Raw genomic sequence first — 72,089 nt, 5'->3', positions numbered from 1 at the left:
ATCCAATGAAAACAATAATGGATTATTTATGATATGCACACAAACCCAATTCTGCTTGGCAGAAGGCCCACAGACAAGTACAAACCCAGTTATAGTATAAAAATATCCGAATTTACAGCTGAAACTAGGCAGGCATCTTGTATATGTAGATTCAATAGCAGAGTTAATGCAATTCGGTAGTAATGCCAGGCATGCAAAAAGTATGTTAAAAATAGCAAGAATAACTTTTTTTTACATGATTCAGTAACCACAAATAAGCCATCATTACTGGCAAAGTGAATCAACCAGCCTCTGGCCACAAACTTCAAGGGAAGTATCAGCAGGTAAAATCCACACTAGCAAACATAAAGCTGCCTCTCTTTCACCCACAATGAAAACATATACAATATGAAATGAAAGTGTCTGGACCTCTTGCTGTGGGACTTGTCTTCTGAAGATCCAGTAGCCTAAATTTTAAAAGCCCTCTAAAGAAAACCTTAAGATAAAAACATAGACTTTTACATTGTTTTACTGAATACATGTAAAGTCAATGAAAACACAAATAATTTTATTATACATTCATTGCAGGAAAAATAATATCTGAAAAAATCTTCAAGCTCACTTCCACCATGTATTTTAATAAGGTTTACCTCTATAAATTTTAAAATTAAGAAAACTTGAGGAAATTCATGGTCCTTAGGCATGATGGCACGGTATCCAAAAAATGTTTTTATAACAACTGGAAATTAGTACTATTCATTAAAATTGAGTCTGATATATGTTTCTTTCAACAACATGACATATGGCAACTTTATTTCTCAGAGTGGCTTTCAGAGGTCTCTAGTCTCTTTCCATCAAATGCTGATGAAAAGGATATGTTAAAGACAAGTGCAAATTCTTTAATAGACACAACATAGTTTTGTATTTGTGATGAGATTAAACACATAATTTTGACTGAGTTAAGATGTTGAGGATTAATCCTGTTTTAATGTTGAATTTTCACACTGCCTCTCAACGAGCTGTGAATAACATTTTGAATAAAGCGTAACTTCAGTTTAGCTTTCATTTTTTCTTCACTCATCCAGGACGTGTAACTGGATAAAAATAAGTAGTGTCAACAGTGATAAATAACAATAGTCATTGGTCATTGTTCTTCCTCATACACACAATTTAGAATTTGGGTATTGAAGGACACATTCAGATAAAAAAATCAGGTAGTTAACACACAAACTGGTTGTAGATGTTCATGATCTTTCCTATTGCAAGTTCACTCCAGAGGATAGTTTGGCCCAATCCATACAGAATATCTTAGCAGCTTAAGAGTAGCTTCTAAAAAAGTTGGAAAAGATAGTTACTCTTTCTACTTCTGGGGTAAAATCAGTTATACAGTAGAATGTTTTACTCTTATTCTTCTTTCCCACTTAAAAAAAATTATGCAAAGATGAAAGACTCCACATAAACAAGAAATAAGATAAGGTTAGGTGTGGATATGCAGGGACAGAATGTTAATAATGTGGACCTGTGGACTCCTGAGAATAGTCATTCCTCTTCTGATTGAAGATGAGGTGCCAGAGGTGGTTTGTTATGATGCTCTCTCATAGCTGTATTGAAAAAGTGAGAGAAAAGTATATCTATACATTACTGGGAGAAACAACCAGAATACATTAATGAAGGAGTGTTGTTTGACTTGAGACATATAATAGGTAATCTCTGATTTCCCTAAAAAAGGCTGGATTTTGATAACTTAGTAAAATGCTATCTAGGTAAAATCATATGCAAAACCTGTGTGCCCTCAAGTGTGTGATTAATTCATTCATAGAAACTATAAAAACATATGGTACTAAAAGGATGGCAAAAATTAGGAATCCATGACCCAAGAGCATGTTTCCCTACTAGAATGACTTCAAAACTGTAAGATCATCTGAATGTTTCATGTAAAGACATTTTACGTTGTTCCAGAAACAGCCTTGGGGGTTTTTTTGAGCAGTAGTGGAAATACACTTTTATAACATTCAATATCAAACAGCTGTGATGGAAAACATACTGGAGGCATCATATCCAGAAACATCTAAAATGGATGACAGCCAAATGAAATGGGATTCCTTCCTCTCTCTCCTTCTAGCCTTTGTCCTCCTCCCCACCACTCGCCATGAAAAAGGAATCAAGGGATTGTTGAGGTTTTCCTATTGTTTTCATCACTGAATTGAAGCATCAGTAACTGAGGAATCAGAGAAGTGAATTCCATTTGGGCCAAAAAGATTAAAATTCTGAACTTATCAACTGTATCAGTTTATTGGGATGTGATAAAGGACAAAATTGGCCCATAAAACAGCACTGTATTAGGGTATGTGCTGGATCTAGGAATGAGTTCCAGGTGAATTGCTTTTGTGTCTCAGTATTCTGCATATGAGTAAGTAGGAGATGTCAGGAAGGGTTTTCTTCTATCCACTGTTGGAACTAGAGCTATCAATGTATGTGCTGTCTTTGCAGCACAAATGTTCTCATACCACTATGCATACCAAAACATTTTTACTTCTATTTCTACTGCCATCAACAGGATTATCGATGTGCTAGATTTCACATCCAGTAGATCTCCGGTGAAACTCCAAGAGTTTATGACATGTTATAGTGCAACTTGCAGAGCACAGTTTGAGAATGGCCTCAGGTACTTGTCCCTATAGGCAAAACTCCTCCAGAGTTCTTTCTGCTGCTTTCTATGGGTGTGGCAGATTGATCTTGGCTGGACGCCAGGTGCCCACCCAGCCGGTCTATCACTCCCCTTCCCAGCTGGACAGAGGAGACAGTAAGATGGAAAACAACTCGTGGGTTGGGATAAGGAAGTTTACTTAAAGCAAAAGCAAAAGCTCGGGTGCACAAAGCGAAGCAAAAGCTAACACCGTTTATTCTCTGCTTCCCATGAGCAACCATGGTTGGCCACTTCCTAGAAGCAGAGCTTCAACTTATTCCTTAGCAGGCAGCCATTGGAGACAGTGAATGTCCCCCTTCCTGCTCCTTGCCTTAACCTTTTTTCTGAGCTGACATCATATGGTATGGAATATCCCCTTGGTCAGTTTGGGTCAGCTGGCCTACTTGTGTCCCCTCCGAGGATCTTGCCTTCAATTGAGGAAGAAATATTACAGTGCTGATGGTGAGCTCAGCAGTAGCCAAAACACTGCTGTGTTATCAACACCCTGCTAGCTACCAGTGCAAAGCACAAAGTAAGGGCTACTGTGGGGAAATGAACTCCATCTCAGCAAGACTCAATACAAAAGGTTTCTAGGAAAAGCAGAATTCAAGTTTACAGTTCATTGTGGGTAAGGCCTTTCTGAGTGTCATATAAAAACCGGTAATAAAAACTGCAAAGGAAGTCTGCTGAATATCGGACCCAGCATGTAGTCGATAAGGCTCAGTTATTCAGTACTGACACGGCATGGCAAAGCTATGAAGACATTGCTTATTTCAGCTTCTATTGCCAAGGTTGGGTGCTTGACAACTCAATCAACAAAGGATGAAAATGGAAGAAAGAATCTGAATCACTGGCTTATGATGAGAAAGATATTCAGAATGATTGCTTTGGTCCTTCCTTTCAATAGGAGGTTGTATAGGGAGGAGTAAGGGAAGTCTAAAATCCCAAAGTGGTGCCCTGGCAAGAGACAGTGGCAGTGGCATCAGCAAAGGTACCAATGACCATTGCTGGTCACTTCAGACAGCTCACTTTCTTCTCCCCTGTGTAATCTTTCTTCAATTTTCCTTCTGCATATTCCTTCTTTTACCTTAGTCTACTAAATACCCACCTACAGAGTGCATATTTTCCGTGTGCCGAGTATGCAACCTTTCTCTTAGGCAGTGATTTTCTCACTCAGCACTTCCTCCTCAAATTCTTTCAGTGTCAGGCTCCCACCCACCTCAGTGACTGAAGATAACTATCATCCTGCTATTCAAATCAATGCAAGTAGATACATACCCTTTTTCTCCTTTTCTACTCACATTTAGTTCTTAACTGGTTGGGGCAGGAGAATAAAGACAAGCAAATAGCACGGGGCCCATTGCCTCAATAACGAACATGTCTGTGTATCTTCTGCCCAGCGAAACATCTGATCAACTCTTTTTGGAGGAAAATTACATCCATATATTTTCAGTTATCTTTGAAAGCATATGACTCATTGTTAGGCTTATCCTTGCAAAAATAAATCTGGATTTCTCAGGTGGGACAGACAATCATCATTCAATCTCATACTATTACAGCCCAATGAAGAGAGAGCCGTTATGCTGCCTGTGATCCAGAAACTGTGGGGATTACTGCCAGAGGGGACAACTGTGCAAAACAGTATGGAGGCAATGTTAAACTGGCCTAGTAGAAAGCTTGGTCTGCTCTGGTGTAAAGTTGTTTCTACTTCTCCTTAAGTGAAACATTCATAGACCCCTGTTGCACAAATTTTCTTTGTTGCTAGATTACCTACCAGCATAATAAACACTCCCTATATTTCCAAGCCCAGAGTTGAAATTCTCATTAGTTATCAGCTGACAGCTCCCCAAAATCTCCTTTTGTCTATGTGTAACCAGTGTGATTGCTGAAAGTAGCTTCAGGCTGTCCTATATGATAAATCAGTGTGGGACATGAATTTGTTTTGCTTTTCCATTATAGACCATGGTCTCATCTGGCTTCTGTTTATTCTAAATTCTATGGGTACTACTTATATAAAAAGAGAGACTTCAAATTTTTACTTGTATACACATTGGCACAACTTGAGCTGCTATTTTTTGTGCTTCCTTACTTCTCTGCTCCATGGTCTGGCTAAGAGAGGTGTACTGATGATGGTATTTAAAGTTGGAAAACTATCTATTTTGCCACTCCAGGCTTTACATGAGAATATGTACAACTATCAGAGCCACTACTTACACCTCAGTATTATTTTTATTTGTACCATTATGCAGCAGTTGCTACTCTTGTGGAACCATTTAAAAAAAGGCCACACATTTCAAATGATAACTGCAAAGCCCTAGGCACAAAATGGCAGATTTAAGGGTGCTTTAATGTTTCCTTAACATTACTTCAGTGTATTCATACCCCAAGCATTATTTTCTAATCAAATGTAATACTGCAGAACATGAGAGTGTTTTCACCTTCCTTCTATCAGTAAATGCTTAAACTGAGAATGTTCAAGCCCTGTTTTCAAACAGAGATGCATTAGTGGGAAATAGGAGCAGGTTGCCCTGCTGTCCTATGAAGCCATCAAAAGCTGATGAAGCATTTTTCAGTCATCCACAGAGCTGACATGCTCTGGATCCCAGTACATTAAATAAATCTAATTATGACACTTTAATAAATATGTTAAAGACATTTATTTGAGGCCAAAGTCTGGAAGAAACGAAGAACATGTTCCAACAATAAAGCTCTTACACCTGGATATTAACCTCTTCAATGCCCTATGGACATATGGCTTCAATCCAGAAAAGCAGCACCTGTAGTTCACTATGAATGTCTGCCATACATCCTCATATCGCAGAGAAGATAAATATGACACATTTAGTAAGTAGGGAAGCATGCTGACTCCAAACATGCAGAATTTACTGATGCTGCAAGATTAGTGAGCCAGTAGAGATAGTACCAAAATTGTTCACTTACAGCTTGTTAGATCAGAAAATGGGGTTTGGATTTAGCCTGTTCATGTCCTTTATTATTCGCTGTTCTCAAATACTTATGTGAGCAAAGCTATGTTCCTACAAACATCTACAAACAGCAGATTTGAGCACTTGCCAAAGGAATATAATCAGAAAACAAAACCTGTTTTCTAATAAAATGGCATTCATTTTAGGAGAAAGCAATGGCTCATAAAGAACAGACCATCAATATGGGAACAGATATAACGTCACATGACTGGTCACAACACTCCATTAGTGAATCCTAACTATTGAATGATCAAGTAAATGCTTCTGCTTTGGATTGTCCAAGGCTTAATTGAACTGTCTGCAAGCAAGGAGCAAGGACAAACTATGGTATTCCCTGTGATATTCCTTGGGAAAGCAATTCTGTGAACCGCTCTTGAACTAGGCCAGGGTTCAGCCAGTGGAATCCTGGATTTACTTACAGGAAAATTCAATTGTCCCTGTGAGTCCGCATTACTTTGACAGAGTTTATTTTAATTACATAGATGTTATACCACAAACACAATTCTGGGGTTTGAAAATATCGAGGTACAAGGCGGGAGATTTATATGGCAATAGATTTTTCCTATCATACTCAGTGCTAGAGGGAATTGAAATTTGCAAATGAATATGCAATTAAAAATCCCACACAAAATGCAAAAAAAAGGATTTTTATTGTGCTTTTTCTGTGTCAATATCACAAAGTAATTACACAAATGCTTAGTGAATTTCACTGCCCTGCTGCTTTACAGAAATCAGTGTGACAATTTACTAACAACAATTAACATCTTTAAATTTATTTAATTCTATTTAAGAGCAAAGAATGCCATCCATGGGGTCCTTTTTTTTCAGTCTTTTATAGATCAGTGTTGTCTTCTGCTTCTGTTTCAAATGGACATTGCTGTACCTTTAAGCACAAAATATATATATATTAATATTCTCAAAAAAATGCGGAGCCTTGTTTGCAATCAATGCATATTCCCCTTTTGTGTAAGAATAACAGATGTTGATAGAAATAGCCATTGGGTTTGTAAAGAACCCATTTCATGTGTCAGAATAGTTGTGCCTCTTCTAGATGAAATGTCAAAAGCAGGCAGATATCTCAATGTGAAATGACCTTAAGAAAAACCCGACCTCGCCAAAGATGACCTTTTTCCAGCAAGAAACATTAAAATTACAACCATATTGATGCTTCAGCTTCAAAAACAATATGTATTTCTTTTTTAGTGTTTTTCTGTCTTGGCATCCTACGTATTTTAAATAAAGATGTACAGTAGTCCACTTTATACTGTTTCTGTTGAGCTGATTTATGGTCATGGGGTTGTTTTATAAATGTATTCATACACAGGGACGTGCATAACAACATTTTCATAAATGTAGATATACATAGAGACACATACATAAATGCAATTATATACATTCAAAAGGATCAAACAATATTATCCTAATTTCTCAAGGGATCTAACATTTTTTTTGTGTCCATATTACATTGGTAGAATGTATTACTTACTGTAACTGAATTAAATCTTTTCGTAGTATCTTCCTTCTCTGAATTTTTAACAAATCCCCATGGCCTTCCTTTCTTCAAGGAAAATGTATGTTTTATCAAAGTGTTAATCAAACTGAAATGTCTAAAGTTCTTATAAAGTAACATTGCAGAAGTATTCACATATAATAGTGTATGTGTGTGCATGTGCCATGGCTGATTAGTGGCCTGTAATTTCTCCTTTAAACTAGGAAAACAAAACAAAACAAAAGCAACAAAAAAACCCTAAAACAAATAAACAAAAAAAAACAAAACCAAAAATATTCTTTGCTAAGTACTGGAGATGTAAAATTTCTCTTTTTCGAATGACGCAGAATCTCAGTCTCAACTTTTGATCTAAAGTTCACAGTGATTTGAAATTAAAGGCTGAAGTTCCTATACACCGGAGATCTTCAGGAAAGCACCAGATGTTCTGAAAGTTCTTGTCTGTGTACAGGATGATTAATGAAGTACACAGGGGTTTTGGAGGTCAAGAGTGTTAAAAGTTTATTCAAACTCTGCCCATATAAACCAAACCTTTCTCATAGCCCCTCCTTAGCTGATCCGTACCTCCAACTGCCTTGTCCCCAGTTCCCTCTTTCCCTACCCACAATCTGTGCTCCCTCCTTCCAGATACTGTTCCCATCTCTCTGGAAGACATTCTGTTGACTGAAGCAATGGGGAGTACTCAGCATGTCCTCTCAAAAACTGTACTGGGAAAGGACAAACACAATCTCAGGAGATGTTCTGTGAGATGGTTACAGAATAATCTTTTTCGATCTTTTCCTCCCTTTCCTGTCATCTCTCAGCAGAGATAAAGAAGAAAAGTTGCCTCAGCTCTTCTCTGTTTAAGTAATGTTTCTTGCACTTATTGTTTCCCATCTCCATCCCATTTCAAAGAAACCATTTCTTCTGAAATCATTGGAACAAGTCACTAAAAAGCCACAATTTAAAATTTCTTTTCTTAGATTTGATTCTGAGTAGGAACTGCTACCCACAGATTTCATAGAATCATATGATTTTTTAGGTTTGAAAAGACCTTTATGATCATTAAGTACAACTGTTAACCCATCACTGCCAGGCCCACCATTAAACTATGTTCCCAAGTGCAGCATCTACACCCCTTTTAAGTAATTCCAGGGCTGATGATTCCACCTCTTCCCTGGGCAGACCGTTTGCAGTTCTTGACAACCATTTCAGGGAAGAAAATTTTCCTGATTTCCACCCTAAACCTCCCCTGGCATAATTGGAGCCCTTTTCTCTTGTACTATTACTTGTGACTCGGGAAAACTGAGCCTCCCTTTTGCCTCAACCTCCTTTCAGGTAGTGGTAGATAAGATATCCCCTGATCCCCCTTTCCTCCAGGCTAAGCAACACCAGCTCCCTCAGCCGCTCCTCATAAGACTTGTACTCTAGCCCATTCACCAGCTTTGTTGCCAATGTCTGAACATGCTTCGGCACCTCAATGTCTTTCTTGTACTGAGAGGCCCAAAACTGAATACAGGATTTGAGGTGTGGTCTCACCAGTGTGAAGTACAGGGGGACCATCACTGCCCTCTTCCTACTGGGCACACTATTTTGAATACAGGCCAGAATGCCAGTGGCCTTCTTGGCCACTTAGGCACACTGCTAGCCCATGTTCAGGCAGCTGTTGACCAATAGCCTTATTGAATTGCCATTATATCTCATACTACCTATGTTCATGGCTAGGCTTCGCGAACGAAGATTTGGGAAGGCACTATCCACTTTTGCTACAGGCACGCTGGTGGCTTATGAGGCCAATACGTGACAGACATATCCAATTGCAAAAGGCGCAGCAGAAAGACTCCTTAGATGGTGTATTTTGCAAGATACGGTTCTTCCTGCGTTGCCTTTTTTCCTCGAGAGTGATCCTGCGTGTGTTCTCGAAGGAGACAGCTGTGTTATAGATGGTGTGTCTCCAGGCCTCCCGATTTGAGGCCAGAGTAGACCAGTTATGGTGATCAATATGGCCAAGGCTGAGATGTTGTTTCAGGGAGTCCTTGTATCTTTTCTTCGGGGCTCCTCTCATGCGGCAGCCAGTGGCAAGTTCACCATAGAGTAGGATCTTAGGGAGGCGGTGGTCCTTCATCCTTGAGACGTGCCCTGCCCAGCGCAGCTGCGTTCTCAGTAGCATGGCCTCAATACTAGTGACAGCTGCTTGCTCTAGTACAGATGTATTGGTCACATAATCAGACCAGCAGATGTTAAGGATTGTACGGAGGCAGCGCTGATGGAAGCGTTCTAGGAGACGCAGATGGTGCCGGTAGATGACCCATGATTCGGAACCATATAGGAGAGTAGACAACACTATGGCTTACTACATTGATAAACCACCAAGAGCTGCTAAACTGAAATTTCTCAGCTTAATGGATAGTGTCCAGTTTTTTAGCTTTCATTTCTCTCAGTCCTTTAACTCAAGAGAGAAAGCATCCTTTATTGTCTTTTAGGGGAAGAAAAATTGCGAAAAAGAATTTATATTTTACCATTTCTCTGCATCCTTGAAGGTCTTTAATTTTACTCAGCAGTTTAGTTCTTGCATATAGACACGTTCAGGGAACACGTTTATTTTGATCGGGACTATCCTTACCAAATAATAATTCAACATATCCAAGTAGAGTTTGTTCAAAGTGTTTGTTACAGGGAGAATTTAGATCTCCCAGTGAATACTAGAGCAAAAGGGTCTACCCTCTGGCCAGGGCAGAAGGGTTGAGATTTTAGCAGCCAGGGGAGCAGGCCTGGAGAGGAAGATGGAGATGGAATATAGCCAGGCAAGAAATTTGAGGCTACATTAGCATCTTTGCAGAACCGTTTTGTTTTGTTTGTTTCCTAATTTCATGTCTCTGATTGGGTAATAGCATCTTTTCTTTAAAAAAGAGTGGAAATTCAAGGGAAACTCAAGAGGACAATGAAACATTTCTGTTGCAAACTTTAATGTGCCAGAACCACATAGTACAAGTACATATATATATATATGAGTCTTTACTTACCAGATCATCATTACTTTTAGCTGACCTCTTCCTTACTACTCTTATCATTGCTGACTTGCCTTTCACCAACATGACTGATGGCCTGATTTGGCTGAGTTGTTCAGGAAGACTTTCTGCTTTTAAAGGATGCCTTTTTAACCTCAATAAACCCCTGTACTTCTCTGCTTAACCATAGTTTTATTCTCACCATTTTACTTTGTTTTTGTTCTCAATGATACACAAACCATCTGTGCCTCTAACACAATGTTCTTGAATAGCCTCCAGGCTGTTTCTGTGGTTTTAAAGTTTTTTACTTTGCCCTTCAGCCTGCTGTTAACCATTTTCCTCATAGTTTTAAATCTGCCCTTTTAAAGTTTGTCACTTTTTTACTCCTGGGGGGAATTGTGTATTGGGTTGTGTGGCAAGGTTTTGGTAGTGGGGTAACTGAACAAGTGGCTTCTGTGAGAATCAACTAGAAGCTTTGCCCATGTCTGATGGAACCAATGCCAGATGGCTCCAGGACAGACCAGACACTGTCCAAGACCAAGGTCATCAGCAGCAGTGGTAGAGTCTCTGGGATAATTTATTTAAGAAGAAGAAAAAAAAGCAAAAGTAACCCTGTGCAACTGCATCCAAAGAGAGGAGTGACACCCTGTGAGACAAACATCTCTGCAGACACCCAGTGGAAAAGGAGAGAGAGGAGGTGCTCCAGGTGCCAGAGTAGAGACTCCTCTGCAGTCCCTGGTGAAGAGCATGGTGAAGCAGCTGTTCCTTTGCAGCCCATGGAGATCCATGGTGGAGCAGAGATTGACCTCCAGCCTCTGGAGCACCTCATGCCAGATCAGGTGGATGACTGAGGGAGGCTGTGACCCCATGAGAAAAAAATGCTGGAGCAGGGTCCCAGCAGAACCTGTGTATCCATGGACAGAGGAGCCCACACTGGAGCAGGTTTGCTGGCAGGACTTGTGACCCTGTGGGGAATCCATGCTGGAACAACCTGTTCCTGGAGGACTAAATCACATGGAAAGGATCCCATGCTGGAGCAGTTCATGAAGAACTGAAACCCAGGGAAGGTCCCACGTTGGAGAAGTTTGTGAAGGATGGTCTCCCGTGGCAGTCACTCCATGATGGAGCAGGGTAAGAGTGTGAAGAGTCCTTGCCTTTGAAGGCAGGAGCAGCAGAGACAACTGACCACAACCTCCATTCTCCTCCCCCCTTTGCCTGGAGGGGAGGAGGAGGTAGAGAGTTTGGGATAGAAGTTGAGCCCAGAAAGAAGGGAAAAGTGGGAGGAAGGTATTTTTAAGATTTGGTTTCATTTCTCATTATTCTACTCTGATTTGATTGATGATAAATTAATATATTTTCCCTAATACGAGTCCCATGACAGTAATCAGTGAGTGATTTCTCCTCTCCTTATTTCAACCTATGAGCCTTTTCTTAAATTTTCTATCCCCTGTCCAGCTGAGGAGGGAAGTGGCAGAGCAGCTTTTGTGGGCATCTGGCATTTAGTTACCTTCTAGTACAAGACCTGATTGCAAAAGGATTGTTGTTAGCCAATGGAGTTCAATTTTGTAGAACTAGAAAGTCCTTGAATTTGAGATGTTTAAAATAATAACGCCTATATTTAGGGCTCAATCCAATTTGATGAAGACTGCATCAAAATTTCCGTGGACTTTGTGGTGAGTCAACAGCTAGCAGAAAATACCTGCTTGCTAACAGTAATTTTGCCTATCAACACTGATATTTCAGTAATGATCAGCTCACAGGAGAAAGAACTTTCTCATGTTTACAACATTTAATCCAGAACATTAGAGGTTTGAGTTCAGCTTTTTATCCTGCCAGAGCCTCTTTGTTTGATTTTGAGCAAGCAATCACTTTGTGGTTGTGTAACAGCACACACCTTACCTGAGTGAGGTGACTCCTGGAGTGAAGCCTAATGTGCTCCCTGGACTTTGCTTCTCATTGTCATGTGTCTGCTAAAAGCAGCCTCAGCTTACCCCAGCTCGGTTTGCCTGCAAAACTCAGCCTCCAATGTCAGTAAGCAACATCTAGGTCTTACTGTGAAAGACCATGGGACTCTAAGTAGAATGCTGTTGTCTGTTCTTTTTCAGACCCATAACCACATAGCATGGATGAAAGACATAGCTAGAGGTTGTTGGACCAGGCTCAAAATAAAATGACAGACAGGAAAACATATATTCAAATACAAGTCCTACCTGCCCTTTTCCTTAGCAGAGAAATTTCAATTTAGCCCAGAACTGACTTTGACAATTGCAGAAATGAGGTAGCCACCAAGGCTGCTCTCTGCAGAACTGTACACAAGTAGCCCCTTCCATGGACTGGGGTCAGTGGCAGCACCCTGGCTTTCCAGGATGTGTGAGTTTTCACCAGAAACAAAAGTCATAAAAGTCCTTCTAAAACAGGGATCTATGCATCTGATGGTATCATGTTATCTGCTGCCCCTTTTTTTTTTCATGGTAAAACTATAATTCTTCAATAAATCATGTTTTAGTGTGTTATAAAGAACTTAATACTATAGTAATGAACCCTTACCTTTCATATTGTCTCAAAGTTTTGAAATTTGTAACAGGAGGTTTGTAACTTTTTCCCTATTTTCTGTGAATATCTTTCAGTCTTTTTTTCCTCTGACAGTCTAGTTGGGTTAGGACATGCTGATGTTTCTAATTATAATTCTGCTTAACTCAGGAATGAGTTGACTAAGGTAGCAGATTTAAACAGGAGCATTGCCCTCCAAACCCCTCTCATTCAGGTGTCCTAAAAAGGACAATAAGAACATGTACACATGAGCAAATAAGAGTTGCCATCATAAATAAGGATTTCCGGATCAGATTTAGGGTAAATAGGTCCTGCTAGTTCTCCTTTGCCACTCAGTAATAAAACAGTAAGATCCAGGAGTAAAACAGTAAGTAGGAGGAAGCTGATGTGCAAAGCCACCTGAGGACACCTGGCAGACACAGGCACGTGAAGGGGGAGGTGCAGGTGTGCACAGTTGAGCAGTGATTCCAGAAGGTATAGAAAATTGACCAATATTGCATGATAAAGTATAAGCCATATGTATCCTCAAATTCATGTTATGTGCCTGGGATAAGGCAACAAGCACCCGTATTTTAAAAACTATCTTTATTTAATGAGAAGACAGGATTAGAAAGGGAGAGATGAGGTGACATGACGAGAGTTGTATAGGATTGCTGACAGAAGCAGTCTGCCTCTGTTTAAGTCCCTGGAGAAAGTGTATGTGGACGCACTTGATCCAATTTTCAGCTATAAATCAGAATCAATCAATCCACTGTAGTCAATCAGTTTGTCATTTTCACTTGCTTTTGGTAGTTACCAGGGAAATTGGCTCAGTTTTCTTTTGAAAGTTCTTTTCATGAACCTTCCTTACTATAAAAGTGTGCTGGACAGAACCAGATTAATTGGGTATGAAATACAGAGAGAGAAAACGAGAAGGGAAAGGAAGAAGGAAAGATAAAATCTAACAAGAAAAAAAGAGGAAGCAAATAAACCAGAGAAGACCATCTAAGGCAAATCCAAAAGATGAGATGTTTCCCAGACCATTTTGGCCTTGTTATGACTGCAGCTACAACAAAGAAATCTGTAGACCCTTCTGGCTTGATATGCAGAGACAAATCCCATCCACTCCTAAGCAGCTGTTGTAATGATGTCTAGAATTTACTGGGGGATGGCAGCCAGGGATGAAGAGAAAGTTGGCCAGAAAGCAAAGATGGGATAGTAAAAAGAGAAAGGAGAGAAAGAGAACATAAATACTATTACCTAAGTAGGCAAAATTTCAGGCAAAAATAATAATTTAAAAAAAGAGTGAGAATACAGTTTTTATAACCAATTCAGTATCATTATTTTTCTCAAACTCATACATAAATGTGCCTATACTCTTATTTACAGTCTTTGTGTGTGTGTGTTTGTGCACACTTTTCTGCCCACTAATGCATTCTAATGGTGCTCTAGAATGAGAGAAGACAGGAAAACTATCGTGAAATACCTGTTTCATAGTGATTTCCAGCATTTTCTCTATGAGGTTTTATGCCCACTATTCTGACTAGATCAAAAGGTTTCACATCTAATATGTGAAGAAGAGGACAGTGGGCTTGAGATTTGGAGAAGCAAATGCTTAAGAGTATGTGGGAAAAAAGGAAGGGAGAAAGAGAAAGAAAATGGTAGCTGTGGTGTGAAGAGAAGGTGAAAAGAAGCTTTGTACTCCTTTTCTAAAGACAGTCATTCCTATGATTGAACAGTGAATTTCAGCTACTTTTCTGTGCAATATTCTGAAGAAAGCAATGCCTTAATCTTCAACAGAAATCCCTCGAAAGGACAGAGTTATTGCACTGCAGTGCCCAAAAGAAAGTATCACCTTGTGGTATTTCTCTCCATCTCTCTTTCAAGGCACTACTTACTGTAGGTCTGTGTAAACAAACCAAGATAAAAATATGAAAAAAATTGTATTCCACATGACTGACCTCTTTTGCTCTATGAAGACAAGTTAGGAATTGCTGGGTATCTGTGGCTTCTGGCACAATGAGTCGGTGGTGTCAGAAGAAGCCATTGGCACTGAAAGAAGAAGCAACAATATTGTCACATGCTGGAGGAAGAATTGAGAAAACAGCGGAAAAGGCAAGATATGAAGACTCTGAACATAACAAATGCATACGAAGAGCACCATCACATTATTTCTATCACACCATGTCTTTCTCCTGCAGTTTTATATATTAATACCTCCTTAGATTGGGATTTTTAATCTGTTCTGCTCCATTGCACAGTTATATCCACCCTGAACTGTTGAGAGTATCTCTGGCTCCCTTAATGTCTAGTGTAATTCTCCATTTCTTGAGACATAGCCAAACTTCTTCTCTAGTCTGTAGCAAAGGATCATTTCATCCAATTGATTTATAATTTTCCACCCTGACTCTGTAGTCAGTTATATCAGACCTCTTTGGCCAAGCTCTCTCATTTTTAGTTTTAAGGTGCTGATGTTAATGCAAAGACATTTTTATATTTCTATTTTACAGCTAATGGTGGAGTTTTCATTAGCCCCTTTTAGGTGAAACTCTAAGGACCTCTATTCTCTACTCTGAGGCTCAGGTGCTAGTGATGTGACCTTGGGTAAATTACTCAACCTCCCTGAATTCCAGACTGGATTTTTATATTGCGAGGGTGACTCAGAAGGGGCTCCAGTGAAATGTGTGGAATTTCACCAACAAGAAAGGAATCTGAATGGGAAAAACTTAGTCCCCTGTACTTAATTTTTCAAACTCAAAGTAACATCATCATCTCCTCCTATGTTTAATTTGTTTATAAAATATTGAAATCCTCCTGGAAAAGTACTCTACTGATATAACTTACTACATAGATTGTTGTTTCTGGAAAGTAATTTCCCTGCCCCTTATGGTTTCCTAATAATAATGTCCTGGAAAGGAAGCACAATACAAAATGGTGTCCCTACACACTCTTATCACCAGTGCCTGAGAACTTTCCTAAAGACAGAACAACAATAGTGCACTCAATACATTGAACTCTTTGGTTGTCTGTCATCACATACTCCTGCTCCATATGAGGTTCATGCTGGGGCAGACCAGACGCATCTTCTGTCACATCCACTGGTAGTCAGTCTTCAACCCTTACAAAAAAATTACAGGATAGAGTGGAAATACCTTAATAATTTCAAGAAAGTACAAAATCAAGTGCTCTTGCTGGTAGGACTTTGAGAATACGAGCAAAAATGGTAGTTTCTTTGCTTAATCATAGGCAATTTTTTGAGGGAAAAAATTTCCTTTGTTTCATCAGACTGGTACACTGACAGTCATGTATACAGAACTGGCAGGTGCAGTTAAATTTCATTAGTTAAGGGACAAATCTTATGCTATATTTTTGGTGATAGTGTGGAAACAAGTTTGTCTGGTGGACATAGTTACAAAACTGGTTGAGACTGGTATTTGAACCTTTGTTTTCTTTTCTGGAAGTGTAGCCAATATTCCAATTATACCAAAATAATTAAAAAAAAAAAAAAAAAGAGGTGAGGACTGGAAAAAACTTTGAATATATGATTTAATTTTTATTAGCTCAAATGAAGTCACTGAAAGACCTTTTAGCTCTGAAATCATAGAGTAAATACTTGGGAGCTGGGCTGGGGTATTTTTGTGTTTGTGGGATTTTTTCTTTTTCTTTTTTTTTCTAAAGATGCCTAAATTATATCCAAGCAAAGCTGAGCTACATTTAAAAAAAATGTGAACAGCAACCTTTCAAATTTATTCAGACTAATGAGCTAGTCTAAATTTTGAGAATACTAATTCACAGAAGTTGGTTCAGTGGTGGGAGAAACACAACAAGGTTGTCACAGCCTGTGAACAAAGTGAATTGGTTATATGACTGACAGTAAAGATTTCTTTTAACATCAGTAAAAGGAGGCTGAAGTGACAGGTAAAAGGACAGATGCAGAATTCTGCAGCACTCTGAGAGTTTGTGTACTATCACTAAGGGACAAGTTGACTTGATACCAACTTAATAGGCTCAGCAGGGGCTGAGCAAAGGGATGGAGATTGTAAATGGGTGTAATAGGGCATCTATACTGTATCAACCTAAGCATGAAAACTATCTAGCTGGTTTTGGCTGAGGAAATTAATCACATTACCTTTAAAGTCAAGCTTGTCTTTTAATCTAGGACCTGCTCAGTATACAATATTTCACAGGAAACATGCACATAATTTTAGTCACTTTTACTCATCTCCAAAATGAATTTAACATCATCACAAGGCAGCTTAGATTCAACATCACCTCTGAGAAAATTAAATACTGGAGCAGAACTATAAATGGGAATCTTAAAACCAAAGAGGTGTAAGCAGGCATACAGCATTTAACATGCTGTATAATCTGATAGCAAGGATGCTTGCATAAGAAAAGGTGAAGCTTCCACACTTTTCTTGTGCTTGTCAGGTCCAGTCTAATGAGCCTCTAAGAAAGGGTTGGGTATTGCATTCAGCACCAGATGAATAAGGATGGGAGATGTCTTGCCATCAGAAATAATTCTACAGTAGGAAGAAATCCTGCTGTGCTGAAAGTTGACCTCTTGGACAAACAGGCTGTAATAAAAAGTGCTATTTGCTACGAGCGCATTGAGAGTTTTAAATCATCAGACTAAAGTACCCCAGGCTCCGACAGTAAAATTTTCATTCAAAGAAGGGCTCAGCTTCACAACACAATAAATTATATATGACTAGGACATATAAAACATTTAAAATATACAGAATTTCACTGTATTTGTGTTCTGTAGACGAGTTCAGCTCTTGAAGTACTTTTTTATGTCAATCTTGCCTATCCAGATGAAGGAGGGGGGAGTCTTTTTCTCAAAACAAGTAGAAGCAAAACGAACTGGCCATTTTCCACCAAGTCTCTGAATTTAATTGCTACATGGAAGTTTACTGTGTATGATGTGCAACTGTATGTGGAGACTAGGGATGGCGTGCACCTATATGGGGAGATTTCAGTGCCCATTGTAACAAAAAAATGAAGGAGGTCTGGAAATCTTTAGGAAAATCTTGTATTAAAAAAATTAATCACAGTGGTGATTAATTAATCACAACGTCACAGGGATGTTACTGATTGGGGTATGCCGATTTAAATGATTCCCCAGTAGCTGCCACATGAACCTGGTGATCTCCTAGTGAGGCTAATTTTAGGCATAACTGCCGAAGGAAGTGGACTGCTGGACTCACCTGTCACACAACCACTGCCCCCGCACAGACCAAAAAAAAGCATATTTTGTGATACTTCCACCACACACAAAAATAAATAAAAAATCAGGTTGTGTGATACAAGAGCTTTGAGGAAATATTTCCTCTTACCCTCCTGACAACCACAAGTACCAGACCCCCCCAACATGCTGGCATGGGCCAAAATAATTGCTGTTGAGAGGTCTTGAATTTCCAGGAAAATTAGAAGAAAAAGGTGAGGAGATACAAACATTCAAACCAGGGAAGGGTCAGAAATAATATAAATGTGGGAGAGGAAAAGCTATTTGTTTGGGGCCAGTTCTCTACATATCAGCAAAACTTTCCTGGAGAAAAACAAAAAAGATTTGGACAATAGACTCTTTTAGAGCACAGATGAGCTCATGACCTGATTATAAATCAAGGGCGAGGTCCCTCTCTTCTGCAAGTTTATGCACGACCTGTCTGCATTAGGAAAGACAGAGGAAACTTCTATCCATCTCACATCATGTGAACTAGAGGCAGCCAGGACCATAGTGTGCTCTTCTGTGCAGGACACACTTGCTATGGTGTTTCCAGCTGGAAATGTACCCAAATAAATGTTCAGATACTCTCTGACCCGCTCTAATGGAAGAAGGAAAATAGAGTAAAATGGCTTTGGACTTACCCTGTAGATGTAGGGTTAATGTCTTGCATCCAAATTATTAATAACATATGGAATATACATGGAAAGAAGCAAAAAATAAAGTAAAAAGGCAGGAAATATACTCAGTGGGTAAGCTCTTTGATAGCAAGCAATGACTTTTCCCCTCTGACTATACCATGACCCCCACAATAGTACACAGCTTTATATCATATAGAAACCAGTCTAACAGACACTAACACATAATCATTGTCTAGCCATCTTAAGACTGGATTAATTGACATTAAAATAAGTTTCAAGTGTAATTTATAGTTAGCATTTTAAAGGGAGCTGTGAGTGTAAGTAAGGGTGTGTCTGCGCCAGTTGAATAACTGCAGCAGAAACGACCTTTTTACCAGTATACTGGTCCTTCTTTCCACTCAGGCAATCCCTCAAGTGCTCACAAAACACTGACTTTCAGCTCCCTTAGGCTTTTCTGAAAATTCTGGTTTTATGTTTAATCCACTGTATGTCTTTTAAGTATATTCAGTATATTATCTGTTAAGTACCACTAACATAAGACCAGTTCTTCACTGCTGGTCCTGTAGCTTTTGGGATATAAACTCAGGTAAATTTACATCAATAGACCTTCATCACTTTACACTGGGAATATCAGTTTCCATTTCCCAGAGGAATACTGATTTTTGGGAAGAAAGCCTGCCTAGCTGTCTTCATGCACCCAAACATGTCCTTGGCTGCTGCTTCCCTTCTTCTTTCTCTTTCTTACACATGGAGGGCACTTGTCACCTTACTTTTCTTCTGAGGATGAGGAGTTTAAATCAAAACAGACAGACTCAAACTATATTCAAAAACATTGGAAATAGCACCTTTTTTTTATGCGAAAGAAGTTTAACTGCAGTGTCTAAGTATGCAGACAGATTCATTCATGTGTGTATAACCTCTTGCCAAACCAGCATTCCAGGGCAGGTATTCAGTTAATCACAGTTTGCACAGGGACTTCAGCCAAACCCTCAGGTAGCTTTGTTATGTTTAAGTCTTTTATTTGCTATAATTCAGTATCCTCCACCTGTGTTCTCCGGAACCTACCAAAATCAAACTGGGAGGCATGATAAGCAAACCAGCTATTTACTGCCTGATTTTTTTTCTTCCATTCTCTCTCATGAGGTTTAATATTGTGCCCAATCTATATAAAACATAGAACATCATAAATGGAGGGGGAGATATAACACTGCCAAGAGGTAGAGTTAAAAAATCAGTCTTTATGGTGCTATAAATGACTTTTTTTCCTATTTAATCCTTTTTGGAAGGAAAAAAATGTCATCAGGTGAGATTTCTGCACCTGAAGCACCTATGTTAGAACAAGTTGTAAAAAAAATATTGATGATTGACACTATTTCAGTTAGGACATCCATCTGTTTTCTGGACAATGCAAATAATTGTATGTTCTGAAAGCAGAGCGGGATACAAGGCTCTTTACTGATTGTGCACCTCGTATCACAATAAACTGCAAGGATACAAAATTAATGAAAGATTTAGGAAAGCAATAAAGTATTCTAGAAAGATTATTTCACACACACACATACTCAGACACAGAGAGACAAAGAGAAGAATTAAGCTTGAAATCCACTCTGCTCACATTAAACCCAGATGTTTGGACTTCGTGCAAGTGGAGCGTGGAGCAGCTGCAGAGAGGAAATCCAATCCAAAACTACAGCCAAGCTGACTGTGGGGCCTTCATGCAGATCCAGTACAACTCCCTTCAGAGCTGAGGGGCAGAGGTAGGTTGTTCTCGCAACCTCCGACTGGCAACTGTCCTCCTCTCCTGCACCATCACTGGACCTTCTCACTGTAACTGCAGGTACCCTGTGGGTTTCAACAAATCTCATTCAGGATGCATTACTCTGAATTGAATTCTTTCACCAAGATTAATTTCCCACATATGCATTCAGAGTCAAACTTCATTAAAGAGAATAAAAAGTTGCTCCATAATAATTATCAGAAAGCAGATTGTTTATAAAATGTAATGAAGTATTTATCCAGCTTTTGTTTTGCTTCTGAATTCTGAATCAACATTAAAAACATGTCTTGCGTTTCTTTTGAAAGGTTCAGTGTCTCCAGTATAACACATTCCAGACTGACAGAAAAGGATAGGATATTTGTATACATAGATATAGGTGATATTGATATACAGCTGTAGACACACACACATATTGCATTGTTTACATAATTTATTTCTCAGCTGAATCTCTTAAGGTCCTGATACAATGCAATAACTTCCTTATTCAGAATTCTACACACAATTTCCAACAAGTACTTAAACATGCTTTAATTTTATTCCTGGAAATCTTAAAAGCATTTAGAAAGCTGTTGCTGTCTCTTAGAAGAAGAGACCACAATATGAATCTGAATACTGGATTAACTATTGAGGCTAATGCAGCATGTTAATAATACAGCAGGTTCACACTGCTGGTTGCTTTTAATAACACAGCAATACACTGAAATTCATGCTACCTGGCAGAAATTGTGTCCATAGTCTCATATAATAATATTTAGAAGCTGCTTCCAGACTGCATTGACTCAACTCAAATTTTAGACAAAAAAAAAAAAGCTTTATCCTTACCTAGTATCTTACATTTGAGGATCTTAAAGTACTTTAGTTTCCCATAGTATTAACATAATAAAATAGTATTTTCATATTCTCTTTTATTCGCATTTCACATCTTCCTTTCCTTTTGTCTTCTCTCTCTCACATCCACTACCTATATACAATTATTCCTGCTTCTTTTATCTATACCTGTATAGATTAATTCCTTTTGATATGTCCATACTGCATGCACTTGTGTATCTAGAATGAGTTCCTGCCTTCAGATTTATATGAAATAAAGGAAAACAATTTCTAGAATTAAAAGAAAACCACACAAAACCTAGGAACACTGTTCTATATCTTAAATGTGCGTCTTTGTAGTTTAAAACATCAAGCCCCATTACAGAACAATGGCTGAGATTGTTGGTAATTATGGCTTAGAAGAAAGATTTTAACTTTCTTGACACAGAAAGCTCCTTTTTTCATTTTTCTTTTTTTCTTTTCCCCCCCCACAGCCCAAGCTGTAATTATTGAAGAGGCAAAGAGTGGGGAAATTCTGAGACCTGATTAGGGAGCAGAACTGACCATAACACTAGTCCCATTCCCATTCCTCCACTGAGGAGAGTCTGATCATTCATAATGCTGTCAGCTGGAGCTGGAGATTTAACTTAGAGAAGACCCTCCACATCAGTGGGCACCTGTCCGTGGTCAGAGAAGTTAGATCCGACACTGAAGGCATACTTGAATGACTAGAAGTCAAATTTAGCTCAAAGGGCAAGTTGGTCATCTTCAGTGTAGAAGTCCTAGGCAGTTTGGCTGTTATTCTCAGCTGATTATTTTATGAGTATTCTCCTGTTTTTTATGTAGGAATCTGAAAAATGAGCTTGTAGATCAGGTGAATGTCTACCTAATTCAACACATTTGTGTATAGAAGCTGATTTAAAGAGAAAAGCTCTGCAATAAATAGTTAACAGCTACTGAAAAAAATTTCTCCCACAAATAAAAATTTCCTCCTCTCTTAAATACCCACAGATTGGCTTACTCGCAGATTCTGCTTTTGCATCAAAACCTGTTGTTAATAGTAACATTACATTGGGATAGTCTCGTTAGCTATATACGTAGCATGATCCTTTAAAAAGATTAGTTTCTTGGCCAAATATATTTCTTGTGACATTAGCTTCTGCTGTCTGATAAAGACTAATCTATTGTCAGTTTTCTGTTGTCTCTCCTCAAAAGTTTTGAATGTGTTTTTTTTTTCATTTTCTCGTAAGAATTAATAACTAGCAAATAATAGTTAGCAATAAAAACAATTTTTTTGCTTTTGGGTGGCAGAAAGTGTCAAATACCATGTTACACAGTTACAGGTGTTGTGTTAAATTGGTATGTAACATTTAGCTCTTAACTAAAAAAACTAACAAAAATACAAACAAACAAACAAAACCTAACAAACAAAAACCCAACAAAAAGTACCCCAAAAAATCAACCAAAAAACAACAAAACCAAAAACAATAAAAAGAAAGAACTCACGAAGCCTAGAAAGTACCCATGGAATATGATTCCATTCAGAATCTGTTGCAAGAAGAGCCTTAAAATTTATCTTGAAATTAAAGCACCTTTTATGCTTGTTGACAGAGGGGGGATAGCAAGGAGACCTCAGATCAGAATATGTGTATTTAAACAAAGTATTAGGTTTTGTTGTAGGGTAAATCCAAAACCAAGAGAGGCCTATTTTTCTCATTCTGGTTTTCATATTAAAAATAATGTTCCAAGAACAACTATTCTCATGAGGTTTTGGCTCAAGATGGCAGGAATCTTAGGAAAAAACAGATGATCTCACAAGACCTCCGACATCTAAAATACAAAAAAATCTCACAAGTCAGTTTGTGCCACATGCCACTACTTAGGGCCAAAAGTCTGCTGAGAACAATCTAAAGAAATATTGGGCTATTGAACCAAAAATAAAAATTTCCAAGCTCTTTTGCTCTCAGACTTAAAATCTAAACACAAATCCGACCACAAGAGGAATATGGTCTCCTCAGAGTAACTCTCAAATCTGTCATTGATGACCAACTCTCACAGCTATCACTGATGACCTAATGGCTGAAAAATAAACATTCAAATAAAGAATATGGCAAAAGCAGAATCCTAGTACAAAGAGAGCAGTATATTTTCATACCCCAATAGTTTACAGCATCAAATTACTAATGATGACACAAAGTACCCAGATCTTTATTGTGACAAGATGTATGGGGAAGAAAGAGGGCAGAAGAAGACAGTTTCATAGTAAATATATACTGTGGTGGAACTGATTCTGAACAGCGATTTTGACCAGCTTAGAACATGACTGTCTTCAGTTTTGTGGTCAGCAAAGGCAGATAGAGTTCACAAATACTACTTAATTTACACACACAACATCATGCACACAGTTACATACGGATCCAGTCGGAACCGTGTGAATATTTATGTGTCTATTTTCAAAAATAAGGTACTTGATATGTAGTTGATATTGAATAAAGTCACAGTTAGGTGGATCTGAGAATGATATAATGCTGTAAAAGTCTTTCAGTACTATGCTCTCTGGACAAGAACTTTGATAGGTGCAAGTTCGTATTCATTCATTTATTTCAGTGTCTATTTTATACCAGCTTTGAGTCTGATCTTATGTATTTATTGTACACAATCATATTCTCTGATTTTCTAAAAATATCACCCTATGATTGAGAGATGTTGTCAGTTTTGGAACAGCATTCTCTGTAACATTTTGAAATTTTACTAAAGTGAGAAAATAGAACATGGAGTACTTTTTGCCAGATTTTTAAGTTATGAGTAGAGAGAGGATCATGGAAGAAAATAGCATATCAGCTCATGAGTGCAAGACAGATATTTATGACATGATTCGCTTTAGCCTTGTAGAATGAAAGTGGGAGTAATAAAATGTGTGCAGAGGAGTGTGCAAACTGTTGTATCCTCTGAATTCATTGAAGATGACGTGAAAAAGTTGTTTGGATGCTTTATTATGTGTGGCTATCCTATAAAAAATGCTAGTCTGAAAGTAAAAGTGTCCAGAGATAAAGATGAGCATGATGAGGTTGACAGTCCAATTAAACTTGAAAACCTCTTTTTATGATACACATTAAAAATCATGTTTGAACCAATAAACAGAATGAATAAACATAGTATCATTGTATGTATTATGCATCTATAAAAGTAGAACACAAGACTTGACTGTAGTATTTCAGTGATGTTTAGTTATTATAAGAGATATAACTGTATTGCAGCAGAGGTTCGGATAAGATAACTTTTAGGTTAACACATGCCCTTAAATAAGTCAGTGGAGTCTCTAATTTTCTCAATTCAGCCTTATTAGGAGCACTTCATTCTCTTGAAATCTCTTAAAAAGAGACAGAGATTAAAATGAAGAAAGGTCAGTAAAGAACAAACAGATCTCTCCAGTAACTGAAGGAAAAATTAATTTAAGCCACTGCATTTCGACCCTGTGTTGTCTGGTCCCCTTTTTTTCCTGTGACCTGTGCAGAGCATATTTGTTGTCTCTCAGGAGATGTTTGGTCCAAGCTTTTTTTCCATACCACCTAGGTCATGGGCACTGTTCCTCCAGGAGCTAAAAGGGTAGCGTGTGAAGGACTTGAGCTGAGACCTTTGTATGGATGAATTAATGAGGGAAGCACACAACAGGACATAGCAAAATTATGTGCAAAGTTATACCCCTCTGAATTACTTCAGGTGGGTTGAAGCCAACATGTGAGATACCTAGCTGGAAAAATTCATGACTTAGCAGATTAATCCATGGAGTAAACAAGACACTTGCTTCCATGTTATTCACCTGAAGGAACAGATGCCTCTGACTATAACTATGATTTCTTCTTGCTCCAGTGGTATAAAAGCATAGAGGATGATGCCTTTATAAGGCATAGGACAATTTTTCAACCAACTTAAGGTGAGACACAAGAGACAATTTAGATTAATTTCTAGCTGTAGGTGTCGTGTGTAGCACGTGTAGCTTCATTCTCTCTCTGCTTCCCCATCGCTACTCTGAGATGCCAAACACCAGAGAGTTCCGAAGAGAGGCAGAATGTGATTTGTAATCAGGTGTCTCTGTGTTATTATGGCCTGTTTGACCCATCTCCATTAGATGGGAGATACACTAAATTAGGGTACCAGAAAGACTATGTAAATGAACTGATTTGCACATACAGTTAATAGATTAATACAGTCAATTTTTGCACCTACTCCTCACCTGATATTGTCACAAAATATTTTTTGCCCCAGTGAAAAATATTAACAAACCAACTTTTTGCAGTGTTTACAATTTTCTAGTGAAATTTTTCTATCAATATCAAAACTACCCTTAGTCTTTTAGCAGAAATGGGAAATTTAAAAACAAGCAATCTTAAAAATAAATAAATAAATTTACCATTGAGCAGAAATCCATTATGTGAGAGAAAAAAATACTGCTTTAGAGTCTCTTAACTGACTGCATTCTTCAGCCATTATATACTATTATTATTAATGCTTTTGTTATTACTAGTCCTGGTTGTTTCAAACAAGTAAACACTTCCTAAAACAACATCATAGAATAATATTTCATTAAATTAAAATCACTAAAATCTCTTAAAAGACATCCTATAATGCGAAAATATGAGAGAAATGGAACACTGGGCAGACTTATGCTGAATTTCAAAGCCCAACTGACTGTTGTGCAATATATAAGCACATTGTGTTGTATGCAGCATTTCTACCCTACACAATGGTTTAAAAATATTATGTTTTAGCTTTTTTCTTCCATTAAAAATTTCATACAATGTCATGCACGTTAATTGAAGCGGATGTGAGTGAAATGCAACCCTTGGATTTTATTATGTGAATTTAATTCAGGAAAAGGAGGAGGAGGAGGAGGGGGAAAAAGGCAGCTCAACAAATTGACGTGGATTTATTTTCTTCATTTATATTAGGTTACCCAGAATGAAAAGGTGCCCAATGGATGTTAGATATAATAGCTAGAGAGTTTAATATGATTTCGGCTGCAAGAAAAACTGGACTAGATAAAAAAATCCATATCTTAATGATAGGTAAATAATCCTTTAGTATCTCAGATGTACATGCTACAGGCAGGAACTCTCTGTTCATGAAAACTCTTTTATTCTTGTATGCCATTACTGCAGAGATATTGCTATATTGGTAGATGTATTCCTACACTGATAAATAGACTGCATAAACAATATGCCCCCCCATAAGCAAGATAATGCTAGTACATTCTAGCAATAATAGCTCCCCTGCAGGAGGCTGGATTTTTCCCTTTTTCTAAATGCTAACAAGAACCATTCTAAGGTTATCCACATAATGAAAAACAGGGGTAAAGTAAGTGTGGTGCACAGAAGTCTCTTTCCCTCATCTCTTCTATCTCAGGTGATAATGTTGCAGATTTCTTTATCCCCATGTTCCCCGATGGCATGTGTGTGTTTGTGTGTCTTCGCGCATGTCTATAAGACATTTTCTTATTTAATAAATAAATGTGTGCACTTCCTCAGTGTCAATAAAGTTTTAGCTGCTTGTGAGATCCCTGCATATATTGGATAGCTACTTCATTTCAAAGATTCTGATGAAGTCCATAATCCACGGGAATGTAGCACAAGTCCCTGCATGAGGTACTGTAGGGTAAGCTGCTAAGAATCACTCGCAGCTCTGCATGGAGCCACATAGTTCTCTTTGATAAGTTGCCCGACCTGAGAAAGCTGAAAATATATCCATTATTGTGAAGACTGTTGAAAGAGTATTAGATTATTAGTCTGGCTGGTGACAAGATCTTGGAGACTGATTTAGGTAACATATATTGGTGATCGTGGTTTTAAAAAAGAAGTCTCTTAATTTTCAAGTTATTAAAAGACATAGATTTTTTAGATCGTAGACTTTTAGCATCAGAATTTATGTCTGCTTCATGGTAGTTGTCTCATTTCTAAAGGACATAAACACAGACAAAGCATACTGGTCTAAAGATTACCACATACTCAACTTGTTTCTCTGTTCATGCACGCAAAAGTGCACCAAACTAGACCCCACGTGGGAATACTTCCACTTTGTGTGAGCTGATGAAGGGACAGTCAAAGCCATTGCCATTGTTTTGCTTTGCCTTTCTTTGTTCTGGAGGAGACAGGGTAGAAAAGTGTAGTCCCATATGCAAGTCTCACAGTTGGTTTACATGGATGTGAGGAGGCCAGCCCAGGCAGAGGACTGTAATAACATGGACCTGGACTGTCTACTTGGCTTTGCAAATCAATGTTGTTGCCTGAAAGATGTGGTTCTTGCTGTATTGTGAACCCCAGTGCACACAATCCGCAGCTGGCAGTTGTTCCTGTGGAAAGCAATGTCAGTACTTGGTATCACTTTGTGTTCACACCATGCAGGTGGCTGTAGGTCTGGATTTTCCCCGGGCTTTGAGACATGTTTAATAGAGAGTGTAGCCATATCTAATCAAACTCCAAGATGAGTAAAACTTCTCCATGAGGGAAAATTATTTTTTCCTGCTATGTAGGACCTCACGTTTTGTCATGAATCAAGCAGAAACAGGAAGAGAAAGAAGGAAGAGTTGGTGCAGAAAGCAACCACTGGGTATTGCTTTGGAAATGCTTTGCTTTAGAAGCATCCACATTGTTATCCATCTGCCTCTCCTCTCACAGAAACCACAGTAACAAACATAACAATGTATTAGCTTAGAGGTTTTAAAGGAAATGAATCTTGTTTTCCTTAAGTATGCTCTGTTCTCTGCTTATAAAGGAATAGGTCGAGAGGAAGAATGTAGGCAAATGAGTCTTTCTAAGTACCATCATTCAGAACACAATGTAAATTCATTTTTATAATATAAAGTCTATCCCAAAAGGCTTTACCGTGTTAAAGAACGTATTTACAGAAGAATAAAAAAAATAATAACAAGATGGAGAGGAAATTCAGAAAGTCAGAAGACAAATCTTTTGCATATTTTTATATTTATGTTACATATGGAAAAAGATAGGTAGTCAGATAGCCAGAAAAATGGGAGTCTGTTCCAAATGACTGCAGGTAGGAGGAGGAGAAGGTTCTTTCACCCAGGAATGGCAAACACACCAGTATCAGATAGCACTACTAGAAAAGAGATCTAGAGGAAGACAAAGGGACAAGTGGAAAAGCAGGGACAAGAACTCATTGGGACTCGATTAAATTCCATCCAGTGGAAACAAGTTTTCACCTCTGGGGTTAGGAACCAAAGCATCTGGATGGACAAAGGATGTAATGCAAAACTTGCATAAACTTCCAATAATTTTTCATGAGAAACCCAAAGCTCGGGCTGAGTTTGCCATAAAATGTAACCAGATTCATAAAATTTTTCATTCAGACAAATCTAAGTTCCCTTCTGTGCGTCTCATTAGCCTGGAAAACAAGTTACAGAGAGTTTGATATCCCTGTTTGAATGGGTCTACACTGATTCAGCTTCAGAGGCACAATTGCCCTGTTCTCCTATTCATCAAGTTTTGACAACATTTCCCCTTTCAAATCATTAGCACTATGCAGAAAAAAGATATTCTGCCTCAAAAAGGACTTTAAGAATCCAAAAATATGCCTGACTTTGGGTAAAAACTGAGTAGTTGTCAAGTTCTCCATGAAGTGAAATAATTAGAAAGTAATAATTTCAGGGCATTCACAATATAGTGTTTCCTTAATTTTTAATGTTGATACATTAAATATCTGAATTTTAAAAAGTTGGGGGGGGGGGTTAAGTGAAAAGTTCAAGTGCTTCATTCCAAAAATGCAGGTATGGGATGTTTTGGCATAATCAGAAGAGTTTCTTCTTTTTTTCCCCTAAAAGAAATTATTGCAAAACCTGCCCAATTTCACAAAGCTTTTCATTTTTGACAGAATCTTAAATTTCAAAAGAACATAGTTCTATTGTGCTTTCTTCAGCCTGCTGTGGGCCAATGGTGTATTTCCAAATATTAATATTAGCTCATAAAACAAAACAACAGAAAACCAGATTTGGCTGTTACTTTTTCTTCTTCCTGTGATTTTTCTCTCCTTGCTTTTTGGCAGCAGCAGCAGCAGCGGTGAGATGCCTTTTGTTGTAGGGCCATGTGCAGGACACCCTTGGGTTTAGTACTGCTGGTTAGCCCAGTGGCTTGTTTGCACATGCAGTGCTATAGTGCTGGTGGGAAAGCTGAGTAAGCTGTTTGTAGTTCACTGAAGATGAAGCAGATGTGGGCTTTTGGGAAGTGAGATGAGCATTTCTCTTTCTCCATTGTTACGGTCATTAGCAAACCTTAGGATGAAATTCTCCCCTGGGGATGTAAAGTGGGACTTTGTTTCAGAGAGGGCAGAGGAAGAGAAACATGAGGTAGGATACGGTGCAGTGCTTCTGCTGAAGATCACATATCTTATGTATGTCAGCTTCCTTACCTGCCTAGCACCTGTCTAGTGGCCAGCAGGAGCCAAGGCTTGCTATAGCCATCAGGGCTGCCTGCTTTGGCTCACCTCATGAGAAATGCCTTCAGCAGCAAAACGGTAAAGTCCTGTGGCTCATCAGAGGCCGTATGACTCATCACAGGGACAACAGTAAAATAGCCACCCCAAAGCCAGGATCACTGTCCTCCACAGCCGTTCAGAGCAGTTGTTCTTGGTCATTTCCTTTGTTCGTTCATTTTCTCCTCTTTCTCAAGCTTTTATTTCATTTCCACATCAGAAGGATCAGGTTTGTGTTTTCCAGGTCTTTAAGGGCAGCATATGGGTTTTAGTATATATAAAACACTGCAAACTGGAAGAGCAGAATAGGGAAGTGTGAGGTGGTGATGACAGCAACAAGGGCATATTTGCTAACAGGCACAGAAGGTAAGAAGGCTGGAAGACTTCTTGAAACCTTGCTAAATAACAATATTATTACTATACATTGTGGAAGGACTTATCACTTAGGATTCATGATTCTTAAAGAGTTAATTACATTTCATGAGATTTCCCTTTGAAATATATTAGTAGTACTATGCCTCTCCATTCTACATGAAATGAAATGATGCAAAACTTTCTCTAGGCATCACTGGAGTTCAAAGTAGCACCTAAAAATTCTTTCTTCATGCATTAGCAAAAAAACCAACCCAAATTTTTGTAACTATCACATAATTAAAATTATATTCTAGACCACTGATAAATAAAATCAAGAGTAAAACTACACATTGCTGGGAATCTACCATTTCAAATGGCAGTGATCATTCAAGGAAAACTGATCCCAGCAGAGCTCTACAACTTTCAAACCCTGAATAACTTGAGAAACATTAGATCCTGGTACTCCTGACTTTGTGACTGAGTGGCCTCAGAGCTATCAGAGACACTAGACCTCCCAACTGGTTCTGTGTACTCTCTCTTCAGTACATCATTACTGAAAGAGAAGTTACATAGGAACTAAAATTCTAGTCACCCACTGCCTGTGGCACACACCACTCGCAAATTTCAATAGCAAGATAGTGTATTCTTGGAATTTGAGAACTAATAAATGCAGAGAAAGAATTGTTTAATTTAGGTCATTAGGTTTCTCAGAATATATAATAACATAAAACATTACAATACTCACAAGACACCCACACATTTCTGTGAATTCTTATATGTTCTATGCATTCCTGATGCATTCTTTTTAGCATTTGAACATTTCTGGTGTACATTTCTTGTACTTGCCGCCCTCAATTACTTCCACAAGGAATAGCTCTTTCTTGGCTCTGTTACCACTTCCACCTGTTGAAAAGGAGGGGAAAATGTCACTGTACAAGTAAATGGGAGTCCTGAGATGTTTTCATTTACTGAAGGCTGGAAAACGTCAGAAATCTCTGCTTCTTGAAAGCACTAGTGAACATAGTTGTTGAAATTGTTATCGGATTTTGAGATATTTAAAATCCATATGCAAAAAGCTTATCCATTTTGAAACAGAGTTGACTGGTGCAGTGTCCACATGGCTGGAGTCAATAACTCCTGGATTATCCTCTTATTTCCATCTCTGGCTCATCGGTTGATCTTTCTGTCAGGTCTGAAAAAGCTTCTGTCCCAGTTTCCTTACCAGTAAAACAGGTTAGACTGATAAACACTTACTTCTCCAAGGCAGCTCACTGGGCTTTGTGGGATTCTCTGGTTGATGCTCGTAAGTGTAAATGAGTTCTGTGAATGTCAAAAGTTCTTACATTATAAAGTCATGACTTTATGTACAGTTCAGGAACTTTATACACAGATTCCAGGGCAGACATCATCCTGGGAAATAGAAGGGCTGGAAGAAAAACTGGAGCAAGAAGGAAAGAATGCTTGAATGGGAAAAGGGAATTACTTGTGGGGGAGACAGCACCATGAGAGTTTCTGCTATTAGCAGTCTTACCCAAAATAATCTTCTGTGCTGCGATTCTAGCTAGAAACAGGTTGCAACTTCATATAGGCACTCACAGAATTGGGGCTTGAAGAAAACAGGAAATAACACACATTTCTGGGGGGGAAAGATTTTAGCTGTTGGGAGCACTTCATGGTGCAGAAGACACAGTGGAGCATGGGAGAACCATAGGGTCCTGTGTGGGAGTCCTCCAAGAAAAAAATCCCTTTTACAGTCTGTTTTGTCTGAGTCATTCCTCTTTTGAATCATGAGGTTGATTACACTTGCCTGTGGCACTTTACTAACCCGTGATAAAGATGTAGCTTGAAATCCCCTCAGCACTTCCTCTGGCTTGTTTTGTTGAGCATATGGGGGTAGACAAAATCCTAACCGGCCCAAATATATTCTTTCTTGAGGAGTTAGACACCTACCCCCTCTAAAATTGAGAGGATGCTGCCAGACTGTGGCTGTCCCTGGTGAAGAAGGTGTAATTTTCCACAAGTCCCTCCCACCTTGGAAATGTAATGCCTAAAATAAAGACTGCTGCCTGGCCTACCTGTGAGGGGAAATGGAACCGGAAGTGTAGAGACTGACAAAGTTACGTGTGTTTTATCTGTTGTGATAAGTGCAACTTCAGTGAACCAGCACCAACAGCCAAGTGTCTCATTGCTGCTTTCCGGGTGCTCTAATCTCTGCTTGCTCATTGAACAGCCCTCCACATTTACCTGTGTTCATGAGGTAAAGAAGGGAGGAAATTCATAAAGCTGGAGTGTTCCCAAAAATTTGATATGGGAGAACTGCAGTTTCATTTTTTGCTGAAAATAAAGGTACATTTTGAAAATAGTCTCTTTAACAGTGAGATGTGCACAGTAGATGGAAATTTTTGATGATTTCAGTGGGAATTAGGCACCTCTTAATATTGCATTCATAAAACTGTAATCAGCTAAAACTGCATAGGATGTGCACTTAACCTTGGAAATTTCCCTTTATATATATCACCTGAGGAAAGGATTAATCTTGAATTTGAGACATGTGTCTCTCTCATCTGTAACCATGAGGATAATGTTTAATATCCAAGGAGGAATTGAATATCTTGCCATTTTAAATAAAGAATTATAAAATGTTCTAACAAATATCTTCTGCTTTGCTAAAAGAAAATGTGGTTCTTATGGAACAGAAGTGAAATAAAACCAGATCAAGAATAAGGATTTCAGATGTGGCAGAGAGCAGAGCATGCAAATACCCTAGGATACGACATGATCACATAGTAGTAAGTTCATGGTGATGACAGCTCTAGTTCAGGTTGTTAAACAATCTCCAGTGGAAATCTGGTTTCTTCCTCTCACAGCTTTTTCCTTCTTCCTCTTTAAGGTAAAATTTTTCAAGTCTTTTTTTGAAATCTTACATTCAAATGAAATTAAGAGTAAAAATGAAACGGGGAAAAATAGGCATGTATCTATTGTTCTACAACATTGGCATCTGTGCATTTGTCATGAGTGGAAGGGATTTAAAAATCCAGTGCACCTAACCCCACAGACTGTCCTGGTCCTCTGATATTTTAGGCTGTGTCTCAGATCAGGATCCATGTCTTAAAGAGGAAGTTTTAGGCCAGAGAAACAGGTACTCTCCCTACAATTGTATAATTTTCTGCTCTGCACCATGGTCATCCCAAAATCCTCAAATGTGAAAGATCACAAGCAGGACCTGGAGCTGATACTCATCCTTTGGCTTATTATACATATAAAACATATGATCTTGTTGGAAAAATCTGTCACAGAGATGGACCTGAACTACAGGTTATATTAAATATAGAAACAGAATGCACAGCGGTCCTGCAGCTCTGCTCCTGAGATTTCGCTGAAAATCTACTCTGAGCTCAGCACCATGGGAGTTGTCAATAAATCTAATTCAGTTGTTTGACTGTTCAGGAGTCAAGAGGGTCCCAGCAAAGCTTTCCTACGTTTCTGCAACAGATTTCCTAAACTCCCTCTTCAGTGTGTATGGTTCTGGTCTATTTGCAGAAGCTCCTAATTAGGTCAATATCAATGACAGTTTTAGGGGGCATCAGACAAATTGATTTTCTATATAGGATCCAAGGAGAATATTATGAAATGCTGAAAATAATCATGTACAGGATTGGACAAGGATGCTTGATCTTATTAGACCTTCTGATCTGGTAGATTTTTGCACAGTTTGGGAGAGAGGAATAAAAACATTATCTTGTTTAAGGGCTTTTCTGCTCTGCATAACTTTTATATTTTTATGGCCTTTGTCATTTATACTGCAGTGTCTTTAATTCTCAGACTTATTGTATTTGTGATATTTGTTTCCAAGTGTCATTTTAAGACTATACCAGATGTTTTCCTTTCAAAAAGGTTATCTCTTAATTCTTCTTTTTGGCCATCTCTAGGCAGAAAAAGCCTAATATATTACTCTACTCTCTCTCATTTAATTTGTGACTTTTTTTTGTGGCTTGGTTACTATACTGAGACATGCAAATGTGTATATGAACTTGACATCAGATGCTAACACAACTTAGGTGTTCCTGATTGATAGATTAACTGGTTTGATGTGTTGTTTTTGTTTTGTTTGTTTCCCTTTTTTTTTCAGCTGAAGATCACCATAAGTTTGATGTATTCAAAATGCAGGAAATGTTAGTAAAAGGAGGTAAAATAGCCAATGAATGTACCTTATTAAGTGAGCTCTGCTTTACTCTTTTCCTGTCACAAGAATTTAAGCTAAATTCACTTAACTTCTTCATGATAGTTTCAGTGCTTTCTATGTTACATATGAATAAAGTTAATTTGATCACAGAGTTAAGTCCACTGTCCATTGTGTTTTCAAATATCTTTGAGACCCTTGAAGCTAAAGTGAATTCTTATGGATAGATAGTTGTGTAGTATTACCATATTCTCATGGCAGGAACAAGCAAACATCATTCACCCCCCAAAAAACAAGATCCAATTCCTTCTCAGATTTTAAGATGGTCAGAAAATAAAATATATTAAAAAAAGAAAAAGGAAAAAAAATAAAGTACGTGGTAAAAGCTGGAATTAAGTGCCTTTTCAGCATTTTAAAATCCAGTTAAATACCTCTTTGTGATTTGGGGTTTGTTGTTCTTTTTTTTAGAGTTTATACAGTGTAGAGAAAAATTTAAGAACATGACAGTCTCATGAACCCTTGTCCTTCCATTGCAATAGTATAACTACCCTCTGGCAACCACAGCATTTCATACCTGTATGAAGAACATGAGGAAAATATTTAATGTATTTTTAGACACCTTTTAATGCTACTCCATAATTAAAGTAATTTGTAGCATGTATTAAATATTATTACATTGGTTTTGTGTTCTGATTTTTAATGACTTTTGAAAAGAACCACTAATAACAGAAAAATAACACCATGTTAATTAACAGCATCAATTCAGAGTGAAGTTAATGGCACTGTTCGCATTACTAATGTAAGCAGAATTTGGCCCTTAGGAAGTCATTTCATATGGCAGTTAAATGTTTGTCTCTGAAGTACCAATGCCAGGTTCTTGTAGATGACTGAAAGATTCAACTATAGTTGGAGAATGTTTCTGCCCTCTCAAAACCGTGGAAAGAAAGGCTGCATCAGTGACCTTGAGGAAGGAAAACCAAGGTAGAACAGAAAGACCAGGAAAGGGAGATTAGCCCCCCAGACAGCAATCAAGCAAATGAGTGAGACTTGAGGGATAAGGAAGAGTCAAGCCTAGACAAAATCTAGGGCTGAATGTTACAGCTGAATGTTAAGCCACCATTCCTCACAGCTCTGCTCTCCAATTAACACCAAGTCAAAATGAAGACAATAATGAAGTTAATTTTCCTAAGTGATGCTTTCTCTTTGCATACAAAGCTCTCTGGCCTGCATTTTAGTGTACTTCACAGTTTTACCTACATTCTCAATTCACTCTTTCAGCCTGTGATCCTAAGTGAGGGCTTCTTCAAAACAGACCTTCAAAAACAAGAGCAATTATCACCTCACCTGATTCCTTTTGTTACTGAAAAAATTGGCTCTATCCATTCATTATTGAACTCCACTGTAATTTGTAACAGGGGATAAAGGGAGAGAAAGAAAATTATTTGATTTATATTAAGAAGGTATTTTAGAATACTGTTTTTAAAACATGGAATGAATATTATTTTCAGTGTTCTTATGATGTTCTCAGTGTCCTCATTGGTATATTAGATCTATAAAATCACAAGCCCAGAGTAATTTTAAAAAAAAACAACCAAACAAAAAAAAATACAAAAAATCCACCCAACTATGTTCTTTAAAATGATTTTTTTTCTTTCTCCTTATTATATACTTTCTACATTGTGCAACACTATAAATTCTGAATCCGGAATGGATATTCCCAGCTTGCAAACAATCTTTATTGAAGGAAATGTGATACTTTTTGAATATTATTTAGCTAAGGATTTTGAAGCCTTTTGGTAACACTAATTAAATAATTCTCTCAACAACTCACTCGAGATACTATTATCAGTCCCACCTTTTAGCGGAGTAAATTGGACCTGCCTTGTCCAACCTCAGATATCAAGCCAGTGAAAGCAATGAGCAAAGAATAATGCCAGACTTCTTCATGTTTTTCAACACTTCAACTTCCAACCATTCTTTTGTCACTGTGCCATACAACATTCCTCCAGCCAAGAGTGCCTTAGGGGAACTTTGTCTTTAATACACTGGAAATTCAAAAAAACTACTGCAATTTGGGCACAAATGTTTTGAGGCCAATGCATGAACATTTTTAATAAAATTTCAATTTCACAAAAAATTGTCCATCAAGTTCTCCTTCAGTAAGAGATGAAAGAACTCTCGATAAACTGCCTGTTTCGTTTTTTTTCCCTCAATGCTTTGTGACAGAAACTGTTTGGGAGCACCCCTAGAGGTGATGGACACCTTTGGCCAGTCACAAGCAGTGGCAATCCTTACCTTTAAGATGAGTGGCTGGCTACATTCCTGAGCCATGGATGTCCCAGCAGGTGTTTGTCAGCTGTGGGTTTTCGGAAACTGCCAGTAATAGTTAAATTTCCTCACTCCAGCCTATGTGAAACCACTGAGGATCAGTGGACCAGATGAAACAGGTCTGTGGACCCCTCAGGTAGAACAAGATGTTTGTTTAGTTAATTGCTTGAGAACTTTTTTCTAAAGGTATGTAGTATGTAGCCACTCTGTCCCCAGCCTGTAGAGCTGCAGGGGGTTGTTTTGGCCAAAGTGCAGGACCCGGCACTTGGCCTTGTTGAACCTCATCCCGTTGGAATCAGCCCAAGGAAACATGCTTCCTACTTATAAAAAACCAAACAAATAAAACCCCAAACAATCCCCCACAACAAAAAAAACACAACAACAACAACAAAACCACTAAAAAACCCTGCAAAGAATAACAAGGGCTTCTATAGGTATGTTAACCAGAAAATGAAAGTCAGGAAGGTATACCCTCCTGATGGAATGATGGAAAACTGGTAAAAATGGATGAGAAGAAGGCTGAAGTACTCAACAACATTTTTGCCTCAGTCTTCAATGCCAACCTCTTTTCCCACACCTCGGGAGAACTACCAAGCCTCACCTCTGTACCTGAGAAGATCATGGAACTGATCCTCCTAGAAGCTATGCTAAAGCACATGGAGGACAGGAAGGTGATTCAGGACAGCCAGCATGGCTTTGACAAGGGCAAATCCTGCTTGACCAAACTAGTGGTCTTCTATGATGGCATGCTACATTAGTGGACAAGAGAAGGCTTACAGATGTCATTTATCTGGACTTCTGTAAAGCCTTTGACATGGTCCCCCATAACATGCTTCTCTTTAAATTGGAGAGAGATGGATTTGATGGGTGGATTGTTAGAGGGATAAGAAAGTGGCTGGACAGCCTCGTCCAGAGGGTAGTGGTCAATGGCTCAGAGTCCTGCTGGACATCAGTGAAAAGTGGTGTCCCTCAGGAGTCAGTATTGTAAAAAGTACTGTTTAATATCATTATTATTGACATAGTTGATGGGATCGAGTGTAGCCTCAGCAAATTTGCAGATAACACAAACTGAGTGTTGTGGTTGACCCACCCGAAGGACAGGATGTCATCCAGAGGGGTCTGGACAAGCTCGAGGAGTGGGTCTATAGGCATTTCATGAGGTATAACAAGACCACATGCAAGGTGCTGCACCTGGGTCAGGGCAACCCCATTATCAATACAGGCTGGGGGATGAACAGATCAAGAGCAGCCCCGCCAAGGAGGACTTGCTTGTACTGATGGGTGAGAGGCTGGACATGAACCAGCAAAGTGCCCTTGCAACCCAGAAAGCCAATTGCATCCTGGGCTGCCTCAAAAGCAGACTGGGCAGCAGGATGAGGGAGGGGATTCTGCCCCTCTGCTCTGCTGTGGTGAGACCCCACCTGGAGTTCTGCATCCAACTCTGGGATCCCCAGTGCAGGAAGAACATAGATCTGTTAGAGCAAGTCCAGAGGAGAGACACCAAGGCGATTAGATGGATGGAGCACCTCTCCTATGAGGAAAAGCTGAGAGAATTTGGATTGTTCAGCCCAGAGAAGAGAAGGCTTTGGGGTGACTTAATTGTGGCCTTGAGAGACAATTTACAAAACCATGTAGTGACAGGACAAGGAGGAATGGTTTCAAACTGAGAGTTGGTTTAAATTAGATATAAGGAAGAAATTATTTGCTGTGAGGATGGTGAGGCACTGGGACAGGTTGCCCAGAGAGGTTGTGGATGCCCCATGACAACTGGGATGGGGAGGGTTCAAGGCTAAGTTGAATGGGAGTATGGCCACCCTGATCTAGAGAAAGGTGTCCCTGCCTGTGGTAGGGGTGTTGAAACCGTCTTTAGGGTCCCTTCAAATCCAAGACATTCTATGATTCTATGATACTTTTTACAACTTCTGGATTCCAATGGAATGGACAGTGAATCAAAACAGGAAGAGACACTAGTTCAGGTTTTGCAAGAACAAAGTATACAGGATGCTGGATCCTCAGCTGCATCCATTCTAACTAGAATGCTTGCGCACTTTCCCAGAAACCTGAATGGGAACACTGTAGCTCAACCTCCCCCAAACAAAATGCTCCTCAGCAAAATGTCCATGGATCACTGCTTTGTCTCCTGACTTCGTCTCAGTTTTGTCGCTTTATATTTTATTTTTCTCTTAATGAACCAAATTCTTGAATCTGGAAGTAACTACACACTCTACCCATCTTTCCCCCTAGAGGCTGAGAATAAGGATGTGTCCACCAACTATAGTGAAGACTGCATGAGATATATAGGAGTTAAACTGTTCCTGTCTAAACCCCTCCAGTGTGCTACTAGCCTGCAAAGAAAAAAAGAGAGAGGCAGAGACTGTTAAATTTTTCCAGTAATCTGATGAGAAGAGAGAGAGACAGACAGAGAGAGTTCACTTGGTTAATTTTCTAGCCAGCAGCTACAACAATGCTTCTATTAGGAGATATGAAAAGAGACAAAGAGATATAATAGCTATAGATTGGCTTTGTTGGCCAGAAGTTCTAACTGTGCTGGAGGGATAAGTAGGTACAGAGGCATGCTCTCAAGGGATATTTTTTTACTTTAATATCATCATTTTGGTGCATCTCTAGCTGCACATTCACTTAACACTGACTGAAAATAAAGGTTTTAGCATATCACACTGCCTGACCAGATAGCTGAAATGAAAGCTGGAAAAAAATGCATTGACCTTGTCTTATTCTCCTTTGCATTGACTTTGGGAGATTCAGACTCAAATTTTGTTGGTCTAATGTTTTGGGTAGAAACCTTCCGTGAACAGATACATTTGTTTCATCTTATCTTTACTCTGCTTTTCCCCCTTATTAGAGAAGATGGGAATGTGCCATCTTTCTTTATAGTCTACCCAGTCCACTGTTGTTAGACTATTTCTCAAGCTTATTTGTCAAATCTCTTGCCCAAACCTTTCTTCTTGTCCTACTTCATTCCAAACAAGAAACTACACATCACTTGTCTCTTTCATTCATTCTTAAGCTGAAGTAGTACATTCTCCCAAAGCACAAGCATTTGAGAGTTACACATTTTCACATTTCTCATCCATGTTAAATCCAAGATAATTTTTTTCCCCTTTACCACCTCCCTCTTCTTCTGCTGACTGCTTGCCTGGATAAAAATAAAAATGCCTTAAGCAAATCCTTTCGTAACCTTATATATTGGGGTGGTTAGACCAGAGCTCCTAACATGAGAGAACACATTTCCAGGAATGGGTGTGTGCCTGAGAGCAAGAAACTAGACAGGACTGGGCATCCTGCAAACAGTCCTGGTTTTGTGAGCTAGCTAACCTCCATTTTTATTTTCATGAGGGTCTGACCTTTGGAGGAGAATCTCTCACAAATTTATGTGACACTCAATAACTATTGTCCCAGAGATATTTTTCCTTCCTGTAGACATGTACATAGGTGAGTTATAAATGAAAAATGGAGAGATACAAATAAGAAGGGATGCATATGTATACATTGATTTCTGCAATTTTTATGATTTTATGCAAGTCAGAATTTACCCATTCCTCAGTTTATCCAGCTATAATGTTAAAATTACTGAAGCCTACAGTATTATAACAAGAGTGAGACTATACTAATTAGATAAGTATACCAAATACAGTGGTCATCTAGGACTTCATTGCTATGTTGCACAACTCAGAGAGCTTCACTGTTACAGTCACTACAAAATTTAAATCTTACTAGATTCATGCTCCAAATGTTGTGCTTTCTCAGGGTTAGGTCCACAGAGGGATTTGGGGCAAATCAATCCAAATTTTAAACATTGCAAAGATCTTTAACATTTCACTCATCTGCTGCCAAAGTCTGAATCTTTAATTATATACACAGTATTTAACTTCTTCACTAAGAGCAATTGAAAACTTCATCCAGCATGCCAGATAACCAAGTGATTTGGGCAATGTTTATGGATGTGGAAAAAAAGAGACCTAAAGGAAAAAAAAGACTTCAGTCCCTGCTGCAGATGAAAGAAGTTAAAAGTTTTAAAACTGCTCCCTGACTTTTTGGAAAGCAGTCTGAAAGAAAAGGCTTGGGTTGAAGGTGTATTTCTTTCTATACGACTCCACACAAGGAGAGCCTAACCCAGAGCTAGGTGCCCAGGTCCACTGTGATTGGGAATCCCAGGAGACCCCTGATCCCTGAGAGAAGAAATCAGCTTCTTGTCTGGTATGCTTTATGAGATGCCTAAAGCATCCTGGTTTTCAAGGATTCATCTCTAGGTTCCTCACTCCTTGCATTTCACATGTTGCCTGCAACACTTGGGACTGTGAATTTCACTAAGCTGCCAGGCACCTAAAAATTGCATGTTGCATGACCTAGGTCCTTTTATAGATCTAGCCCCCAGTTCACTACATATTCCCATGTTCAGACTAAGCTCATCCTCACGTACCTGGGCTCACTGCTAACAGCCTATGACATACAGCTGAGGTCATTCTAATTCCCTCTAGTACAAGGTAAGGGATACAGATGCAGGAGGTAGTTCATTATGGTATTATAATCATGCCCTGCTTATACCCCAAAGTCATTCACTTCTATTAAAGGCCAGGAGAGCGACTGTGAACTGAATCCCAAAATGAGTAAGTAGCACTGTTTGGAAAGGAGGTCGATGAGGTCATGGTGGTATTCATGGTGATGGCAGCGCTCATGAATTCAGCTATTATTTTTTGTTTCATTACCTTCCCAGAAATCTTTTTGAGCTTTAAATAATTACAACCTGTGACACTATTTGTTTAGGATTTTGTTTCATTAACCAATACACATTCCTACTCATTCCTCATTTTTCCTAAATTCAAATATTTGGTATTACATACAGGCTAAGCAGCTGGGCTAAGTGAGATTAGCAAAACAAGTGGAGCTAAGAGAATGTCAGTTTTCAGATATCTTTTTGTACTGTCAGTGTAGTAATGATTGCAAGGATTGTCCAATAAAATCATTAATATTTTCTTCTTTAACTCAGGAAAAAATATATATATGAGTCCTGAAGGATACTGTCTGCAAGCTATCGAAGCAGAAGACAATCACATGGACAAGGAAATACTAGAGGTATTTTGATACTCACTTTTTTTTTATGTGAATGAAAACTGCACAGAAGTTTTGCAGGATATCTGGGTCAGAGGCAATCCTAGTGGCTGTGTGCACCAATATATACTCCCAGTTGTTCCTAAGTTGAGGACTGAGAAGTAACACATCAGATGGACTAATCAGTCACACTTTAGGTCATCAAGTGCGTCACCAAGAGCCACCGAAGAAACAGCATAGTAAATCCAAACAGCCCTTACTCGTCTGTTTAGGTTCGGTTCAGGCTACATAATCAGGATATAAATTTGGGTAGATCTGAATTCTTTCCTAAACTGCTTGTTAAGGCCTAAAGAAGAAAAGCAAACTGACCTTAAAATCATATTTTCTTCTTTTGGTGTGAAAGAGAAAAAAAAATGAGAATTTTCTAAAAAGAGGAGATATGTTTGTAAAGACTGTGCAACTTTTTATCCTTATTGATTCTTTCTTCATGAGATGTTCAGTGAAAGAGAAGAGGAGCAAAGCAAATGAAGCCATTGAAATTACTATCAACAGTTATAGCCAAAAATAGGAAAGTTAAAATCAAATATGTCACTTCTCTCTTGGCAAGACACACATTTTTTTAGTCACAAATCCATTTCAAATACCTTGATAGTTGCAATTCAGCATTTCCCCAAGAAAAGCTAGAAGGTCAATTCCTAGGCATGGAGGCCATAAGAACATTGTACTGTTTAGCTATCTCAGACCTGTACATAAGGAGACAACAATATTCACTATTAAAAAACCCAGAGTGGCACACAAGACCTGTTTAGGGGCACTACAGGGCAACATTGTTAAATGATGTAATGTGCAAGGTGAAAAGGAACCTTATCCAGGGACACAACAGAAGGAGACTTAGCAGAGAGAGTTTCAGAGATTGATCTGGCCAATATTGATCAGATTCAGTGACCAACAGTCAGAAGAAATCCTTTTGCAGATTCTAGTTGGCACTGAAGTCAAGCCTTGTGGTTAGTGTAAGTATTTTATACAGCATTTAATGTTTATGACTGTAAGTGGTCAAGACCTCAATTTTATGTCTGGTGGAACCTGGTACAACACAATGTCCTAGTACCATGCCTGGGCACTTGTTCAGTACCATCTGTTAAACAGAAGTGTTCCCTGACAGCCTGCCATTTAACTATCAGGCTAGTCCAACACTGCTTAACTCATGAGTGCTGACAAGATCACAGTACGAACTGATATCATTAATTTATTATTATTAATATTATTGGTTTTATTATTAGTCTACCACCTCATTCCCAATCACAAATAGAGCCCCATTTTGCTGGGCACTGCAGAAACATTACATAAAATAACGTCCATAACTCAAAGGCATTACAAGTGAAATAAGTAGAAATTAGATAGGCATTGAAAAGACTCTAATTACTGCCAGGAAAATTGATGTGGTACTTGTTTGCTACTAAAACGTCAGCATTTGCCAACAATAAACTCACTGTATTATTCAACAGGATCCTACACAGTCAGAGTATGAAATTATCAGGGTTGCTGTAATTTGGGGAAGCAGGTCTTGTTATACCGTCCAACTATTTCTGTTCCCCACATGCATCCCCATTCTTTGCTCGTTCAACCCAAGCTATTTGAATTAATGGTCCAAGCACTAGATATAGCAAGGATGGTACTCATTAGGGCAAATTCACAAACTCTAAGGAACAAAACAAGATCTGTGTGTACTTCTTCTCATTTTAAATCAAAACAAATCACAAAATGCTCCAACTTGACTTTTTAAGAAAGTAATTCTGGATCGTGCAGTGATATAAGTCAGAAAGTCCAACATGCCACCAGCCTATTACAGCATAAGTAATAAGAAGAGCAAGTCAAAACAGAAAGAAAAATGGAGCCCTTGTGTATGGTTTGATTCTTCAGGGATTTTTTGGAGACTTTTTTTTGGTTTTGGTTTAAATCCTTGCTTTGGGACACACACAAACAGTTTAGCATTCTGAAATCTGTTTTGCTGAAAATAGAGACAGGAAAAGGGAAACTTACATCTTTAATTACTATCCTATTGTTGGTAGAATTTATAAATTATGATATTGTTACCTGAGGGCTTGCTGACAGACTGCATCGTTTCTCCTCAGTCTGGCTCTAATCCCAGCTTCTATTTTTTCTTTCAAATCCTGGAATGCAGACAAAAAAAGGGTTTCCCTTCAATAAACCAACTGTCTGAACCCAGATTACTGTTCTGTGTCACATAAAGGATCTAACATTAATCTCCTCAGCTTTTAAACAACAATATAAAATATCTACAGTACTTCCTAGTCTCTTCTCCAGGTAATGGAGTTTATTTCATACAACGATCCTTATAAAATCAGAGTAGGGTTCAGACTGGTATTGAAACAATTGATTTGCCTGGATATTGTACCCACCATTGGTTAGCTCTTTAAACCCTAGTCAGTAATTAGCCAAGGTTTGCCTGCCCAGCACTTAGTTAGATGGAAAATTAAAGACCAGTTATTTATTACTTGAGAAATGCATTGAAGAACCTACTTGTCATACCTTCCATGCCAGTGCTTTGAGGAAAGCAAAAGGACCTAAACATGAATGAATGGAAATATTGTCAGGAAAAAGAAATTGTTTTTCAGTGACGGGTAGATAAGTCAAAAGAAGCCATTGTTGAGGGAATCTCCTTCCAGTTCATTATTCGGTATCCTGTGTAGTCATCTATCTGCATCACAGTGGAATATATTCCTCTCCAAAATGCAGTTGCCAGCACCCTGGATATCCCACAGGAATCACCAGCTGAAGGAGGGTGCAAGATATGCAACTGTGGCTCCACTCTCAGAGGAGCATCGTGAGACTTCCAGAGGTTGACAGGAGATGCTTCACTTCAGCTTGGGCAGTGATTGTGTCCGTCTGCAAACTATAAGCAGTGTTGATTTTGGTTAGACAAGTGCATAAACCACATGTGCTTAAAGGTGTTCACACCTTTCACTCAGCAAGTAACTCATTCACTCGAACTCAGTATTGGGGTAATACATGAACCAGAAGTTCTGTTTGAGATGTCTTCCTTCAGATGAACCCAAGTCAATGAGAAATAATCATTGAAGGTGACATTGCTGCAAGCCTAAATGTATTAATTCTCAGATCCATTCCTCTTGGGCGAAATCCCTGCCTAGCTTTCAACTGGAGACCATACCCTTCATCATCTAAAACTCTCATGCCAGATAATACTGTGGAAAAGCATTCAGACAGCAATTTTATCAGGAAAATGAACAGCATCATCACAGTTAACCAAATAGGTACAGCATAAAAAAATAAGAAATAATGTTTCCAAATACTTGCTGCAATTCTGCTCTGTACATAGAACAGAAAATATTAGAACTACAAAGGCCCTTTCTTTTTATTGCATACAATTCTATGGCACAATAAAAAACTATGCAGCATTTCCCAGATTTTATGTTCTGATCTTTGCTTTATTCAAATTTTTAACTTGGATGAAATCAAACTTCTTTAGAAGTACTAAGCAACCAAATCAGACAGAAACAGAATCTGAACCTAACATTTACAGCATCATTTGAAAATCAGTGCAGAGGAAATTAACTCTATGACTTTACAATTAAAAAGACCAAACAGACTACTTCAGAAAAAGTTAGTCCCCTAGGGAAAAATGAATGTAACTGTCTCCAGCTATATAGAAGACACCAGACTCAGAAGATACAAAACACTGAGAGGGTTTTTTTTTCCTTCTTTTTTATGGTCTTTGCTGCTACAAGCAGAGAGAGGGGAATTTGGAATTCCCTGGGCCCCCATGGAACCCAAATGTATCCATATTCCTGTAATGCAGTTTCTCTGCATAAATGTACTAACCTCCCACTAAGAAAATTAGCTCTTTAATCACTTGAATCCAAATAAAGCATTGTTATATCCTAAAGGCACTAAAGTTCTGCACTTTTAAGAGAGTGTCTGAACATTTCCCAAACACAAGTAGAGTGGGGGGAAGTTCTTTTAGTTAATTTTCTGTAATTAAAGAACAAGTCAGGTAGAAACCAAAGCTGTATTTGTGATATTGCTTGCTAAAAGCAGAAGGTCTGCCTTCCATGATTCTTATTAAGTATAAAACCAACACAAAAGAGCAGCAAGAAAAGAGAACAAAAGATTGAAGACTCCCCAGTGTTATTCCCATGAAGGAAACAGCTTAGATTGAGGCAGCAAAATATATTTCATACTCTTTCCATGTGCAGCAATTTATGGAATTTCTGGTTAAAAGTTTAGCTTTTCAGGTTCAAAGTGAATGCTTGGATTTTTCCCAGAATAACCCAAATGAAATGGTTCCCCCATTCACAGTTAGAATGTGCTGACCGAAGGAATAAATTAGGCATGCAAAAGTGAGATGTAAAAAGAATAGCTTTGGAACACCTTAAGTGACTTCCTTCAACACTTACAAGCTCCAGAAGATTCGGCCATCAAATCATCTTCCTAAGATCCCTCTTGAAATAAGCACACTGCTCAGAGAAACATACCACAGAGAATGTCCATTGTCTTGATATATTGATACGAAACTAATAATGAAGGAACTGCCTCTTTTCATGGGTTCCTCACAAGTTTGGCTGGTTATGGAATTCATTACAGTCTACTGCTTTAAGTTTGTCCCACTCTCAGTTTGACTAATTCCCTTTGATTTCGTGCTCAGGAACTCTCTCCTTGCTCCAAAAGTAGAACACTTCATCTTTCGAGCCTGTAACACGAAAAGCTTCCCCTTCGAGTCAGTGGACACAAAAGATTGGTGGAATTTTTCTAACTTTGAGGCAGGCTGATCTCTGTCTGAATATCTGCACATATACTGCACAGACAACCCTACAAGTTGCCTCAGTTGTGAACAGCTTGACAAGTTTGGTATGATTACAGTTGGGATCAACATTTCGAGACAATATAATTAGTCTGTCAGGTGTTTAATTCATTGAGCACGTTAAACTGTCCAAGTTGTCCCCATTAAGGCTGTATTACACTAAGTTCAAGTTAATTTTTAAGTAAATGACTAGTACCCCTGAAATCTTGAGGCTTTTCATATGCATAATGTTAAACACGTGCATAAGAGCTGTAATAAATAGGAGTACTAAGTTGGGGTTTTTTAACTATTTATCATTGTTACTTTAAAGTTATTTGAAGACTATTTTAATTTGTTTGGTGTTATTTTTGTTTGTTTGTTTTTCTACACTGTCATTATTGTCCTTGCTGTGCTATTTTTAGACACTCATTCATCGTGCACCTTGGGCTAGGACCCCTAATCAGGGATCAGGATCTCATCCCATGCCAGGTGCTGTACAAAGATGTAGTTGCAGAGAGTTTTAATCTAAGTGGAACACATAGATATAGCCAGACCATGAGCACAAGGCAACTATGAGAAAATTCAGAGTACCTGCATTAAGAATAATATCATCTCTCAGTCAGAGGAACCAATGGTACATGACAGGGTGGTTTGTTACATTAGACTGCAAAGTTATGTTCCTCTTACCTGGCACCTGGATTGCACTGTGTTGAGAAACATAATTTATAAATATGTCAGGCAGCATTGTGATAAGGGCAAAAGAGTGGTACTAAACAGACTTGTTCACTTCTAGTTCAGCTGATGAATGCCACTGCACCTTTGTGTGATGTTGCAAACTGGAACAGTCTGGCTTATTTGGAAGACAAGTGACACATAACAGGTAAGGTTTCTGAGTGAGGCTCTTACATGTTACTGCAATATAAATATTTAGTGGGGATAGTAATAAGAAATGTAGATTGTATGTTCAAGTCTCCACACTGGAGTCTACTTAATTACAGTCTACCCCAGTAGTTGTGTGCATCTTTACCCCATAGGATTTCACCTAATTTCAGAAAGTTTACATAACATGTGAGAAAGATCAAAACGAACTGGTTACTCTGAGTGGAGGTTAGTTGTCATACCTTATTTCCATATTGCAAAAATACTCACTTTCACCCTATGTACATGAAAATAGAAGTTAATATCAAATAAAGCCACCAGAAAGAGTGTCTCTAGCTTCGCTTGGGTCTGGATGGACACCTTGAAGGAACAGCTGGCAGTCACTACATGTATTGCTCTAGAATGTTACAAAGTCACAAACAGTTGTGTATTGAACACAAAAGAATAAAAGTGTAAATATATATATACCACATTCACAAACACACACTTTAGAAGTACCTGTCACAATCTATATCTTCTCCTTCCTTATCTTCGAAAATCATAGAATAATTTCTTAATCTGGTTTTAGTTAAACTTCCTCTACTGGTTCTGGAACCCATCAAAAGTAACACTTGAATAGAGGGAGTGGAAATTATAATTAGCCCCTGTCACAATTAATGCTGCTGTTGTAAGAATTCACAATATGCAAAGCAGGTTCAAGCTACCCTAAGTGTCAAGCCCTGCTATGACGGAAAGAAATTGACGATTCTTGGGTTAAAAGGCAAGAAAAACACATTATCTTCTCCACTTTACAAATACCATCTTTTTGCTTAGTCAGACTTAAATTGCCCATTACAATGAGAAAAATAGAAAGGTGAAGGATTATCTTAATAAGTGACAATAGTAGTAACACTAATATCGTACATATCTTTTGCACTATAGCAAAAGTATAGTCTGCTATATTGAGACTTAAAAATAAATAAGTAGCTAAATCAAATGAAACTGCAATGCAACTTACTATAAATGTCACAGAAGTAAATATAACAGAGTTAGTTCCATGATAAATGACTAAGCACTCTAGGCATCATTTGCTGATGCTGATTGGTTGCTGCTGATATGAATCAAGAGTAATTTAGAAAATAAAATAAAAATATTTATTTAGAAAATAAAACAAAAAAAAAAAAGAAATTTATGATTTTTGTAGTTGCCTCTTAGAAATCTTTGTACACTTCTAACTGCAAATAACTTCCCAAAGAACAGCTTGGTGCATGTATAATGAAAAAAAGCCATCTTTATCATACTCATTTATGCATTATCCTTTCACTTAAAGTACTGAACATAGAATACTGGTTTTCATGAACTTCTGCTAAACTTTTTTTAGAACACTCAAAGGGAGAGGAAGAAAGGCCTGACCATTTATCCGATTCTAAGAAGCCTAAAGGTGAGCAGGAATTAGTACTGGTAAATAAATATTTTCATCCAAGCCCAGGATGTTACATTTTCCTGACCATTCATAGAATTTCTTTAATTTCTGTAATGAAAACAGTAAGTGACTTGGGAGATGATCCTTAGAATAAACTGATGTTCACAACTTTGTCACCAGCAGCTGTAGTTACCCTGTACAAGTTTTTCTGGGATATATGTGCTATAACTGCATCACCACAGAGAGTGTATACGGTGATATCCTCCATTTTGGAAAGTAAGCATCTAGATTGCTGAATAAAGAATAAATTGGTGAGCTGAAAGACACTGCAATCTGTTACTCTTGTATTTATACAAGCATTAAATCAAATGTTGAATGTAAGCTTAATATATGGCTGCAGAAGAAGACTGACAAATCATTGATATTTAAAAGAGGGACCTTTGAAATCTTATTGTAAGCTTCAGTGTTTTCAAATTCATGAACCCGTACCACTTGCCCAACAAAACCATTTCTCTTGATTGACTTCACTATCAGAGTCCTGTCTCACTTGGTCAGACCTATAGGGGCAGCCATACAACAAACTGGAACAAATTACAGTGACCTGAGGTGTACATTGGGAAAAAATTCGAGACTGACACCATTCCCCCCCTGCAGACTTCTCAATATATTATACTGAAAGAGGAGAGCAGAATTCTTTGCATTAGATGCTTCTATAGGCATTGCCCAGAGCACTTACAGCCCCTGGGTTAATTATGGAGTCACAGCTTCTACCATACCCTACCTGCTCTAATACTGCTCTCTCGTCCCCTCTAGTGCATTGCTATCCAAGGTAAATTGGAACATCAATGTACTAACCAAAAATGTCTCCGTAGCCATTATTGTACAAAAAGCCAAAGCATTCATAAAAAAATCAAGACAGATGAATTTTCTTAATAAGTGGCTAAAACATCCTTGGCATTTCTGGAGCTATTTTGCTGCTCAAGGGTTTTCAATATGATGCTCTGATGACAGAAGAACCACTTCTATCAAATATTAAGCTACTGTAAATTTACTATAATTGAATAATTTGCCTCTTAGCTTTGGTTCACTAAAACTGTAGCAAGGTTCTCATCTCTAAGCGATCGTTCCACAGTCTCTTTCAATATATGTCATGTCAGACAAGGCTCATATATAGTACCATTTGAGATTAGTAATTCCAAAGCCAAGGAACCTTGTAAAAGATCCAGATGATTGACCATAAAGTATGTAAGTATTTAGTCAAATTAAATTGCTATTAGGGTTTTCAGCTCCATATTTAAACACAAAATAGTTAAATAAATCTTTGCTACTTTAGAGAAGTACTATGTATGAATTCAAATGAATAAAGAAAACCCACAGGGATTTTCAGGAAAAGGAAGTGGGGAAATATTTGTAATTTTCTGTGGCCACTTCTATATGACAAAATGATCTGTACAGGTTTTTCCATCCCTGGAAAAGGTAATGGTGACTTGATAGTAATTCTGTAAGATTTGTTTCTCCATGAACATGATCTTGACGTTAAGTAGGTTTTTAGTCTAGTTTAACCTAATGAAAGAGAAGACCTCACACTTTCAGGAGCTGACTGGCAAGGCAATAGTGCCCAAGTTTTCCACAAAAAACTCTCTCAGTACAAGAGAGAGCTATTATCCTCACTCTCTGTGGAGTAAATCCTTTGAGATGTAAGTTGTTGAAGAACCCAAGCATGCCAAGTAGTCACCTACAGACTCTGTGATCTCAATGATTTTTCAGGTGTGTTGTTGTTCTGCTCTATATCCAGCTTCTGATGGAACCTCAAAACTGGACACTAACTAATAGTACCCTCTTATCTTGATTTTTTTTTAGGAGTGTATGTGGGTTTTGTTTTTTTTGTCTCAATGTCTTTGTGTAAAGGAAGCAGCATATGATGTTTCTGTTGTACTTCTGTCAACGCATGTGAAATTCTCATATCTATAGTAAGTTATTTCTAATTTCAGGGGTAAGTGTAGGTATTGTATTGGTCCTATATTCTAACTGCCTTAAAGATATCAGTGAGTAGGAAGGGCAAACAGTATCTGTCACAGGGAATCACTTTAGTTCTTGGAAATAACAAACCTGAGAGAACTATGAATGCAAGATTTGATCTATATCAGAAAAACAACTCATTTAATGCTATTGAATATAATGCATTTTTTTTTAACAGTCATTATTTTAAGAACTATCTGCTTGGAGACATGCTAAAAATTTACTGGGAGCTTCTTCAATGTAAATGAAAGTATTAGAAATAGTCTGCTAAAGATAATTTCTAGTTCAGTTTTCAAGAACACAACTATTTGATGGTTTTTGAGTCAGTGCAATATGTGACTAAATTTGGTGTAATAGTGAACATTTTGTCCACAGCTACACTAACAGTAATAGTGTGTGTTTTATCTAATTGCTCTTTAGAGTTTGTTATAACAGGGACGGTAAATGATAGTATTGAAACAACTTTTCTCCTTGTTGCTATTCATTTTTTGTTATTGTTAGGATGAAAAAGTAAAGGACATTTAAAATCATTAAAAAATGAGTTTTTTCAGATGAATTTTTCAGTACAAGATGGAAAGAAGGAGGTAAAAACGTCGGAAAGACTGTGTAATATGTACCTGCACATGTATACACCATGTGCTCCCAAGAGGCCATTTTGGAGACCGAGGTATAGGGGCAGGAAAAGATTTCTTTTTTCTCCCAAGAAGACCCATACAACACATGGGATTCCTGCAACTGTCTGAAAGGGATCTATATCTTTAATGTGAGTGGATGTTATTGCAGAACAGCTCCACAAATATTCACTTGGAGTTTTAATTTGATTCATTCTGAAGGTCTGCATATCCCATATCTGCATATCCAAATGCACTGGCAGGAGAATTGACCAAAACCAACAAATTCATGCTGAATATTGGGAACATATTTGGAAAAGTCACTGCTGAATTGGTTGATAAGTGAATTAACACCAAAAAAAGTTGGAATGCATTTGCTTTTCCAGTTACAAAACTGTGTCCAATCAAAGATAACAATTTAAATGCTGAAATGCAATCCAGCTGTAATCGTGATTGTTCTTTCTTGTGCCAGATCCATAAACTTTAAATGTTTTCATACTCTTGGGATGCAAAGTAGTTTATTGCTACTCTTCATCTCTTTTTATTTATCATAATCAGAATTGCTGTATTTAACTCCTAATCCTTCCAGTCTGAGGGTTAAGGGAAGTTTATTCTGCTACTACCCTGTCAGGTTGGACAGAGTGGAGTTAAGTAGTAGAGAAAGTTCAGTTACCAATTATGTCAACTGCTTTTTTATTAGATTATAATTTTCTGACTGATGTTCAGTGGTGTTAAGCAGTTATCAGGTTATTTGCTTTGCTTTATAAAAATATTTTTGCATTTATCCATTAAAACTCTGCTTCTCATTTACTGCAGTTTCTTGTAGTTCATTCCTTACTTCCTTTTTTTTTTCTGTTTTGAATGTAAGACTGGTTTTAAAGGAGGCTGTGGAGAGCACCGATGCTGTTTCCATCAGAATCTTTCAGATCCTACAGCTGCATTAAGTCAGTGAAGCAGTCAGTCTTGTCTTAAGCAATTTTGATCTAATCAAGAACTGTTCTCTAAAACCCTTGGCTGCACTTGTGCTTCTATCATGGTAACATTATGACTTTTTTTTCTTTTGAAATAGCACATATGCTACTAAGCACTGAGAAAAGTCTGAAAAAAAGCAGCCAAAGGCCAAAATCTGCTGCCAGTGATGCTGCTGTAAAGCTGAAATCACAGCCATTGACTTCAGTAAAATATCTCCAGATGTACTCTAAGGTACCTGAGAGCAGAGTTTGGTGATACATGTACAGCCCTGTGATAGGACACAAGGTCCTGCTGACAAGGACTTTTCTCAGGGTTTTTACTGCAGAAAGATTAAAATAGAATCTTATGTTACCAAAAAGGGGAAACCTAGCACACTACTCTTAGAATGCCAAGTTCTCCTCTCATGCCTCTTAGGAACCTTTTGGACTGCCAAATACAGAGAGAAAAATCTGAAGCAACTGAAGTTGTTGCAATTTTTTCTCTCTGTATTTGGCAGTCCAAAAGGTTAGAGACTTCATTCCAAATTTATCATTTCTAGCTTGCTAAAGGCTGAAAAAGAATCAAAGCTTTTGGACCCTGGCTTTTGGATCTCTCCCTGTACATACTTCCTTTTGGAATAAAGCAGGACAAAGCATGGACAGTGTCTGTGCCCAACAGTGCAGAGCATGCACTGCAGAGCTCCCAGGAAGTTTGCATGTGTGGACCTTAAAGCTCCTGATTCTGATCTCCATCTCTACTCTGAGAAATCTTGTGGTCAAGTTCAAAAAGGAACATCAGAGACTGACACAGGACTCAGATAGCACTGAATTACTGCAATTGTGATATGGAAATTTCTAACTAAGGCATGGAAGTGCCTCACTTTGGAGACCTTGAGGCATTCAACAGCGTCTTCCATGTATTTATCCATTTATCTATTTATATATCCCTCCAGATATTGTCTAGGGAAGATTGCAGATACCAAGGGATTATCTATTATGGGTCTGGATTTCTTCCCATCAGCCAAACACCAACAGGTTCTAATTGCCTAACTCTTTTGCTAGTTTTAAAATATTTAAATGCTGGACTTATTTTTTTTTTTTTAATGCACATATTAGAAAGTGTGTTGAATAAGGATAAACAAAAGTACATATCTAAAACTTTTCAAAAAATGCAACTTAAACAAATAAGCATTTCTAGGAGAAAAAAATATTCTTGTCATTGAGTTGTAGAAGTTTTGCTAACACTTACCCAAGCAAATAAAGTTTTTTCTATGCAGTCCAGAATTGTGATAGCTGAGGAGGCAGAGAGATATCATAGGAAACTGTTCCAGCCTTTGTTACCCACAGGCTGCAAGCCGTTTGTAATACAATTTGATGCACAACTGTAATTGCCCATTATTTTCATTACAACATCTTGAGAAAATGGCTTGATTTCTTTGTGTCTGTTTTTATACTGACACATGGTAACAATGAAATATCTCCCCATTTTAAAAGAGCTTTACACAATTTAATTTCTGACTGTTCTTCATGTACTTTGAGATCTTTAGAGAAGAGAAAAATTGTTAAAGTATTATGTCTGCGTTATCAGATAACAAAATCTGACAGGAACCTTGCAAGTAAATGCAAAGAAATTTCCAGTATGTCTACAAGAAAATGTCTTATATGTAATTGGATTTGCATTCTTGGGAAGACTCTCAGATCAGGCCTAGGATTAGCCCCTCAAACACAGGGTGAAATAATATTAAACTGGAGACTTTTGTTTTACCTCCCGCTGTTGAAAAACTGATTAAATTTAAACTCTGTTTTTTAAAAAATTACTTCTCTCTGTACATTAAGTATCTACCTCCATTAGAATAATAAAATAGAATCACAGAATGATTTTGATCAGAAGGTACCTACAGAGTTCACCCAGAGTTCACCTGACCATGCTCAAAGCAACATTAACAGATGAGCTTTGAGGCCAGCTTTGTATAAAGTCAAAAAAAAAAACCATCCAAGGTTTAATTGTGTATAATGGAGTCCTCTTTGATTCAACTTATTTTTTATCGTTTGAGGTTTTGGAATACTTCTATTTTCATTCCCAGACCAAAATCCAAACAGAAAATATTTTTTGAATCATTTCATATGATCAAATGAGTATTTTGAGCAGGCAAGAAGAAAAAAAGAAGGGACTTTAGGTACATATTATAAAATTTAAAGGCTCATGTTTTTTTGGTTTTTTTCAAATGACCATCATGTTTAGGTATAGTTCAGCATTAAAATAAAATATCAAAATCTTTAAATCATCCTTATAAAAGATTACAGATTAAAATTTTATTCTTCCACAAAGGAAAGTTATAATATTCAATTCCATTTTGATGTGGTGCAAAAGGGCCATTGAGAGAGGATACTATTCAGCAGTCTTGAGTATTTCAATTCTTGCACTGAAAAGGGTTAATTGCCTATTATATAAAGTTTTTGAGATAATGCCATTCTTCTATGTCAAATCCTATTTTCATTGCACTCAACCTTATTTTAATGACATAGAACTGGACAAATGGGGAAAAACACCCATGGCACAATTTCTGCCAATGAATATTTCAGCAGGTGCCTCTTGGCTAAAAGTCTAGATAAAAGCCTTGCTCCAGGCAAATTAAGAGTGGAAGAAAAGACTTCTAAGTACTGAGAGCTTATGAGAAAAGAACGAGCATAGAACCCTAGACATGATCCTTTCAATCAAAAATCTAGAGATCACAGCAAAAGACAATTACAGTGGCTCCTCCCTTGTGTTGTAGTCTCTATTTTGCTGCTGTGTACAGCTGAAGTTTTCAACTAGGAGAAGTGTTTAGTCTCCTCTTTCATTTTTTCATTGTAGTTGTTAACAACGTAATTTCCTATTTTTTAAAGCACAAATGAACGTACAGGAGTTCCCCTAAACACTGGATGTGGGCTTTTACCTTTAAACTCCTCTGAGATGGTTTATTCAGAAGACTATGGAAAGGACTGTGTTGCTTTAACACATTGACATTATAAAATAAATCCTGATGGGAGCTAAAAACTGGGCTTAAGCCTGCAAATGCATGGCCCTGAGTAGCCTTTCTTCTCTGGGTTTTCCTTTGAACTCTGTCTCTGAGGAGCTTCTGAGTGCTGCTGAAAAGCACAGAGGTGGGATCAGAACTGCTGTAGCAAAGGAGAACTGGCACAGAGAAAGGAGAGCTGACAGGGGTATGAGTTATAGCAGTGGGGTTCTCAGGCAAAACAAAAGGGAAGGCATAGATAAGTGTCAGCACCATAAATACTGTGAGGTAAAGCATGGTGAAGCTTGGTCAGTAAACACTTGTGAGTAAAATAAAAGAATCCCATCCTCAGCTCTAGCATTTCCCCTAAGTTTGCAACTGCTCGGCATCTGTCTTCCCATACATACACTGTCTTGCAATGCAGTCTACAGTTTTGAAGGCCATACTAAAAACCATATCCCTCAGCAGGGTGGGCATACACTGCACCTCAGCTGTGCCTCACCTGTACAGACAGAATGACACCTACTTTCTTCTTGTGATTTGATATGCAGACATTAACTCTTTCCATTGATTTCAAAGATGGCCCCATTAAGAAAAGCATAATTTGGAGGAAAACAATTAAAAGATTAGCTGAAACAGTACGAGTTTCTTGGCAGACCTAAAGTGCCAAAACCAGACCTTCTACTATCCTTACCAGGAGTCATGAGAAAGATGTCTTTTTGCCCATATGTTTTTACACCAATTTTTTTTTTCCATTTATTTACTTTTCTTGCCTTCTTGTTATTTGTTCATATGGATCACTTCCTTGTTCATTAAAATTCTCTGAGACATATTCCATGTCACTTCTTTTTTTCATATTTTCCTTTTCAGCTCTGTCCTTTATGTTGTCTCCTTAAAACTGTCTTGCAGAGAAAAAAATTTGCTCAAATTTTCAGCTATCAAAATTTCTGTATTTTGTTTTGGTGAAATATGTCAGAAATATAAAATGTGTCCCCAAATGACAAATCTTCTCACAAAAATTGTTGTTCTGTCAAAACCACCATTGTCTTAGGAAAAAGATATTTGAGCACGACATTTTTGACCACCTCTACATAATACTCTTTCCACACCTCCATACCTCCATTCGCCTTGCTTTCAGCTTCTGCAATACTCTTGGTATTCTCTGTGTTGTCACATACTTCTACAATCCCATCGTCCCTGCATCCACTACTTTTCTGTGCTGTCCTCTCTGTACTGATCTGCCACTCCGCAGCAGAGTTGGACAGGAATAGCTGTCTGAAAAAGAGAAGGATCATACATTCTTGTTTGATGACAGGGAGTATAGGCCTATTTTTCTCTATAACATATTAACTATGTGTTACCAAAGTCAAAAGTTGCACACGGTGTCCACTGATACCTGTCAGCAGTGCTTCAATTCCTAAAGAACAATGCTAAATTACAGAGGTGTTAAGATAGAGTCTACTTTGGAAGAAATTTCATTTTTCTGGAAGCTAATGAAGTCAACGTCATTTAGATGGACATTTGACACTGCATAGTTGTAAGAGTCAAAACAGTCATTCATTTTTTTACTTTTAACAAAAGCCAAGATCATAACATCATTTTCAACCAAACATAACTTAGGAGCTAACCCACTGAGAGACAGCAGAGTAGCTGTTCTTAAATTTTAATTTGTACAAAATGGTATTCTTGCTATTGTTAGTATTCCACAAAAGAATCACCAAAGCTTCAACTCATCAAACCAAGCTATGGAGTGTCTATTTTGTCTTCCTCAGCAGTGCTCTTCAATTAAGTCCTTGTGAAAGTGAACCATAAAGTCTCCAGCAGCACGGAAAACAACTGATGTTTGTATGGTAGCATTATCAACAGCTTCTGTGATTATTTCCATAATAAATGGCCCCTGGGTACATAGCCTGAGGGAAGTATGGTAAGGAATAAAAAAAAAATTGCTAAACTTTGATTTGAAAAATACTGATTTTTATAGGTGTTTTTCAGAAATTCTTTTATTTTTAATAAGACTAAATACTTAGAAACTTGCCCTTCAGCAGGAGGAGTGGTCTCATTAACTAGGTAGTATGGATACCAGCACAAGAATGGAGTTAAACATTTCTGTGTTTCACAGGTGTCATTTGACATCTAGCCATTTCACTGACAAACTATGAACTGTAGTGCTATAATAAAAACTACAGTTACTGTTGTAGTCTACAGATCCACTTTTATGCCGTCAGCAATCATGGATTCTATTGACTATTATTGTCAATATGTCCAAATGGAAACACACCTGAAAATCAAGCTGTGTTATGTACAGTATGCCCCTCACAGTAGTTTTGGTGTCATGGCCCCAGTCTGAGTCTATTTTTTGGCATAACTAAAGTTTACTGCCCACTGTCTATGAAACACTTCTCAGGTCCACATCATCATCATATACCTTATGGCCCTATACTGAGGTAAGCCAGAATTCATATATCAAATTAACTGAGAGCAATCAGCACAGAGAAAACACAGTGCAAACTTATGAGGATAAATATGTTTTTGACTGTATGGAGCAGAGCTGCAATCAGAATTAAGACCTTAGCCAGTGAGACCTTATGTAAAGCAAAGGCAGTAAATGATTTGTGATGGAATTGCATGTATGATATGTCAAGATAGTATTGCAGTTTAGTTGTACTACAACTGTTGTCACACAGAGTTTCCATTCCAGGACCAGCAAGGGAAGCAGCATAATATACAGCTAATCATCTATTTCAACCTTTCATGTTTACTGCTTCTGTAGGTTTTAATGGCATTCCTTAAAGCATAAAACAACAAGAGATGGTTCTTGGGACAGAGGAAGAATCTGTATGGTTTTCTGGGTGCAATAGAAACTTTTAATTTGTGAATGAACGTTTAATAAAGACGAATGTATATGTTTTTAAGAAATAAATGTAACTGATCTTTCAGGTCCAGCAACTGAATTTTGATTATGGGTGTTCAGTTGCACAGAAATCATTTCAAGGTAAATTTTTCACATAGGTAGCTAAAGTTGTAGTTACATGCCTAAGTTTTTAGGTATTTAATGTCCTCTTGATACCAAGCAATTTCTATGATAAACTTTGAACAGGCACTTTTGTGACTCCTACAAGCTACTTAGCTGAAACTTTAATTCCTTTAAAAAGAAACAAACAAAAACCTAACAACAAAAACACTCAAAGATGCAAAAAAAAAAAAAAAAATTAAAATGTTCCTATTTTAACTATAAATCAATCTGGTTTATGGTCCAGTTTCCTAAAGTGCCTTGACAGTTCAGGGGTTAAAAGCTCTACCCTTTGTTGACAGGTGTCCCTGCAGATGCTGTTGGGACTAAACACAGGAAACAATCCTCTTGTCTTCTGGTTGTCTGGAATGGGGTAGGCAGCCTAATTGGAGAACAAGCCTTCTGAAAGGAAAGTGTTAACAAACCTAATTGTCAGCACCAGTCTGATTAACTACAAGATGAGGTGATGTGAACCAGAAGCAGAAGAAGAAGCAGGAAAAAGTGCAAAGAAAGGTTTAAATGAGGCTAGTAAGGTTGTTTCTCAACTTTTATTTTCTACTATTTCTTCTACCAGGGCTGCAGGCTGAGAGAAGCACTGTACTGTTGGGGAGTGGAGCGCATTAGCTGAGAAACCAAGCTTTGCCTTCAGATGCTTGCAGTTTGAATAAAACCTGATCTTTACATTCTCAGGCAGCTTGCAAGTACTTGACCTGAAACCCCATTTGTCCGCCTTGCATTCCTAACATGAGTCAGCAACAGAGACTGAAACTGGTGACTAATAATAATGACACCGGAAAAACTGACTGAGAAGAATTTTCATTAATGCTTTCCAGTTATCTTCCATTCTTATTGCACATATCAGCTCTTAGCCCTGAGATTGGTGAAATACTTGACAAATTCCATCTTACTGCCTCTAGCTCAGCTGCAGAAACAGAGCATCACAGCTTATATAGGTAGAAAATCTTCTCCCTAAATGAAGTTAGGTAAAACTTTCTGTCAGCTGTTTACTAAATCTGTTAAATGATAAAACAGTTCCAACACTCCAGCATAATCATTCTGTAGGTAAGCAGTATAGGAGCAATTATGTTTATGGAGATAGAAAAGATCTTTGATGTTATATATCTGTCCCATATGACAAAGTTCCAACTCCTCCTGTGGCAGAGGGGCCTACAGCAACACAGAGACCATTTTACTACTGCTCTTCCACCCTGTAACTTAAATGAGTTCTTGATGAACCAAGACTTCTTGTTCTGGCCTGCAGTACACAAATAGTAGTCAATATTAGCTATGTCCAGCCATCTCAATGAGGTAATTTCATTTATTTACCTTAAAACACCAAGCTGCTTCTTTTGCTCATCCTATTTGCTGTATCCCTTTAGTTCAAATAATATTACTCCAGCTGGATCTCAGAACTGGGGCTTCCCCATTTACAGTGACCTGATGCAATGATAGCAGCTTGAGACCATGAAGACTCAGGTATCTTACCTACAGGAGAACACCTCCTCAACCACTTCACAGCACTGTACCAACCTGTAATGGCCACTTTTATGTGAAGAAGGAAGGAAATGGATGTCCAGATAGGACTTTTTTTGCACAAAGAGCTGTTCCTTACCTCCTCAGTGGAAAAATCAGCAGGTTGGTTTTGGCACAAAAGGTGCTATTTGGACCTCATTACTTTAGAGTTTTTCATCTTTGGTACTAGTCCCAGCAACATGTATTTTCAGACAATAATTCTATCTTTCTTTGTACTTTCTTGACTATACTAAACAACTTCCCCCCCACCCCCATATGCTGTCATGTGATTAGCTCTTGAATAGCTCTCTTCTGCATCTGTTCCCACTGCAATTGAATAAGGGTGTTCCAGGGCTCTTGGAAAAAGATCATCAGAATTCAACACAGTATGTCAGACTGGGTTTTCTTAAGGTCAATGAGACCTCATGAAAAACTTAATAGTTTCTTAGCTCTGTTGGTTGTACTTTTACTGGTATATACCAGAACTGTACAGATGACCCTTTTGGAAAGATTAAAACCAGCCTGCATCTGTCACTCTTTCCTGACTCATTGTCAGGAAAGGCAGAGTCATTTTGATCAACTCCTCAGTGTCTGGTGTGATGAGTGAGGACTGACTGACACATGTAGAAGGTAAACTTTTTTTGAATTAGAGTAGTTGGAGAAGAAGAAAGCAAGCAGAATTGTTGAAAAATGCCAGTTATTAGAGCTGGACAAATTTCTGCTATTAGATAATGTAATTATTCCCCAAACTGTACTTAATTATCAGGTACACAGATAAATCGGCATTTTTATTCCTTTTTTAAATATTGAAAATTAATTGAAATAAGCTTTTAAGAAAGATAATTAAACAAATATGCTGTGAAACAAGGCCATGTGCAATTTCATTTTATGTGTAAATTACATGTAGGCCCAAAGGGGATGCAGTCTTATTATACAGTTTGTTCCTCCATTAGCATTTCAATAGAAAGACTTTTCTTCTTGGTTCAGAGGAAAACAAGGAAAGCAAGAGATATATGCTGGAGCTACACACAGATCGAGGGCCTGGAAAAGCTCCGTTATTCCTCCTGTCAACTCCCAAAGGTTGAGGATAAAACCTCCCAAAAGGGAATGAAAGAGGATAGGGTTGTGATCTTTATAGATGAGAGGAGATTGCAGAAGTGTGAAGTGCAACTGATTTCATTCTGTAGTAGACTGGACTGTAACTTGAATCGGGTCCTAAGTCTTGATACTGAAATGTTAGTTCCCTGCTGGAGTCTGTTCATGGCAGGACCTCAGTACAGAGTACAAAACCCAGAAGAAACGGTTATATTCAACCTCTCTACTTTTCCAGCACCTACCTTCTTCAGATAAATAACTACAGAAGCTAGAGAATTGTAGCTACTAATCCAAAATATTTAAACACAGAACAGAACAGTTGTATTTATAGAAAGTCTGAGAAAATCAGCTTCTGGGGTTTTCAGCTTCAGCTATTCTCCTCTTGCTAAGAAGTTCCTCACATCTTCCCCAGCCAACTGCGATGTATTTAGCCACATAATCATTATCCATTTGTGGTTTTGTGCATTTGAACTTCAAGTGTATAGACTGTTATCTAAAGAAACAAGCTGTATTGTTGTTCATTTTAGGTTTACACTGTCAAAGGGACATACTTTGTGTGTATCATCATGAAGACCTTTTTTGGATCCATGTTGTTTATATGCTTTCTTAATGTTTGAACAAGTAAACCCAAGGGAAATTGTGTATTACTGTTGCCAGTTATAACTTGGATATACTTTTTATGAAATTAAATATTGGACTGAAAAATGTAATAATATGATTGTCATAGTGTGTTTAAACACTTGATAAACACCACAATACCATAAGTCACTCTTTAAAGCTTAGCACAACACAGTGCAAATTGAGTAGATATTGAACATGCTAAGAGTGGTCTAAGAGATCTGATAGGGTAGGTGTCAATGTGAAACATCAAATGGTTTCTAATATTAATTCAAGACAATGTCTATAAGTCTAAAGATACTAATATTTTTGTCAATGACCTGGAAATAAAAAAAAATATATTGTGGGGTGCATTAGGAAGAGTGTGTCCAGCAGGCCAAGGGAGGTAATACTCCCCCTCTACTCTGCCCTGATGAGGCTGCATCTGGAGTGCTGTGTCCAGTTCTGAGCCCCTCAGTTCAAGAAAGGCAAGGAAATACTGGAGAGGTTGCAGTGGAGAGGTACAATAATGATCAGAGTACTGGGGCATCTTTCTTATGAGTTAATGTGGAGGGAGCTGGGTCTGTTTAACCTGGAGAAAAGATGACTGAGAAGGGATCTTATCAATGCCCACAAATATCTTAAGGACAGGTGTCAAAAGGATGGGGCCAGGCTCTTTTCAGCGGTGCCCAGTGAGTGGACAAAGGGCAACAAGAACAAACTGAAACACATGAAGTTCCACCTGTATATAAGGAAAAACTTTGTTACTGTGAGGATGCAGAGCACTGATCAGGGTGCCCAGAGAAGCTGTGGAGTTTTGCTTCTCTGGAGATATTCACAGTCTGTCTAGACATGATCATTTGCAACCTGCTGTAGGGGGAACCTACTTTAGCAAGGATATTGGACAAAATGGTCTCCAGAAGTCCCTTCCAACCCCAAACATTCTGTTATTCTGTGAAAAATAGTTACTGCTGAGAAAAGTGGAAGCCTGTGCCATAACGATCACAAGAGGATAAAGCAAGGTGGGTTTACTCAAGTGATGTATAATTTAACAGCAAAATGTTCTGTAATCTAGAATAAGCAACATCACACTGAGAAATGGACAGTGTAATCTGATTCTAGTTTCTCAGGAAGAGATATAAAAGGCAGAGTGGAAAAGCAAGTAAAATTGCATATATGATACCATGGTAAAAAGGACTAAAGCCCTCCTTCACATATAGGCAACAAGCTAGGTACAGGGCATGGTATGGGGAGGTGATTATGTGTCTGAGTAACACACTGGTTAAAAGGATGCTGTATTATTGTATCCTGTTCTTGTGTCACTGCTGGGGGAAAAGCTGTCTGAAGACTGAGGACATATAAAAAAAAGAAAGAAAATTCATCCTGAAGATGAGAAAAGGGTTTTGAGCTGAGAAACTTTATTTATCTAAAAGTTGTTTGAGAACTGCCCTGAACTACCTTCCTGGAAGATGATTCCAGCTGTCAACGAACATTTAAATCTAACAGAGTAGATCATAACCAGAACTAATGACTGACAAATGAAGCCAGATAAACTTAAACTCCAAAGATAGCTAAGTATTTAGCAGTCAGAGTAGCTAGCCAGAATAAAAAACTAGCAAAAGCCATTGAAGGATAATTCACGTACCGATTTTTCTGGATCAAGGCAAGATGACTCTCTGCATTGATTCAAATAGGTTATTTTGATTAATAAAAAAATAAGGAAAAGAAAATAGATTACCTAATATGTATGAGAGGTCAGTCTAGATAATCTACTTGGCCCTTTCAGGCCCAAATATGTTGAAATATATGAATTAATTTTATATTTTTACATAGAGACACAATATAAATTTTTCTGTGCTTTTCCATTGGGGAAAATCCTTTTCCAAGTACCTGTAAAGAACACTGCTACTTTACAGAAACTAAAGACAGATCTAAAGATAATGATTAGCAGCCTTACAGATGTACTGTATTGTGCATAGAAGGCTAAATGATGACTAGGTAATTGTTGACTGTTGTTTACTGCAATAACTATCGCTGTCGCTTTCCCTCTCCTCCTCTCACATTGTATCTACCTGTTGTTTTTCACTTTATATTTGAATTAAGTGAGACAACATCTTTTATCTTTTCTTCACTAAAATGCAAACTTGATCTTTTCCAGGAACCTCTTGCTATATCTAAAATATAAATAAAGTATAATGAACAAATACATATGTACTTTTACTTCTAGTGAAAGGTATCCCTGCCCATGGCAGAGGAGTTGGAAGTAGATGATCTTTGAGGTCCCTTCCAACCCAAACCATTCTATGGTTCTATGATTAATAGAGGAGAAAATAAGGTGTAAGGTCTCTTTTATACATTGTCTTAGATGTTGCTTCCTTTCCAGTGCTTGATGCTGCAGCCAGAAATTGAACAACCCAAAAGTACCATTATATGTTTGAGCCACACAAAGCTATTCAACTCACAATTCTTTTCAAGTCCCCAGATCATTCTAATATGATTTATGGTTTGCTTGGCACTTTCTAGGAATACCTGTGCTCTCCAAACTTTGCCATTTGTATCATTTATACAGTAACATAAACTGTGATGAAGTAAAGTAATACATCACCGTGTCCTGTCAAAAGCGAAAAGTGGCAGTAATGATGCTTATAATAACAATAATGATACCATAAGTTTCCCCCTTCTCACAGCATATAACAGAGAGCTGTATGAGAAAGCAGAACTTCTGTGATATCTTCCAGCTTTCTATGCTGCTCTAATTCAGTGATTTTTTCAGTATAAAAATGCAGTGTATTTTTGCCATTGTTGAAGTAGACTTTTCCACAGTTCTCTTCAACTAATTTGTATGTATAAAGGTGGCTTAACTGAGTATGTATCAGCTTGCACATGTTTTACTTTCCATTCTCCAGGGACCAAATTTAACCCTTTTTTTCCAAAGGCTTTGTGATTTTAAAGGTATAGAATAAAGTTCCAGTATTTTTATTTAGGAACTCACAGTTTGTAATCAATACTCCTTCTCAACACTGATGTAATTTGAAGATCTAATTTTTTTACATCTAATGAATGACTAAATGGAGTCATATACCTTCTTTAGCTGAATGGTCAAACAGCCTGCAATTCCACTTGCTGTGTAGGTGTTTTCTTCATGAAACATTTCATTGATCCAGACTCTTGTCTCCTCTCTGGAGAAGGGTCAGCTGTTAAGATCGCAAATCTCCTGTTTTCCCACAGATGCCTTTCTATTGGCTTCTGAAAGAGGACAGTGAGAGTAGATGTGCTTCTTTGTCTGTCTCACTGAAAGGTCCAAAATTTTTTCCTCTATTCTCTTTTAAAAGAGTTGTGGAAGTGCTTAGAGTTTGAGTCAGAATCTACAGATGTGATTTCTGACTGTTTCTGCTTAGACCTTAGAATCTGTTCTGTAGAATTCCTGTTTGCATGCTCCAAAGACATTTTCTCCAACCACTGCTAGCAATACCTTTTTCTCTTCTTTATACAATAATATACATTGAAAACAGTCAGACATTGATATTAAAAATATAATTCTGAATACATAATCGATTAGTTTATTAATGAAAGACAAAAACCCTTGCACTAAAATGCATGTTTTGTTTAGAGCTATATGTTTAGAAAATTTTCCTGAAATGTGTACTCAAATATTTATATCCCAGCTGATTAAAAGAAAAGCTCTCTCAATGCCTTTTCAGTACTGATTTTGCATAATTCTCTTATTTTTGTTTTGAGTGGGTTCCCAACAGCCTGCTCTAGTAACTCATGCCTCCTACAGGGGGTCTAGCACTTGTCCTTTCTCAAAATCACATTAAAGGTTTTGGTAGGTGAAAAATAGACAGCCTGATTTAAAGTAAATTAAATGCATTTGCAGATATCAGATAGTCAGGAAAACAGCAAGCCTTCTGTATTAGGGAGGGTTCAAGCATACTGAAATCTTGAAACCATGACACCATTGCAAGCTCAACAAAACTGATATTTATTATCAAGAGGTGGCCAACAAAACGAACAAACCCAAAAGGGAGGAAGGAGGAGAGAAATAAGCCCCCAGCATGACCTCCCCAGTTACCCAGCTGTTGCCCATAAACTTATCTTACTGACCTAGCATGCCTATAATTATCCATAGCAGAAGCTGCATCCTTGGAAAGTCAGTAAGTTCATGAACTGGCAGGCGTCCCCGCCAAAAGGCAACGTTGTCCTTGGTGTGAAGCTAGCTCCTCTCCAAGAAAGCACTATCTGCTTTTATACAATTAACTGAGTGACCTCAGCCTGGGCAGGTGTGGTCATCACTGCCCAGCCAGAGGCCCTCCGTCCCACCCCCTTGGTTATGTAAGTGCATCTCTTCTGCGCACGTGTGGCTTTCCCTGCGCCTGTGTACTGCACTCGGGGGTCTTTTCCAAATGGTCTGGGGACGTGCTCCATCACTACAGTCTTCAATCTCTCCTTCAAGCGACCTTGGAGAATGATTAACCAATCACAGAACACCAATTAAAACAGTTTATTCAAGAAGCTCTCTCTCCAAGGATGAGGTACTCATTCATCAGTACTTGTTGTCTCATAACTTGGCAGGGAAAGAACAAAACTTTTACAATTGTCTGGGCCAAACACAGACTAAAAGTATCAGCATAAATTCACCCTGATGCACGGTGTAGTCTGGGCTCCTCACCATCTGTATTAGCACCTCTGCAGGCAGTGTTGTGGTTCACGTGTGGGGTACACCTATGTTTCCTTTGCAGGGAGGATGAGAAAAGAGGTTGTTCCTTCTGAGTACTTCCCAGTTGTGCAGCCCCATGACACAACCCAGAAGACAGAACTGAGCAGTATGCCCAGACACAGTAGTAGTGACAGACCCTCTCATCACCTATAGCTGTATATCAATGGACAAGAATATAGTGGACTACAACATTTTCTCTCAGGCCTGGAGCTTAGCTCTTCGCAATTATTCTTGTTTTAATTTGATGACTAGTATATATAAAGTCCTCAACTGCAACACTAGTGTTTAAAAAAAAGTAATAATTTTTGAGTAGTCAACATGTTATTTAATTTCAGTGATTTTCAACATTTTGGGTATGTGCTGGTTGTGGCTGAGGTCCAGTTAATTTTCTTCACAGTGGCCAGTATGGGGCTATGTTTTGGATTTGCACTGAACACAGGGTTGATAATATAAAGATGGTTTTGTTATTGCTAAGCAGTGTTTGCACAGAGTCAAGGCCTTTTCTGCTTTTTGTACTGCCGTGCTGGTGAGGAAGTTGGGAGTGCATGGAAGGCTAGGAGGAGACACTGCTGGGACAGGTGACCCAAACTGACCAAAGGGATATTCCAGACCTTATGACATCTTGCTCAGTATAAAAAGTGAGGGGAAGAAGGGAGAAGGCAGGACGTTTGGAGTGATGGTGTTTGTCTTCTCGAGTAACGGTTATGTGTGATGGGGCCCTGCTCTCCTGGAGATGGCTGAACACCTGGCAGCCCATGGGAAGTAGTGAATGAATTCCTTGTTTTTCTTTGATTGTGTGCATGGCTTTTGCTTCCCATATTAAACTGTCTTTATCTCAACCCATGAGGTTTTCAGCTTTTACCCTTCTGATTCTCTCCCCAGTCCTACTGGTGAGTGAGTGGCTGCATGGGGTTTGGCTGCTGGCTGGGGTTAAATCACAACAGTATAACATGCAAAAAAACCAGGGATAGGGGACTGAAAGCTACAGGATTATCTTCAAAATTAGGTTGCTAAAGAGTGAAAATTGAGTATCTTTGAGACCAGTTCTTGCCAACATGCAAAATTCCTCTATTTATTATAAAATAAAATTTCAGAGTAAAACATAATTTAAAAACAAATATGATATATGATGGTATTAAAACTGAAAAGAGGAATAGAGCTTGTCTCCAGATATATATGTATACATATATACATAGACTTTATGTCTATATTCTTTTCAGCGAAGAATCTGCCAGTCCATGCCAGGCTATTAATTATAAATAGATCTTAACCGAAGGATGTATGTTGTGTCTAGTTTTAAAAGCATATGAGGTTCAGATATTTATGGGCAGAAGTTTCCACAGTCTGCATGAGCAAGACAAAGCACTTTCAAACTGGGACTTGACACTTGCGATATGCATGCGTGTCTCAGTTACACAGTAGTCGGAGGGGTAGGCATGCAGAGAAAGAATATTTTATAAGTCGATATCAGTAAACTTCAAAAGCAGACCCAATGATGGAAGGGAAAGCTGTTCATAAGGTACAGTGAGCGAGAGCACACCTTTAAAAGCTTGGCAAGCAAAAGCCAGAATGTGATAGATGCTGTAATTCAGAACCAGAGGCCAATGCAGCAGAGATACAGCTGGAGTGATGTACTGCCTGTTTGTGCTGCCAAGGTCTCTGAGTGAATAAGATGAAGTTTGAAGATCACATTTCTAGGAGATAGTTCAGCAATCAGTTCTGGATCCTAGGCCAGATTAAACTGCCAAATAAGTAAGTGATCTCTAGGACTATTTTAATTCGAGTTTATTCTGTGCAGGACCCTAACACAATTTAATATATATTTTTATTTTATGTTTTTACACACAACTCTCTTTTGCCCCTTGAAACACTTAATGTGAAAGATCTTTTTATGAATGTTTCCCAAGGGAAGTTACAGTTGATTTAAAGGCATACGACTAAGAAGAACACAATCCAGAAGAAAAGCTGGTTATGTGCAGTGTAGGGAGTGAATCAGATAAATGCCTCTTTATGTGACATTACCAATAGCAGCAAGTCACCAAACAGTAAAGTTTTTTAAAGTTTCTAACTAAAATGAGTATGCTCCAATTGGAAATTTAGCCACAAATATGAGAAGAAACATCAAAATATATGAGATTTTTAAAGGTGTAGTTACTGGAATCCAATAAAACTCTTTAGCAATCATCCACAAGAGAATGGATTTAAATCATTCTAATGCAGAGAGATTGAAGTTTCCTGCCTGCTAAAAGTCTCAGTACAATAACTTCACTTTTTCTTCAGGTTGGGACACTGTATATGCTACTGAATATAATCAAAGAATCATCAGTTTTAAGGACAATATCCTTGTTATGTGAAAAAATCTGATAAATGAATAACATTGCTATAATTTTCTTAAAAAACACCACTTCATATGGCATTACTGGAAAGATTTTGTTGATTCATTTAGTGGGTTTTCTGTGGGTTTTATTTTTGTTTTTTTTTCTCTTCATCCAACTTCTCATTTGTACTCAGGGCAGAAGTAATTTCATCTAGTTGTGCTTGGTGACATCATGATATAAGTGGAACAAATCACCAAGAGATTCATCCCCTTCTGAGACTGGTGGAATGAATCATGCTCTGGAGGTGTCTGTCTCTCTTCACTGCATACAGAGGCAGCTGAGATAATTGGCTTAGACTAGATGCCTAATTTTTAAATGATTAATGTTAGATGAGGTGAATCTTACCTTAAGAGGGTATTTTTAAGGGCAGTCAGTGTGTATACAAATGTAATTAGTAATGCCATTATGAAAGTCCTTCATTTAATCAGAGATATTCAAATGTGATGCTTCTCAATGATAATCAGCATACAAAATCAAATACCTTTTTAATATGCCAAATACTCATTGCAGGAAAGTATGGACTTGGATCCAGTGTCTTTTCTTTCAACATCTTATTTACAGATGAAAAGATCTTTGTGTTCCACTGTTCCACTACATCTTGTGGTGCTTTCACTGTAGCCATCAGTCCATCTTTCATGCTGCACTGTCATATCCACAACTTTTTATGGTCCCAAAAATGGGAAACTAAATTGCTGTATTCTGCAGCTGTGTTAGAAAAGGTGGTCCAGCATTATGAGTGAAATAACTCATTTATCCTCTGTTCAAGTTAATGCACTGAAGTGCTTGATGTAAGTAAGGTGTAGTCCAAGGGCATTTTTAGGAAAATAAATAACTGAATAATTTTCACTGAAAACAACCTAAAATTTGTAAGAGTGCCAAATACTTCCGCACATTAGGCCAGGACCCAAAAGGATGCCAGTTTCCCCATGTTCCATGATGTAAATTGTATATCAACTCAGAATCAGAATACCTCTACTAAGCTTTCTATCCATTTATTTTACTGAGGGCAAATCAAGTACACACATACTTAAGAACTAAGAAGGCTTTCATTTTTCTTTTGATTCAATTTATTCAATTTATTCTATTACTGAATAGTGCCAAAGGTAATTTTGAAGCGATCAGGTTAAAATTTATGTGAGCTAAAACAAAGAGGTGGCTTAATTGAATAAGCACACTTAACTCATTAACCCTGTGCCACTGGGACTAATCAGTATGAACTCAGGGCCACTAATAATCACAAAGGCAGCAAAGTTCTGCTTCTTGCTCTTGCACAGAAATGAAGAGGGGTAAAATCAGGCAAAGGGAAAGCAAAGGTGGTCTGTAGGTATTCCTGGAGTAAGAGGGGAGATGAGCACAACATGAAGCAATTAGTGCTTGGTTTTCGGACAGAAAATCCTACGTTTAAAATAAAGCTGGTTTTGCCTCCCACTCTGAAGAGAAGTTATTAGTTAGAAAGTGGAGCAGGCAGCTGCTGCTTTCATTGTCATGAGTTATGGGAAAGCGAGAAAGGTTGGGTAGTTTCAAACAAGAATGAAGAAATATAGTAGATCAAAGACCAGTGACCCCATCTGACCTGGCTTAATATAAAGAGGCATTGGAAAAGGCTGGTGTCACAGGAGTCTCAGTTTCCACCATTGCTCAGGATGCAGGAAGGTGAGGGCTGAGTGGAGCAGTGGGTCATCTGTAACTATTTGGAATTCTCAATTCCAAAAATTCCAAAAATTCTCTGGAATTTTTAGTGAGCTGGGAATAGATCATAACTACTTCTTTAAACACCAGTTGGATCAAACCAGTTCTTAATCCTTGCAAGACAGAGAAGGTCTTATGAAGATCATCCCCTCCATTAAAGGTGAAAAATCTCAGGTACTAATTACAATACAGGAAATTACATTTAAACATAAGCAGCAGGTTTTCTACCTTTAGGGCAATCAAACACTAGAACCAGTTACCCAGAAGGGTTGTGTAGTCTCTGTCCTTGGAGATATTCAAACCCCAAGTGGACATGGGGTTCAGAATCTGCCAGTCCATGCCAGGCTATTAATTATGCATGAAACATTTCATAAGTTCATGAAACATTTCATGAAACATTTCATAAGTTCTCCAAAGCTTAAAAAGGGTATTCATCTCAATTGTATGATATTCCATAGTTTGCAAAATAGTTTGAGAGCACTGGGAGGAAAGATATTGTTTAATGAATGCATTTGAATATCTACTACAGATAGAGGAGTATTTAATGGATGTAAGAACACTTAATGCTTACAGTAACATCATTATCTCCTCATGAGATTGCCCTATCCAAGATCACAGATGAGATTGTCCTGTCCAAGAGGACATGCCCTATCCAAGATCACAGATGAGATTGTCCTGTCCAAGAGGACAGCTGATGTACAGTCAGCTATGACTATGCTATCTCTAATTGTGATTTGGTCTGAAAGACTCCCAGTAAGGAAGTTTGTAAACCACAAGTATGAGACCTATTACTGTATACTATCAGATTGAAGTTTGCTGGGTTTGGGGCTTTTGTCTTAATGTTCAAGCCCCAACTCTCCAACAGCTGCACAAAGAGATGCTTACTTCTTTGCCATCTCTGATTCTGGAGCTACAGCTAATGTAGGTTAAGAGAAGGTCAAATTAGCTGAAGCAGAGGAAAAGGACAGTCTGGCAGCTAGTGTGTCCAGATGCTGGGGTAGGGCCTTTGCTTTAGGTGGGAGAAGCCCTGTAAATCACAATGCTTGTGATTGATTTAAACTAGGAACAAAAGATAAACTGAATTAAGGAATCAAATTAATGTATTATGTTCCCCTTCTGCCTGCTCTTAACTAAACTAACTTATTTTCTTTCAACATTCTTCATGGGTAAAAATCTCTTTAGTCTGCCAGTGCATTCCTGAAGTCTACATACTTCAGTGTACTCCCAAAGCTTGAGAAGTATAATCAAAGAATTACCTTCCGTGCCTTACACAGGGTAGACACCCCAGAAAATTACCTCTTTGCAATGGCATCACATCATTAATTTTTATTTAGATAACAATTATTAATATAATAAGAACATTCAGAAATGGAATACAATTTCCTACTCAACTTCAGTCTATTCAAAGCTTCTAGCTTTCTGAACACAGGCTTGATTAAATAGATCTGTTCCTGCATTGATCATGACTCTCCATGATAGAACCACACCTTTTGTATAATGGACCAGGGATAGCAAGGGTAGGACTGACTAGGTCAGGAACCAGAGATGGCTTGGTGAGTGGCCTATGAGTTCCTATCCTTTCCTCTGAGGTCGGCCACAAATTCTGCATCTTCAAAGTGGAAGTCTACTCTGTTCCCAGTGACTTACTTGTAAAGACAGTTAAATAAAAGTATTTTTAGATAATACTTGAGATAACACAGCACCAAGGAAGGAACACAGATTACAGTGCAGAATCTGGAAGGTCGTCAGTTCGCATTCCTTGAAGTGGTTACATTTATATATGTTTAGCCTGATTAGAAGTAGAACGGTGGGACTTGAACACCAGAACTCCATATTCTGGAGAATGAATGACAAAGTAGAAATAAGCTTAAACTTAGG

This window comes from Chiroxiphia lanceolata, chromosome 6, assembly GCF_009829145.1.
Source record: "Chiroxiphia lanceolata isolate bChiLan1 chromosome 6, bChiLan1.pri, whole genome shotgun sequence".
NCBI classification, from domain to species: domain Eukaryota; kingdom Metazoa; phylum Chordata; class Aves; order Passeriformes; family Pipridae; genus Chiroxiphia; species Chiroxiphia lanceolata.
Note: the sequence above shows the minus strand (reverse complement) of the source record.